The 72089-nt window shown below is 36.8% G+C and overlaps 1 protein-coding gene, 1 long non-coding RNA gene and 2 pseudogenes across 2 annotated transcripts; 3 read left to right on the forward strand and 1 right to left on the reverse strand.

Moving 5' to 3' along the window:
• Positions 1 to 32015: 32015 nt before the first annotated feature.
• LOC132616121 (uncharacterized) lies at positions 32016 to 32489 on the forward strand. Its single transcript, XR_009572999.1, has 2 exons — positions 32016 to 32148; positions 32245 to 32489. It is a non-coding gene; the product is annotated as an uncharacterized LOC132616121 (long non-coding RNA).
• Positions 32490 to 38495: 6006 nt separating this feature from the next.
• Positions 38496 to 40174, forward strand: LOC132615812 (cytochrome P450 71AU50-like; annotated as a pseudogene).
• Positions 39465 to 40174, forward strand: LOC132615814 (cytochrome P450 71AU50-like; annotated as a pseudogene).
• A 1648-nt stretch (positions 40175 to 41822) lies between these two features.
• On the reverse strand, positions 41823 to 47450 carry LOC132614125 (leucine-rich repeat receptor-like serine/threonine-protein kinase BAM3). The gene is made up of 2 exons (XM_060328492.1): positions 44578 to 47450; positions 41823 to 42344 (listed from the first exon to the last, which is right to left on the reverse strand). Exons 1-2 carry the CDS (start codon positions 47132 to 47134, stop codon positions 42007 to 42009), a joined length of 2895 nt encoding a protein of 964 aa, XP_060184475.1. The 5' UTR covers positions 47135 to 47450; the 3' UTR covers positions 41823 to 42006.
• Positions 47451 to 72089: the final 24639 nt, after the last annotated feature.

Raw genomic sequence — 72089 nt, forward strand, 5'->3', positions numbered from 1 at the left:
TAGGAATCTAAAGGAAATTATGGGAGCTGTAAACAGAATTGCCGTGAAAAGAGGAGAAGGCTAGCAACAAGTGATTAAGGACGGAGCTAGTGGTTAAAATACAGGATAAACATAGCGAGTATGTATTATACCAAAGGAATGATGGATAGGTTAGGATGGAATAAACAAATATGGGAAGGGAGAATGGTGTGCTCGAAATAGAAAGATTTTTTATATACTAAGGAGGATTAAAGGTGTAAGCACCCTAGAAGAAGCTGTAAGTTAGAAATTTGACTAACTCTCTTCGTTTTGGGGAACATTAAGTTACGAGATAAACTTGACGTGTATGTATAATCCGATGCATGATACGCCGAGTCAGATTATTAAGCTAGGTTTCACCTGAGGATTTTAGGTGGGAAAAACTTTCATGTCATTATAAGCTAGCCTTAATGACATTGGCGATACTTCGAGAAAAGAGATTAGAAGAGAGGTGTTCAAAAAATCTCCTTGCCTAGCAATTGGTTGACCTTATGATCACGGTTGTGTTCCGTTGTTATAGTCTAAGTTATGCCTCTGGGAATTTGGTCGGACGATTACACGGCAGGGATTGCTATTATAGATATGAGGAAAAGCGAAAATAAGACAAAAGTGATCGGCGAAACAAGAGGATGACAAGTGATGAACGCTCAGTATATATGATGTACATGGCAGAGTGTTAGAAACAAAGAAGGAAGGGTAGGAGCGAGGCAACTAAGAGGGAAGCCCACTAGAACAATAACTCGATAAACGAAGGGTGGAAGAGAATCAAACCCTGCGGATCTTCTGATACTACGAGGAAATGTTAGTAGGTGTCGTGAAGTGATTGAGACTTTTAACCAGGCTGTGAGAGCGGCGTGGCTAGTTAAATTATGACCCGAAGTATGGAACCAATTATTGAGTAAGATATCTTGTGTTTGAAGAGTAACTTTACACAAAATCTTTTTAGAGAACTCTACAAGGACCATGTATTACCCTGTCATTAATATGTTGAGGTAGTAGAGGATAGAACTGCTATGGCAGCGTGAATTGATCAGAGAAGAATATGGGAGGAGTGACGTTGGATCTTAAGTTGCACCTTATCAAAAAGGAAGTCAACGATACTCAATGTTTAGGACTACTTCCCTACCAATGAAATCATTTGAGAAAAGGATGAGAATTAAGACAAAGGAAGAAACAAGGTATGATTGTGAATGATCAATGAACTGACTTTATATGTATGTCAAGACAGCAACAAATGGAGTCGCATCCCTGGTAAGTTACGCGGTAGAGGTCCCAGGAGTGATTATTGAGGAAAAGTGAGCCAAGAGAGGGCGAGGTCATGGATGATACAGTATAGGGAGTATAGAGCGGGGATGAGCTACATTGATGAAATGATTAGTACGCAAGACGATCTAGGGGTCTTAAATAAAATTGTCGAAAGGGGCGTAAGGCTAAAGACAATTTCCTTACGGTTTGATAGTTGTGGCAACAAAATGGTAACCAAAAGAGACCATCAAAGGAGCAGTCTTCGACTTTCCGAGGCGACGTGACAGTAAGGTAGATTGCGAGGTAGAGTTAACAGATGAGCATATAAAGGAAAAGAAATATTAATTCCAAGAAAATACATAACATGAGCATTGCAGCTTCAGCTCAAGCGTAAGGTAGACAAGGATAAAGTGTTATTTCCATATAATACGGGCTCATACAAATGATTTTACAGTGAGGAAATGCAGGCGATGAGAGTAGGATTTAGACTAAAGGGGGAAAGTGAATGATGGACTGAGACGGGAAGTCGAGTGAAATAGCCACCGCAAGCAAGTATATGGATGCGAAGTTCCAATGTCGCGTAACAATTTAGGAAGCATTGTACGGTGAAAGCCTTGAAGGCAGAGTGCTTGACTCAGAATTTAGTAATGCCTCCGCCACCATAAAGATACGGGACTAACAACGGGAGAGGATTGAAATGGAAATGAACTAACTGGAAGCATGTGAATACTTGATAGTAGCGACCTACAATGAAAAAGCAACAACTATGTATGATCGTGTAGGAGAGGGAATGTATGAGTGATACGAGAATTTCAAGCTTAAGGTACTCCAACACAAAGAAATTAAGTCCGCATAGTAAAGTAAATATAATAAGATGGATTTAGGTGAGAAACTGGAAGCGAGCAGTGTGGATAAATAAGGAAATAAGGAGTAAACCTGTGCAAGACAATTTCGTGGTACTAGCCAACAATGCAGATGAATATACAGCTGAAATAGGCATAGTAATTGTAAAGAATCATATAAACTCACTACGGAAAAATTTGTTGAAATGCTTGGTTCTCTACCAGTGTTTGAAGATCGATACATTTCAAGAGGTTTGGGAAAGATGGGCCATTCCAGCAACTTCCATTTTGGAATAAATGAGTGGATAGAGCTCATTTGCTAACCTCCCAGGATATGTTAAGGACAGATACGATAAGCCTTTAAAAAAGATGAAAATACCTGTAAAATGACTTATAATTGGTATGCATCGGTGGTTATATAAAGGTTGCAAGAATGTGAGGGTATTAAATCATTAGAGTGCGTAAATTTCATTTCGAAAAGATTTGGGAAAGAACTGATGTGAGCTTAATGAAGATATTATGAAAACAACACGAAATGGAAGGGAGGCATTTGGGAAATAAAAGAGGGTATAAAGTCCAAGCATACGCATCTATTTCCACTCCCAGAAGAGGTTCAAGATGAAACGTTGTTGCCCCCAGGTATGCAATGAAATACTTTACTTCTAATGCCTTTGTCGTGTGTAGCCAACTTATATTGCTATTGTGTTGTGGCCCTGTGAGGCAATATTATTGTGGGTTGTTGTAATAGGATGGTAGTGCCATATTACAGGGGAAACTCTGAAGAAATTTTCATAGAATTCCCGAGTACTTAACATTCAAGGACGAATGTTCCAAAAGAGGGGAAGAATGTTACACCTCGAAAAAACTTTCGTTGATGCACAGTGGATAGAAAAACGAGGGGCACGAAGTACACGATGTTTCAATAAGCATGAAATATCACTCGATGATCCTAATTGAGATTTCGAAGGCATTAGAGGTAATAGAAGAAAGTTTGCCAAGAAAGGCAAGGTATACGTTATGTATCGGAAAGGATTTATGAGTAACGAATTAATGATGACTAAATGATGTTTTGGAGAAGCGCTATAACGTCCCTTAGATTGTTAATGAGGTGTTAAACAAGTGTTAAGAAGGTTTCATAAGGATTGGAGATCAAACGAGTCGACGAGAACGAACTTCGAAAAACTGGGCATTATACGGCCAAACATACTGCCGTATAAAACATACAGGCCGTATGTTCAACCGTATAATCAGCCCAGATTAGCACCCCTCTCTAGACCAAATCTACAGCCAAACATACGGTCAGTATAATTTATACGGACTGTATGTTGGTCCGTAGAAACTGGTCGGGACAGATTTATGTTATTAATAAGGGACCAAGTTTCATTTCATTTCATTTTCCCTTTCACACCCCTTCTGTCTAGAACTCTCTAGAATACTTCTCCCACAAGAATTCAAGAAATATTAGTGATCAACTACATCAAACTAAGTGAATCAAGTGTAAGAAACACATTAAAGTTCATCCAAGCCAAGGAATATCAATAGAAGTGAGCTAGGGTTTTTGTGCAAGAGAAGTATTTCAACACAAGGCTTATTCCTACACCATCTAAGGTAAGTTTCATGGTATTTTCATGTTGTTTAAAGTATTGAAAAGTTGAAACTCTTGGATTGTAAAAGGATATAGAAAATGGGTCGTGAATAAGGGAATAGTGCCATTTTGAGTAGTAGTTTGGAGTGAATCATGAATATTGATATGTGGTGATTATAAGTACGCTATAAATGACATTTAGAACATGGGGTAAGTATTATATGTGAGAAAACGCAATAGTGAACTATAACCACAATTATGGAGGAATTGAAGTGAAATTGTGAAATGTGAATAATGTAGATGAATGATGATTGTTGCTTGTTATATTGTGAATGTTGTTATGACGTTTGGGAGTTGATATGTAATATGAGAAAAGTTGTATAAACAAAGGAAATGCTGCCCAATTTTCTCTAGCATTAGTAATGTCATGGGCGGCTTTCCAGCCATGCCCCATGACCCCTTGGGCGCACCCCATGGCGCCATGGCAAGCCTCTCAGCGCCTAGCGCCATGGACGGCCCCGTGGTCTCGGACGCCCCAAGTGACAAGGTTGCTTCTGCCTATGTCACCCCATCTATGTCACCCCATCTATGCCCCTCGCGCGTGCTCCTTCGCTGGTTGCGCCCCAACGCGTGCCCAGCGCCCAGTGTCAATGCAGCCCTGCTACAGTGCCAGCGATCAGCGCCCAGTGCCCGCGCCCCAGTGCGCGCGCGCATAGTGCCCTGCGCGCATGACAGTGCCCCGACCGAGGGTGCACATGGACCTGCTCTAGTTAGGTCTCCTTTTTTGTTGTAATTATAGAGTAGTTTACTTTATGTATTTTGATTGTGTTTCTCTAGCAAGTCTATGTCTAGTTCTATGACTTGGGTTTTTATTTTTAAAGCATTATTAGGGGGGATCAAGCAATCAAAACTTTCAACCAAGCAATCAATTCTCTGTACTGGTGTCTCTCCCCCTCGACACCGCTTGCTTTCTTTGTAATAGCTTTCATTAATGCAAACAACTATTTTCTCAATTAACTTTCCTGTTCTCTCAATTACTCTTGACATTGGTTTGCCCGCACGGCACTGACAGTCTCGCCTAGCGTGCGGAGGGGACCCCGGTTGGCGGACAGCAACCTTGGAATCATCGGTTGCTTAGCCTTACGTCGCCCTTCCAAGAAGTCTCAGGAAGGCGCCGCGTAACAGTTGGTATCAGAGCTTAGGCTCGACATCAGACGAGGGAACACGTTGCTATTGTTATCATTTTCTGACCATGGTGAACCATGGAGACCGCCTCTTGATTTTGGAAACTGCGGTCAATAGATTTCGACCCTTGACCGAAAGGGTGGAGGACCTGGACCGCAGCATGCGGTAGGCCGAACAAGACATTGTGAATATAGCTACTGACACGGATGCAGCCGCGCGGACGGCTTCCATCCAAAGAGATGAGGACCTCGCCCAGAGGACTCAGGAGGCAGACAGACTGACTGCCATGCAAGGAGCCATCGACGACTTGACCAATCAGCTCAATGTTGTCAACGCTGCCTTACAAGGCCTACTCCGAGGAGGAGGCAATCCTATTGGGGGCGCGGTACCCGCTGTCGCAACAACCCCAAAGCTCAAGATTCCTGAACCAAAACCCTATCAGGGCGCTCGAAATGCCAAAGAAGTGGAAAACTTCATCTTTGACATTGAGCAATACTTCGACGCTGTGGGAGAATTGGAGGAGTCCAGGAAGGTAGCAACTGCTGCCATGTATCTACAGGGTGATGCCAAACTCTGGTGGCGGGTGAAATACGAAGCCATTAAGGCGGGTGAGGACGCTCTTGAGACATGGGAAGAACTAAAAGCAGCCATTCGCTTACAGTTCTTCCCCGAGAACGTCGAGTATAATGCACGAAGGAAACTTCGCGAACTCAGGCAAACGAAGTCAGTCCGAGAATATGTTCGCGAGTTCTCTGCCCTCATGCTGAACATAAGGGACATGGGTGACAAGGACAAGCTTTTTACGTTCATGGAAGGCTTGAAACCCTATGGCCGCATGGAAATACAAAGACAAAGGGTTGACTCTTTGCCCAAAGCTATCCAAGCTGCGGAGTGCCTCAGCGACTACCAAGTGGATACTCGAAAGGATAGACCTCAACCACCAGGCCGTGGGGGATTCAAAGGAGTCCAATCCTACAATACTGGCCCCAGCAAAAGTGGGGGAGATCGGAGTGCAGCCAAATCTAAAGGTTCCTCCTCAGGCAGCAATAGTTCTGCGTCTCACAATAATGATCAGGGGCGGAGGCCTCCGCCCCCCACAGGATGTCATACTTGTGGTGGACCACATTGGAACAAGGAGTGCCCGCAGGCACAGATGAACGCCCATCAAATTTTAGATGATGGGACGGACGATGATGAGGATGATGCGGATCAGACAGAACCAATAGATGCCTTCAATGCACTTGTTTGTTCCATTTCCAATACCGTAGGGGGTACCAGTGCCGGCATATGCAAAAAGAGAGACCCAAGCTCAACTGCCAAGAAGGGAAAGACAAAGGCAGGCAAGGGGCCTCCTCCCAAAAGGGAGAAGACCCTGATGTTTGTCGACTTGAGAGTAAATGGCAAGCCTATTAAGGCCATGATAGACACAGGTGCTACGCACAACTATCTGGCCACCACAGAAGTAGAACGCCTTGGCCTGGTTGTTGGAAAAGGCAAGGGTCGTGTCAAAGCTATCAACTCACCGCCCCAATTGGTAGGTGCAATAGCCAAAGGAGTGCCGGTAAAGATGGGCCCTTATGAAGGCAAGTTCGACTTGCGGGTAGTGATCATTGACGACTTCGACTTGACAGTGGGGTTGGAATTCATGAGACAAACTAACATCATTCCTATACCCTATGCGGATGTGCTTCTGATGATGGGAGCAAACGGGGCCAAACCCTGCATTGTCCCCTGCACAACCATAAATATGGCTTCAGGAAATATCTCTGCATTGCAGCTGAAGAAGGGGGTCCAGCGACAAGAACCCACGTTCCTAGCTACCCTCTGCGTCGAAGAGATTGAGCGTTCTTCGGGTCCCATTCCAATGCCCGTGAAGGAGCTCATGAAGGAGTTTGAGGATGTCATGCCGCAAGACATGCCGAAGCGAATCTCGCCTAGGCGGACGGTCGATCATGATATTGAATTGGTGCCGGGTGCGAAGCCACCTGCCCGAGCACCCTACAGAATGTCACAACCCGAACTCACCGAGCTTCGGAGACAGTTGACGGAGATGCTGGACACGGGGATCATTGTGCCCTCCAAATCGCCTTATGGGTCACCTGTGCTATTCCAAAAGAAACAAGACGGTACCCTAAGGCTCTATGTTGACTATCGGGCCCTCAACAAGATCACCGTGAAGAACAAGTACCCCATACCACTAATGGCAGACTTGTTTGATAGACTGGGCGGCGCCACAGTGTTCACCAAAATAGACCTGAAGATAGGTTATTGGCAAGTCCGCATTGCTGAAGGAGACGAGTCCAAGACGACATGTGTGACAAGATATGGCTCGTTCGACTTCCTGGTCATGCCGTTCGGTTTGACCAATGCTCCGGCCACGTTTTGCACGCTAATGAACCAGGTCTTCCGAGAATACATTGATGAATTTATGGTGGTATACCTGGACGACATTGTGGTGTATAGCAAAACGTTGGACGAACACCTGGAGCACCTGAGGAAAGTCCTAACTCGGTTGCGAGAGCATGAATTGTACGTAAAGTTGTCCAAATGCTCCTTTGCCCAAAAACATATTGACTTCCTCGGGCATGTTGTGGAAGAAGGTCGCATCACGATGGACCAACAAAAGATCAAGGCTGTCACAGATTGGCCGCCACCTAAGGATATCCATGCCTTGCGGGCGTTCCTTGGCCTATGCAATTTTTATCGACGGTTCGTCAAGAACTACTCCCTCATTGCATTACCACTGACAGAGCTCCTCAAGAAGATCACACCTTGGGACTGGTCGCCAAAGAGAACAGACGCCTTCAACTCACTAAAAGCGGCTATGTCTAGTAGTCCTGTTTTGGCCTTGCCCCACTTGGCCAAACCATTCGAAGTGCAGACGGATGCCTCTGATTACGCCTTGGGCGGAGTTTTGCTACAAGAGGGGCACCCGGTAGCATATGAGAGTCGAAAGTTGAAGGACGCGGAACGGCGCTATGCGTCCCACGAGAAAGAATTATTGGCTGTCGTCCACTGCTTGCGCCTTTGGAGGCACTATCTTCTCGGGTGTCCGTTTGTGGTGAAGACGGACAACACGGCTGTCAGTCATTTCATGACCCAGCCAAAACTGAATGGCCGCCAGGCCAGATGGCAGGAACTTCTGGCAGAGTTTCACTTCAACCTGGAATATCGAAGCGGGAAGACCAACCATGTTGCGGATGCACTAAGTCGAAGGGCTGATCTAGCGTCGGTATGCCTACTCGCCACCCTTAGGGGGAGTGAGGTGGCTACCACCATAAAAGATCAAATCCAGGATCTTCTCACCAAGGACCCTTCTGCACAATATTTGGTCGACTTAGCAGGTCAAGGAAAAACTCGCCAGTTCTACATGGAGGACGGGTTCCTGAAGGCAAAGGGGAACCGCCTTTATGTCCCTAAAGGAGGAGATCTGCGGAGGACTCTCCTGATGGAATGTCACGATACTCTATGGGCGGGCCACCCAGGAGAAGAACGTACCATGTCACTGCTACGCCGTGCATATTATTGGCCCCAGATGGCAGATAATGTCGCTCAGTATGTGAAAACTTGCCTAGTATGCCAGAAAGACAAGTCTAACCGCTTAACACAAGCGGGCCTGTTGGAGCCATTACCTGTCCCAAAGAGACCTTGGGAAAGCGTCTCATTGGATTTCATCACCGGTTTGCCCAAGGTTGGAGACCTCACGACTATCTTGGTCGTGGTTGATCGGTTCTCTAAGTATGCCACTTTTATTGCAGCACCCAAGTATATATCAGCAGAGGAAACAGCTCGACTCTTCTTCACCCATGTTGTCAAATATTGGGGTCTAGCCAAGGATATTGTTAGTGATCGCGACTCTCGCTTCACCAGCAACTTTTGGACCCAGCTCTTCAAGTGCTTAGGGTCTAAACTGAGTCACAGCTCGAGTTTTCACCCGCAATCCGATGGTCAGACGGAGCGGTTCAATGGCATGTTGGAGGAATATCTGCGGCACTTTGTTACCGGCTCGCAGAAGAATTGGGTAAAGCTATTGGATGCGGCCCAATTGTGTTTCAATTCACAAAAGAGCTCCAGCACAAACAAGAGCGCTTTCGAAATTGTTACCGGGCAGCAACCGCTACTCCCACACACTATGAATGCCCCAAATATGGCCAAATCTCCACGAGCAGCTAGTTTCTCGAAAGAATGGAAGCAGAATTTAGAGATAGTGCGGAGCTATCTAGTCAAGGCACAAAAGCGGATGAAGAGACATGCCGATTAGAATCGTCGCTTTGTGGAATATCAGGTTGGAGACAAGGTGATGGTGAAGATCCCAAAGAGATACCTATTTGCAGGGGTCCATGACCCCCGCCTATTACAAAAATACATTGGACCTCTGTCCATTGAGAGGCGCATCGGGAAGGTAGCATACCGGGTGGATACCCCAGCATGGTGGAAGATTCATCCTGTGTTCCATGTCAGTCTTTTGAAGCCTTTTCGAGAAGACACAGACGATCCTTCTCGCAGCCAGCTCACAATACCCAGTATTCGAGGCCCACAAGCAACGGGGAAAAGGGTGGTAGAAGCCATCCTCAACGATCGAGTCATACATGCCTCAAGAAAAGATCACCGGGAGTTCCTGGTGAAATGGCTGGGATGTGATGCTGAAGAAAATACATAGGAGAGGGGCACCAGCCTCAAAGCCTACAAGCACCCGATCGATGACTATCTTGCAAGCAAGGCGCCGGGGACGTCGCCAACTCAGGTGGGGGAGAATGTCATGGGCGGCTTTCCAGCCATGCCCCATGACCCCTTGGGCGCGCCCCATGGCGCCATGGCAAGCCTCTCAGCGCCTAGCGCCATGGACGGCCCCGTGGTCTCGAACGCCCCAAGTGACAAGGTTGCTTCTGCCTATGTCACCCCATCTATGCCCCTCGCGCGTGCTCCTGCGCTGGCCGCGCCCAAACGTGTGCCCAGCGCCCAGTGTCAATGCAGCCCTGCTACAGTGCCAGCGCCCAGTGCGCGCGCGCACAGTGCCCTGCGCGCATGACAGTGCCCCGACCGAGGGTGCACATGGACCTGCTCTAGTTAGGTCTCCTTTTTTGTTGTAATTATAGAGTAGTTTACTTTATGTATTTTGATTGTGTTTCTCTAGCAAGTCTATGTCTAGTTCTATGACTTGGGTTTTTATTTTTAAAGCATTATTAGGGGGGATCAAGCAATCAAAACTTTCAACCAAGCAATCAATTCTCTGTACTGGTGTCTCTCCCCCTCGACACCGCTTGCTTTCTTTGTAATAGCTTTCATTAATGCAAACAACTATTTTCTCAATTCACTTTCCTGTTCTCTCAATTACTCTTGACATTGGTTTTCCCGCATGGCACTGACAGTCTCGTCTAGCGTGCGGAGGGGACCCCGGTTGGCGGACAGCAACCTTGGAATCATCGGTTGCTTAGCCTTACGTCGCCCTTCCAAGAAGTCTCAGGAAGGCGCCGCGTAACAGCAAGCACGTTCATATAATCGAGTAGCTAATGTTGATGCGAATTCCATTGAAGGTAGAGACGTGAGCGTTGAAGGAGAACGATCAAGCGATAGAGTAGCAAAGCAAAAGCGTATGTAAAGCTAGTCCTTTCCTTCTAAAGCATGACTCCATGGCATGAATTCTGCTATATTTCCCTGACTTTCCTACACATCGGAAATTATAAGTCTATGGTTATAAAAGGCATTTCATAAGATAAAGAAAAAAACAAGATACGATGTGAGTATGATGATGATGACTATGAGTTGATCCTAAGAGTTCTAAAGTTCATGATATGCTAATTCCATAAAGTTCTTGCTATGAATACGATATGATGTTTTTACAATCTAATGACCCTATTTACGATCCCTTGAGGTTGTTCGTTGTGTTATACTCACCTTAAAATGTTAGTTCCTTCAAGGTGAGATATGATGAATATGATCACTCCATAACGTAATCGGGGGTTCTCGACCTTATGTCACCCCGATATTGTTATAGATTGACTATAAGCTCTAGTGCATGCCCTATGACAAATGTTCCGAAAACATTACGAGTCTATGTTCATAGAGGATTTCATACGAGATAAAGGTAAGAGATATGCCATAGATACGATAAAGGTAATAATGAGCCTAAGTTTAGGGATTATAAGCCTATCATATGACATTTTTTTATGAAGTTCATGCTATGCATATGATATGATTTTCATAGATTGTCTTTAAATTCTAGTACATGCTCTATGAAAGGTTCATGATAAGTTATGAGATATATGCGACGATAACATTCCACCGTGCCTAAATGGCCGGACATGTCACCGCAAAGGCGGGCTGCTTGTGATTCCACCGTGCCTAAATGGCCGGACATGTCACCGCTAAGGCGGGCTACTTATGATTCCACCGCGCCTAGAAGGCCGGACATGATCACCACTAGCGGGCGGCATATGATGGTTACCCGGACGCGCGTTAACGATGATGGTATATATACGATATGGTAATGTATGTGCTATGACGATATACGTACTACGAATATATATATGATATATGTATGAAATGCATTCACTCTTGAAAGTAAAGCAGGTTATATCTTCATCTTATGTCTTATGATTTCCCTGTTATGTTCATTTCATTCATTCCTTACATACTCAGTACAATGTTCGTACTGACGTCCTTTTCTTTAGACGTTGTATTCATGCCTACAAGTAGACAGTGAGGCGACCCAGATTCATAGGAGCCAATTAGCAGACTTTTGAGAGCACTCCATTATTCCGGAGGTGCCATTGACTTACTATTTTGTGTACATATATGTTTTGGGCACGACGGGGTCCTGTCCCGTCCATATGTCTAGTACTCTAGTAGAGGCTCGTAGATACGTATGAGTGGGTAGTATGGTCTCACTGTTTCGCCTCATATGTATATATTATTTTGATAGCCGGAGGGCTTATGTATGTAAGGTAATTATGTTTCCAAATGAAAAATGGTTTTCCTATGATTCAAGTAAAAGATTAATGAATGAAAGCTTGATGTGTATGATGAGCAATAGAATGAGTGGTGCTCGGTGGTTAGCCCCGGGTACATGTCATGGCCCCTAGTCGGGTCGTGACACTATGTAACAACTCATGCATATCCAAGATGAACTTATGCGCATCCTCTCTAAAAGTACCTAAGAATCTCGGCAACTTTAACTTCTTAAACATCCCGGGGCAGGAACTGCATCCATCCGTGAAGCCATAGCCGCAGTAGGATGCACTGCATGAGTCGATCTCTGCTCAGAGGTCTGCACCCCAACTCTAGTCTGCGATCCTCCGCCCAGAGAAGTAACACCAGCGACAGCTTACTGTTCATCTAAGTGGAGTAGAATACGTGCCATAGTATTCTGCATCATCTGCTCTGAAGTGGCCTCGAAGTGTGCCCGTACTGGAGCCACATCATCCTCGGCAGCCTGGTCTCGAACTTGCTCAACCTCAGGCTCTGGAGAGAGAGATCACTCATGCTGTTGACCTACCGCAGGAGCCCTGTCCCTGGCTGGGGCAGCCCCGCGGCCTCTAGCTCTACCGCGTTCTCTAGCTGTCGTTGGCCCCCTGGTGCTAGTCGTAGTTGTAGGCTCTAGCACCTAGTCTCAGGCTATCGTAGCTCGAGTCTAGCACCTAGTCTCAGGCTATCGTAGCTCGAGTCCTCACCATCTGTGAGAGAGGAGATAAGAGTCAGATATAAATTCGATTGTTCCAGATACCAATTAGAATAAAGTAGCACAAAAGAATGAAAGAAAGTGAAGTTTCCTAAATGTCCTATAGCCTCTCGTAGATAAGTACGGAGCTCATTGTACCGATCCACAAGACTCTACCAGACACGCTCTTGTATTTATAGATCGGGTAATCTAGGGCTCTGATACCAACTTGCCACGACCTAATTTTGCTAAGTCATAATGGCACCTACCTTTCACACCTCGGTAGGCGAACCCTTAACCCAACAATTCATAAACACTTAAAAAGATAATAATAGAGCGGAAGAAAAAGAAATACGCAAGTCTAACGATATAGAAAAATTATGGAAGTAAGGAATATATCAAAATAATCCCAGAATCTAGTCTGGTCATACAAGAGCCTCTAACTAGAATCTACAAGTTTGGAAATAATAATAATACATGAAAAGTCTCAATATGTCTCAGAATATCAAATAAGACATAAATAAAGGAAGAATCATCAAGGCGGCGAACGTCCTCGTGCTCAACCTGTAAGACTCTAATCAGCAACCCTCGAACTACTATCAGCCACGAGGAGTAGAGGTCGAACCCACCTGGAACTCTGCATTCATAAAAGAATATAGCCAGGTTAGGTCAATACAACAACAAGTACTAGTAGGTATCATAGGCCGACTAAGATTAACTAACATATATCAAGGCAATAAAGTAAGATAAACGGGTAAATCAACAAGGTCTAAATCAATCATGAGCCAGTAACCAAGTACACGTCATCACCTATGTTATAGCATCTAAACCTCAAATGTGTCAAGTCTCAATATACTCAATCTGAATCTGTATATCACAAGTAAATCACAAGAATATCACAATAGAAGCCTTAGTACAATGCAATGCAATAGCGTATGAAGTGTGAATGCAATGCATATGCACCGTACACATGTACTCCGATGTCAGAACATCACATCTCGACAGCACAGCCCATGGGGGACACACGAAGTCCATGTACCATAGCGATTCCGGAAACAACCTCGACAATTTCTACCAGCACTCATCCTCGATTCCGGGATAAACATCGAACATCAGTCCTCACGTCACTCTTATCCAACTAAGCCCAGCTCATAATAGTGTTTCGTTAAATATCATAAATGTATCAACAGTATATCATGAAGGATGAGAATGCGTGCAATGTATGAGTTCAATGTCAATAATCAAATCAATATCAAAGTACCACACATGGGCACACCAACAATAACAATAAAATGATACACTAAGCCATAATAGAACACTATCCTCGTCTCAAACGACAACAAGTAAGATGCTACAATATTGTAATCAAGATATATCAATAGTCACCACTATCTACCATCTCCATGTGGAATCGAGACAACAACAATAGAATAAGATAAGTCACAACACAACGGGGTGGCTAGCCCCAATCACACAACACGGCCCAACCTAAGATAATATCCAACCCAAATTCATACCCGAAGGTTTACATACATTCTCAGATAATATCGTCTAAATATATGCTTCGCAAAATGAAGTCTCACTATAGGGTAAACCGTAACCTAACAGGCTGAATAGCAAGGTCTCCACAATCACACCCGGGTCTTCCCTTTCCTTTGAGCCTCGAGATAAACAAAGTTTAAGCATATTCGAATCAAGAAATTAGAATCAAGAAGAATATCGACCAAACCTTATTTCTATTCAAGACCCAAATCCCCAACCTATGGAATGGGTTTTATGAACTAAAAGGGTGAAATTTTGAATCTAAAGGTTCTAACATGAAATTAAAGTTCTACGTGATCAATTACCATCAATATCAAGCTAGAATAACCAACAATTTACTTAAATTCGTATTCTAGGCAAAACCCCCAAATTTGGGTATAAACCCTGACTTCCAATCCCATAAATTAGCCACGAATTAGGAAGAAATTACGAAACACAAGATTCTAATCATCAATTCCATGCTTAAAGAAGAAAACCCAACAAATAAATCCAGATTACAAAGTCTAGAAGAAGAACTCATTGAACCCTCTATTAATTCTTGAACTCTAGTGAACTAGCATGATAAAGAAATTCTAAGATGATAATGAAAACATAGAATAAGAAGGAAGATAGAGGGACTTACCACCAAGATCCCCCCCCCCCCCAATAATCACCTTGAAATGCTATCAATAACTCAGATTTTAGAATAGTAATAAATGAGGTACTTAGGGCTTTTAACACTTCATTTAATGAAATCAACTGGCCGACACCCGCTTTCGCGACCAGCAGCCCGCTTGAGCGGCACCTCTCTGGCGGTCCCATGACTGCTACAGCGGTCATGCCCAAAATCACACTGGCTGCTTCAGTAGCAGGGTGACCGCTATAGTGGTACAGCTGCCACGGTGCTGGTGCCGCCAAAACGGGCACCAGACACCAGAATCCCAAGATTTCACATTCCCAACCGAATTTCTGACTATCTCCCGAGGCCATTTTCTCACATATCAAATATACATACATATATAAAAACACGCTACGAACGCACTCGTGGCCTCGAAATTCCCAGCGAAGGTCTCGTTAATCGAGTTAACCCCCAATACCTCAATTCCAACTTCCCAACCCAAGTCCTAAAATGCATCCGAGTGCATTGGGAATCGAACTAGATATGGACACAAGTTCTAAATGACCATCCGAACCTCGCAAAATCGACGGATTTCTGAAAAAGGTCCGTTTACCCAAAAGTCAACTTTGAGTCAACACTTTTCCGCTTAAAGCCTAATTTCCCAAAAAGTCACTTGAATCACATCAAACAACCTTGGGAAGAATGTTGACGGTCCCTTCGTGTCAAATATGAGCTAAACAAGCTCGAGAAAAGGTCAAAAGTGCCAAAAGACTATAACAACCAAGCAGGTTGTTAGATAGTGAGTCTGTTGCGTGTTTTTATGTATATGTGCATATCTATTTTTTATCTTGAAGGTCTTGGGTGTATATTGAGATTTGGGGTGAACTTGGTGAAAAACCAAAATTTAACTAGTTACTGGTGTCTCGCCCCAGTGAGATTGGGTGCCACCCTGTGGACCCACCTCGGCAAGGCTTGGTCCTTCCAGAGCGAAAGTGGTGGGTTCTATAGGAATCCGCCCCAGCGGATGGTATTCTGCCGAGGCGGATGCGCAGCAGCGGAATGTCTTCCGCTTATGCCGTTCGAAATTCATTAAATGCCTAAGTTAAACCCTTCATTTCCTATTTCTAAAATTATTTCTCTAAAGTGTCTCAAGGGCAATTTGAAGGGTTTCTGAGTGGATTCTCTTTTGATTAAGTCTCTTCAACCTTGTTATCCACTATTTTCCTTTCCTAAGTTGGAATCAATGGTGGAAATGTAGAAAACTAGTTGAAGAAGATGAGTCTCAACCTTAACTTTGTTATTTGAATTTTAGGCTTCAAATGTGAGATTAATTGTTAAATTTGCCTAATCTAAGCATGGAATTTCAATATTAATAACCATTAGGCTTGAATCATCCATTTGAGTTAAGAAATTAAATAAGGAAAAGCTAGGGTTTATGCCTAATTTGGGGGTTTTGCCTTGAATTATAAAATTGGAAAGATAGACATGTGAGCAATCAGGTACAATCACAAACTAGTCCAAGAACAAATAACACACGTGATAGGAATACCAAGGCAGAATCAAAGTAATATATGAATGAAGTAATGAGTGCATACGTAATGCAACTGTTTGTCTCCGTACACACATGCTACGAACTAATAACCTCCATATCTCGATAGCCATGACCCAGAAGGGACCTGCAAAGTCCATGTACTAGTCACTCTGCACACAGCCCAAAGATGACTTCCACTACACCAGCCACTCCGCACACAGCCCATAGGTGGCTTCCATGTCACTAGCCATTCCACACACAGCCCAGAGATGGCTACTATATCAAATTTGTCCAAAGTCTCGGTTGTTTCCTTCTCACTTATCACCATCAGTACCAATCATAGTTTATATCAATGTATCAGATAAAATGAGTATGAATGCAATGAATAATATCAATCTCTAGTGTAATCATATCAAATATCAATCGTGCCTGTACATGGATTGGAGAGGGAACCCAACTGGAAACATCATATAACACTAAAGTAGGAATTCCTAGACCGATTTTTATTAATTATACATAAATCTATGTTAGATTTAATCCCTAAATCATGAATTTGAAGATAGAAATTGGGGATTGCCCGAGAGTTAAGTGAGGACAAATTAGATATTTTAACATTGAATTAAATGCGGAACTGAAATCTCCTGATAATTTTGGACTCGTGGAGTTATTGGTAATGCAAAAATATAATTAATTTTGAGGTTTGACCATGAGACTCAAATTTTATTTTGGGGGGTTAACTTTGACCTGATCTAGTATAAAATTGCAAAATTAGTATCAGTAGATTTGTCTAACCTTGTAGACTATTTTTTTTCAATACATCAAGCTTGTCTGGAGCGAAAAAATGTGGTTCGTAAAGGTTAAGGATCTGTGGAACGAGGTACATTAAGGTTTTGACCTCAATCGAGAATGTTTCCAAATTAATTTTGTTTTGTGTATGCTATGCACATGGGAGATGACGAGCATATATGCGGGTACTGGAGTTATTAATGTTATAGGGGATGTAGGGTGACTGTTGAATACTTGTTGTACGTGCTTATTTATGTTTGAGCATCCTATCATGCTAAACCTAATGCTAAAGGAAACACAATCATGTTAGTTTAACATTTTGAATTATGTGTATGTTTAATTACTTGTTTAACTACATAGTCATACATTGTGCGTGTGTCTATCTATTCACATATTTTATTCATATCTTGACATGTGGTTTGAGCTAACGAGTCAGGTGAGATAATGACTTGGGTGTCATCAGTTATAGAGTTTGGTACTCTAGTTATGGGGTGCGGATAAAGATCCATCCCTTATGAGTCATTGTATCACCCATGTCACCCAGACACTTTGCACAAAATATTATTTAGCCCAGAGAGTGCTTATGAGATGTAGTATTTGCACTGAGAGCATTGCGTTGAATAAATATTAGGTCATTATCATGCATCTCACTTATGTAACCGTGCATATATTCCTGTGTTGTGTGGGTAAATCATTACTATGTTCTTCCGTGTTATTAATTTTGTTCAGATTATATTATAATCGCACAAATATTTTAGTAAGTATTTTCGAACCAACCCTCGTATCTAGCTTGTCAGGGGCAGCTGATGATTGTACCAGCTACATGTTATTGTACTCATATTGCACTTGCTATACTTTTTATGCAGACACTCATCCTTGCACTAGTGGTGCTGGAGAGCGGGCTTCAAAGTTGTTAGGAGAATTCAGGGTGGGCTCCTTGTACTAGTTCGCATCACCAAACATTCTCTTCTATCTTTTCATTGATGTTCTTCATTCCATACAGTATTTATTTTCAGATTACTATCTAAACCCTGTATTAGCAGCTCATGACTTGTAACACCAGACTCTGGGTTATTTTCGTTTTTTTCGCACTATTTGGGTTTCAAAATTATTTCATTTATTTGCTTTTAAACTTATATTTGTGTTTTCATAACTCAAGAGAGGATTGTATGTTATCGGGTTCGCCTAGAAGGTTAGGGTTATGTGCCATCACAACTTAATCAAATTAAACGGTGAAAAAGTGGTATCAGAGTCATAGGTTCACATATCTTATGAGTCACGAGCAATGTCTAGCAGAGTCGTATGGATCGATAGGGAGATGTCCGAACTTATCTTCGAGAGGCTATGAGGGATAGTAGGAAATTTCCCTTTCTGGTATCTTTATTGTGAGACATTTTTCAACTGTAATTCTAAATGTCTCTTGTTTCATTCGCTCACAAATGGTAAAGAGACGTGCATTTGCAGCTAACGAGAGCTTGAACCCATAGCTAGGTCTATGAAGGGTGGGCTTATGTCACGCTCCGAACCATAGCCTTGGCGAAACACGACACTCGGTGCCTGACTATATGCAACCGCGCATACCATATAGCTTGCTGACTCAATATGGGCATGAACTGATGCAGAAAACACTACAAACATGCATAATTTAAGTAAAGCGTGGGACCATAACTTATAAGTTTGAAAATATCATGATATCATAATGCGAAATAGTCTAAAAATAATGTAATAAGAACTGAGCCAATACTGGCTATACGATTATGAATATCTGACATAACATAATTGACTAGTCTATGAAACCTCTAACATAAGTCTGACTACTAAACTGTTTATTGGGACAAGGCCCCCGGCATACCTTTAATGCATGACTGAAATAAATGTAAATAAAGATAACACCCCAAATAGAAGAGGGCTCACTAATAGCTGATACGTACTGAGGCTTAACGAGCTGATCCGCCATCCCGTAAATCTTCATCGTGAAATACATGTCCCCCAGGAAAATAAAGGGGACGTCAGTACATTCAAATTTTACTGGTATGTAAAACAACTAAATGAAATAAGCATGGCACATGAAATAATAGAACAGAAACTGAAACTGTATCTGTAAGATAAACATGAACATGAGTATATCCGACATGAATATATTTAACATGAGTAAAACATTTTAAGTGATATATATATATATATATATATATATATATATATGGTTGGAGAGCGTAGTATAACCAACAACATGGAATCACCACGTGGGTACGTGGAGTCTAGTACCTGGCCCGACCAGCAGAGCAACCTCACACCTTGCCAGGGTGTGAAACTTGTAATAGAATTCCAAAAGCTTAAACCTTGAGCCTTGAGATGGGTTTTCTTGAAAAACCATGGGTTAGGAATGATGAACTCTCATTAGATTATGTGAATACATGTTAAAATTACCTTGGAAGCGCTTGGAATGGCTTACCTTAATGCCTTGGATTGATGAGAGAAGAGGAAATTTGTTCTAGGGCTTCAAGAATGTGAAAAGTGGGAATAAAACTGAACATGACATATTTATACTTAACTGAGTAGGGGCGTTATACAGTCCATTTATACGGTCTGTATTTTGATATACAGTTTATAAACTGACGGTATTTAACTAGGTTGAAAATTCCAAAAACTGCAATTTCCCGAACAATAATTACGGATCGAGATACGGTCCGTATTTCTTTATACGTGTCAAACCCCAATCCTGATAGGGCATGATGGGAACACGACCCTTACTTAGAGTCGAGCGAACCCGCTGGTTCTAGTTATACTCATAATCTCACAGGACTCTTAAGTCATGAAATCAAACGCATAATGGAGGCTTTTCAAAAACATTCTTTTCGTATTTCTCGAATCAAATAAAATCTGTAATCATATGAATGTGTAAAGTAATGCATAATGATACATCGGCTTAAATAGACGCTTACAAGACTGGCATACTGTATACATGACTCTGTCTGCAAAGTCTTCAACATAAATCAATATACCGTAACATAGATACTCTAACTCGGCAACACTCCGGAAAGAAATGGAGCTCGCCAATCCAGCTGGAACATCTTCTAGCAATTTCCTCTACTCATCTGTATACACCTGCGTGGCATAAAACGCAGCGCCCACAAGAAGGGGCGTCAGTACGAATAATGTACTGAGTATGTAAGGCATGAGTAATAACATAACATAGATATGAAAAGTAACAAGGATAAGAGAGATAACATGTACATCTGAATGCCTCATAGGGCGGATGTCATGCATGCTTAGCCTTTTAAAAAAAAACATTTTTATACATATACACAGTACCATGCCCGGCCATTAAGGCTCGGTGTCATATATATAGTATCATGCCCGGCCATTAAGGCTCGGTGTTATCATCATTAGCCTGCGTCCAGGCCTCCCGCGTCCGGGGCAATATCATAACATGCCCACTGCAGTGGTGTGCACATCTACGTGCCATGCCCGGCCGACTATAGCGCGGCGCGGTGTTAGAAAATACATACATATATATAAAGCATGCATGAGAGCCAAGTAAAAGCTATAAATACATCGGAGTGACGTAAGGTCGGTAACCTCCGATTGTGTTATGGAATAATCATCGTCGCTTTGTCTCACCTTAAAGGAACAATTGTTATAAGGTGAGACTATCAATGAAGAATAGCATTAAGAGAAAACATAGAATAAGATCATAAATCTCATAAGGCATCAATTCATGAATAAAATTGAGACATCGAGAAATAGTTCAACATTCTTATATCGTCATTGAAATTATAAACTTGGAACCTTTAAACATGAAATCATTCTCATCATAGTCATCACAGAAATATTCTCACCCTTGACATCATCATTGTCATTGTAAAACATATCCATCGTTGTTGTCATAAAAGCTTACGAAGCCATAAACCTCTGGTTTAGGAAATACGAACATTTTGGAAACATTCATGAATTATTAGGAAAGGGTTATGCCTTGGAATCATGAACATCTAACTTTTGGAAATACAGAGGCTATGAAAACATTTATGGAATTATAATCATAGGAATCATGCCTTTGAAAGAAAGCTAGGGACGAGCCTTAACATACCTGGAAGAAAATTTCTCGACTTCCAACTTACTTCCTGTCTTGCAATTAACTTAAGATCATCTGTCGCCCCGTAATCTACATATACAACCATTCATACTATTGTTAGAACCATCATCATGCTTGTCTCAAGACTTTAATTAAAATACTTTTAGATTCTGTCGAAATTCGGGCAGCATCTCCCCTGTTTATATGCCTAGCCCGAAATCATAAGATCAACAATCAATCAACAACAACAATACAAACATCATCAATACTATTATCCATGCCAATATATCTCCTAAAACATCCCACATGATGTTTTCTAAATTCCTCAACTAACCAACTTGTGATACGACTATTTAATAACTTTATTTCCGTAAAGAAGCCGAAATTAATACCAATAACAACAACAAAAACAATACCCTCAACATTCTACAAGATATTATATATATTTTCATCCAAAATTCTCCTCAAACCTCAATCCATAAACCAACAACTACAACTTTTATTTCTTGCAAATATTCCTTAATCAAGGTTGATAAAGAGAGAGATTCAAGAATTCATACCTCATATTTACTAAAGTGGAAAGATCTTCAATATCCAATTGTTCCCAAGCACATTCCAACACCAAACGGAATTATAATTGCGACTACACGTTGCCCGGACCTCGATTGATATTCCGTAGCTTGAATTTCACTCAAAATTCTCATTTTTGTGATGTATATTTGCTCCCCTTTGTTGCTGAATTTTCTGGAAATTTGGAGAGTTTTTGATGATGTAAAAGAGGGATTTTTGACCCTTTTATAAGTGGCAAAGTCGGCATCACTATAGAAGTACTGTAGCGGTGTTGTAGCAGTCCTGTTTCTGCATCGACAGTTCAGTTTGTAACGTCTATAATTCTCTACTCCGATGTCCTATTGATGAGAGGTTTGTTGAATTATAAACTAGACTCGACAAACTTCATTTTAGGCTTTTGTTTCACCTTAAAACTCCTAATATACTAGGAGATATGCCCCTGCAAAGTTGACTAAAAATCTGCCCAGCATTTCTCAAATTTTCGTCAAACTTATTTTCTTCAATTTCTTGATCTCGAAATCTTCCAAAACTCTCCATACATGATATTTATCATTTATTATACTTGATAATGGCCATGTTCTTGTGTTTCAAAATAGTCTTTCCCGATTACGACTTACGAGGTCGTAATTCATCCTTTACTTCATTGTTACATACTTCTCATGGCTTGTACCTTCCAAAATATCATGGGACGTCTCTGTTACTCCATTACTACGGTGATGTACGTGTCATGCTCATGCTCTGAAAATGCGGGGTGTAACATTCTCCCCCCCCCCCCCCTTCAAAAACATTCGTCCTCGAATGTTGAGGTAGAGTTCGCTCCGAGGTAGATGTCAATGTTTTTACCCGTATTTGTCAGTATTTACTTTACTTACTTGCAGTCTTACTTTCTCATTAGAACTGAACTTCTTCGAATTATGCAGTTTATCCTTCCCCTTTTGTAGCCAAAATTTATGCCTGCACTCAAGGTCATCCCTTTTCTTATTATGTGTCTGTTTACTAACTCTTCATACTTTATCGCTTTCATTGTCTCTTTAGCCTTCGTTGTGTACATTATTGTATGCCCTTTCATCCGTGCTTACCACATACCTTTATCCAATTTTTGATCTCATCTTCTTTTTATTCAGAATTTCTTGTTCTTTTCGATCTCCACGTATCTTTCTTACGTTCCACAGATGTCCCAAGCCTTTATCTCCGTGGAGTTGACTTATTCTTATTCTTACTCCCTTAAATATAAATTCAAGACTGGTCATATTTTAGCATCTTTTGCTTTCTAGCAGTCGAATTAATCTTTGCGGTACTTTATCTTTCAACTAATTTAACACCGAAATGTCTCGCTCAATTTCTCTTCCCTTCAATTGGACTTCTGGCACTTGGCTAACTAATGGTAATCCTTGTACTTATATCAAAAGCATCTCAAACCTCTTCTTTTGATGATTCGTTTCCTTCAATTTACTCTTAAAGTTTCTGGTCCTTAGTTCGGCTAATAAATTAGGGGTGAATTTAGAAGTTTGTCAAAGAAATAACCAAAATTATAGTCACGCAGCAAATTCAAATCTTTTCATTCTTTCTTTTGTTTGTACCCTTCATTCGTTCCTTTTCCAATAAGAGCCATCATGTTGCTTGTTCTATGAAGTTTCATTGTCCCCCGATTGTTCTAATCAAATGCGATATCCTTTAATAATTTCCTTTGGGGTTCTCTTTCTACTTTTAACCTTTGCCTGACTCTCATTTAATAAGTCTTTCCCATAGTCTGACGCACTTATCTATCATTTTGGTTTATTAATCGAGCAGATCTCTTAATTCCTTAAATGTCCATCTCCTTTATTTGTATCCTTGGATCCTTTTCTTGTGATCTTGTCTTCATCTATTTCCACGACTTCACCTTCCGTTGGCTTAGTCCCTCCTATTTCGCAAGCCCTCTATTTCTCTACTAGTGGGCAAATTTCTTACTTAGCTGCGGCACTTTTCCTTGCTTGCTTCTCTAGTGCTACTTTAGATTATGCTCTTAGTATTAATCGATTTTATATACATATCATTCCATCTCCTTTTTAATGCCTTTGTCAAACTCCTTAATTCCTTTCAATGTCATCATGGTTCCACCTATGGTAGCGCCCAGATGGTTTGCAGTAGCATTTCCTTGTCAATGCTTTATTATTCTCATTAATTACTTTACTTCAGATTACTCATCCAATGCGTCAAAAATACCATAGCCACGGGATCTATATTCAAATGGGACTCCATTCGACCCATACAACAATTCCTCAGCACCATTCCTTATACACTTGTATATAATATTTTCTTATCACCGTTGTTATCCCCTATCACAAGATTATACTTATAACATACTAATCCACTATTCAAAATATTTTCAAATCCTTGTTTGAATCTTCCTCCAATTTCTTCTCCTCTAATCTTAACATCATTACAAAATAACTCATAAGTCGGAGACTAAAATAAAATCTTACTTAATCACAACTTCCTTTCAATACGAATGTGCTTCCCTCTTTAAGTCCTTGGCTCTCCTATAACAGCGACTAATTGAGACTTAACTAGCTTCCGTTACTCTTCAAATATTTATTGTCGTCTCCACACTATTTTACTAGCCATTTTATCAGGACCATTATTTAGATGGTCCTATGACATATACTCTCACGATTGGATATAAACTGTGACTTATAATTTCCCGACGCAGGAGATATTTTCAAATCTCATGTAGTACTGCTGTCGTGCTATCCGTAGGCATATTGTCTTTCTTTCTTTTGGCGATCATTGAGATTCCTATAAATATTCTTCTTTTAAAACTCTCATCTCTTCCAACGCTGCGAATTTTTCTTTAGTTATCCCGTCTGTCCTTGATACTTATCCTTGATTTTCTAAACCTTTATTATCTTATCATGCCTCCGTTCCCATGTCTGTCTCATAATATACATGCATTTAGTCCATTTCCACTTTTCTTTAGCGATTTTTTGCTTTATTAGTCCATTTCAAATTTTGACTCCTTCAAACCAGTACATTTCTTTCTTCTGCACTTGGAATTATTCTAATTCGTCTAAGAAGGTTCTCATATACCAGTAGCATTCAAGTATTGACCGTCTTTGGTAGTCAATTGGCTGAGCCTAGCGATCCCTCAACTCTCCTAGTCCATATAATGCCAAGGTTACCATCATCGCATGGTTTGACTTATTTCTCTTTTGCTAATTGAATTCTTGTATCAAGTCGAATGTCCACACATTTTGGACACGATTCAAATCACTTCCTTCCTTCATTTCTAATAGTCCCTTAGGTTAATGAAGCAATGGCGACATTAGAATTCATTAGGCTCCTTCAACCGTAAAATAGTGCATTACATTTATTCATACGTGTATACCATTATTGGTCTGGTCCGAAAAAAAAACTGTGCAGGATTCCGCTTTTCTTCCGCGATGCGGAAGGAAAGCGCAATGTCCTGAAGCCTTCTGTGCAGGACTCCGCTTTTCTTCCGCGATGCGGATGAAAAGCGAGAAGTTCTGAGGCCTTCCGCTTTCCTTCCGCGTTGCGGACGGAAAGCGCAATGTCCTGAGGCTCTCTGCGCAGAACTCTGTTTTCCTTCCGCAGCAATGTTCTGAGGCTGGTTTTGATTGAGAAATCAAGGATCTGATTCTTGGCCTTTCGAGTAACATAAGATCATAACCTCTGAATGAATTATGGAGCTCGTATCCAATTCAAGGGAGTAATCGATGATGATAAACCAAATAATGCTTTATGAATCCTTAAAATAACAAGGTTTTATGACTTGAAATACGAAGCATGGGAATAGAGTGGATTTGTCTTTGAACGTTTGTATTTCTATTCTAGTTGGAGCCGTGCCAAAGAAAGAGGGGAGATGAACACCTTACATACCATATCCGTCAAGCCACCATTTAAAGAGTTCCTTACATCAAAACTTGTCTTTCACCCGAGCCCATATATCGAGAAATATATCATCAATCATACTTTCATCGCATTTCCATCAACTTATAAGTACTCGTCGACGTCCCTTCCTTAATTTAGCTCATAGTGTCTTATAGTTTCTCTTAACTAATTGTTGGTGTCATAATTATGCGTCATAATCCTTCTAATGTTCCACCGATTCTTGTCCTCATCATGAAATTTTTGTAAAATACACTATTTTCTTTCTTCCTTCGTTCATTTCTTATTTCCCTTTATGATAGCATAGCTTGCTCGTAGGTGTGTTTCTTTCTCGTATATTCGTCTTGTTTCCTTTATAATCGTATCTCTATCCTAAGTCCACTGTCGTACTACCCTTGGCCAACCTTATTAATTTATTAAACTTCCTCTCATAGTTGCCAATCACATAACTTCCTTTAATCAATTCATAACCGCACTTTCTCGTACTCGTTAACTTCCTTCCCATATCAATATCTCTTTGTTATCACTTACTAACCAATCTAATCTATAAATCGTAATACTGTATTTCAGTTTCTATTATCAACTTTCTTTATGTTTCCAATAGGTCCCAATCCTTCGAAATCTCGGATGCAACTCATCCCAGTTTCTTAACTACTAATCATTTTTCCCTCCAGGATTTCTCCCTTAAATTAAATTAAGATCATTCTAAAACTTCTCTTTGAAAGTGTCTCATAATTGTTCCTTCAATCATGACTTACCAAACAGCTGATGGTTACATTTTCCCTCTACTCTTTCTCTATAGACATACAAACAATTCAATTTGCAAAACTTTCGGCAGAGTTTCCCCTATAATTCTTACTACCTCATCCCTGCACACAGCCCAGAAAACACATCCAATGCTCACAGAGCAATCACAAATACCATAATATCTTGCTCAAGTTCTTATACCAACATCTATTCATATTAATACAACATGAAACATACCTTTCGAATGAACCACTTCAGTTTTCAACAATTATCTCGTAGCGGCAAAATCAAAATTGCTTATCCATGATCAAAATATTTAGGGTTAGAGTCAGGGACATCATATCCTATGATTTAGCTCTATGGCACGATCTAAGATGAGAAAGAAAGGTCAATAGTTCCTAAATGCCCTGCAGCCTCTTGTTTATAAGTGTGGCGCGCTTCACACCCATAAACAAGAATCTACTGGACACGGCTTTGCAGACAACCCCTACGACGAACTGCTCTGATACTAATTTGTCACACCCCAATCCTGATAGGGCATGATGGGCACCCAACCCTTACTTAGAGCCGAGCGAACCCGCTGGTTCTCGTTATACTCATAATCTCACAGGACTCTTAAGTCATGAAATCAAACGTATAATGGAGGCTTTTCAAAAACATTCTTTTCGTCTTTCTCGAATCAAATAAATCCTGTAATCATATGAATCTGTAAAGTAATGCATAATGATACATCGGCTTAAATAGACGCTTACAAGACTGGCATACTGTATACATGACTCTGTCTGCAAAGTCTCCAACATAAATCAATATACCGTAACATAGATACTCTAACTCGGCAACACTCCGGAAAGAAATGGAGCTCGTCAATCCAGCTGGAACATCTTCTAGCAATATCTTCTACTCATCTGTATACACCTGCGTGGCATAAAACGCAGCGCCCACAAGAAGGGGCGTCAATACGAATAATGTACTGAGTATGTAAGGCATGAGTAATAACATAACATAGATATGAAAAGTAACAAGGATAAGAGAGATAACATGTACATCTGAATGCCTCGTAGGGCGGATGTCATGCATGCTTAGCCTTTTAAAAAAAACATTTTTATACATATACATAGTACCATGCCCGGCCATTAAGGCTCGGTGTCATATATATAGTATTATGCCCGGCCATTAAGGCTCGGTGTTATCATCATTAGCCTGCGTCCAGGCCTCCCGCGTCCTGGGCAATATCATAACATGCCCACTGCAGTGGTGTGCACATCTACGTGCCATGCCCGGCCGACTATAGCGCGGCGCGGTGTTAGAAAATACATACATATATATAAAGCATGCATGAGAGCCAAGTAAAAGCTATAAATACATCGGAGTGACGTAAGGTCGGTAACCTCCGATTGTGTTATGGAATAATCACCGTCGCTTTGTCTCACCTTAAAGGAACAATTGTTATAAGGTGAGACTATCAATGAAGAATAGCATTAAGAGAAAACATAGAATAAGATCATAAATCTCATAAGGCATCAATTCATGAATAAAATTGAGACATCGAGAAATAGTTCAACATTCTTATATCGTCATTGAAATTATAAACTTGGAACCTTTAAACATGAAATCATTCTCATCATAGTCATCACAGAAATATTCTCACCCTTGACATCATCATTGTCATTGTAAAACATATCCATCGTTGTTGTCATAAAATCTTACGGAGCCATAAACCTCTGGTTTAGGAAATACGAACAATTTGGAAACATTCATGAATTATTAGGAAAGGGTTATGCCTTGGAATCATGAACATCTAACTTTTGGAAATACGGAGGCTATGAAAACATTTATGGAATTATAATCATAGGAATCATGCCTTTGAAAGAAAGCTAGGGACGAGCCTTAACATACCTGGAAGAAAATTTCTCGACTTCCAACTTACTTCCTGTCTTGCAATTCACTTAAGATTATCCGTCGCCCCGTAATCTACATATACAACCATTCATACTATTGTTAGAACCATCATCATGCTTGTCTCAAGACTTTAATTAAATTCCTTTTAGATTCTGTCGAAATTCGGGGAGCATCTCCCCTGTTTATATGCCTAGCCCGAAATCATAAGATCAACAACCAATCAACAACAACAATACCAACATCATCAATACCATTATCCATGCCAATATATCTCGTAAAACATCCCACACGATGTTTTCTAAATTCCTCAACTAACCAACTTGTGATACGACTATTTAATAACTTTATTTCCGTAAAGAAGCCGAAATTAATATCAATAACAACAACAACAATACCCTCAACATTCTACAAGATATGATATATATTTTCATCCAAAATTCTCCTCAAACCTCAATCCATAAACCAACAACTACAACTTTTATTTCTTGCAAATATTCCTTAATCAAGGTTGATAAAGAGAAAGATTCAAGAATTTATACCTTATATTTACTAAAGTGGAAATATCTTCAATATCCACTTGTTCCCAAGCTCATTCCAACACCAAACGGAATTATAATTGCGACTACACGTTGCCCGGACCTCGATTAATATTCCGTAGCTTGAATTTCACTCAAAATTCTCATTTTTGTGATGTATATTTGCTCCCCTTTGTTGCTGAATTTTCTGGAAATTTGGAGAGTTTTTGATGATGAAAAAGAGGGATTTTTGATCCTTTTATAATTGGCAAAGTCGGCATCACTGTAGAAGTACTGTAGTGGTGCTGTAGCAGTCCTGTTTCTGCATCGACAGTTCAGTTTGTAACGTCTATAATTCTCTACTCCGATGTCCTATCGATGAGAGGTTCATTGCATTATAAACTAGACTCGACGAACTTCATTTTAGGCTTTTGTTTCACCTTAAAACTCCTAATATACTAGGAGATATGCCCCTCCAAAGTTGACTAAAAATCTGCCCAACATTTCTCAAATTTTCGTCAAACTTATTTTCTTCAATTTGCTTGATCTCGAAATCTTCCGAAACTCTCCGTACATGATATTTATCATTTATTATACTTGATAATGGCCATGTTCTTGTGTTTCAAAATAGTCTTTCCCGATTACGACTTACGAGGTCGTAATTCATCATTTACTTCATTGTTACATACTTCTCATGGCTTGTACCTTCCAAAATATCATGGGACGTCTCCGTTACTCCATTACTACGGTGATGTACGTGTCATGCTCATGCTCTGAAAATGCGGGGTGTAACAATACGGCCACCAAGTACGGTCCGTATTTAAGCATTTAGATAAATTGGCAAATTCCAGTGACTTAAGATATTTCATGCTTCGATACGGTCTGGAAGTACGGACCGTATTTTTAGATACGGTCCATATTTAAGGATTGTTTTTCACCTTGTCCAAAACAGAATGTTACCATGTTGAACCTGCTTTGATACGGCCAGAGGTACGGCCCGTATCTCAAAATACAGTCAGTACCTTTGGCCGTGTAAATCCTGTTTTGCTGAACTGAAGCAATTTCCAACTCGAACATTTCCCAATTGATTTTCTAAGTCCTGAATCATGAACGTGGCTTAGTTTAAAGGTACTAGGTGTTACAGATTAGACCAGAGCTCGTATATTACATCTGCTAGAAGTTGGGCACCACCTATTGCCCGAGACCCTTCTAGGGCTACTGTTGATCCACCATTAGTTTATGAGGATGAGCAGGTTTCAACTGTTCAGACAGGCCTAACTCAAGTTTTTGAGGGATTCATTGCTACGCCCCTGCTACAGGAAACCTTGATTCGTATTATGGGATTCTGCGAGAGTATGACACAAGCTGAGGTTTTACATGTGACTCTAAGTACATCTCAGACTAGAGGGGAAGCACAGATCCTAACTGCCCACAATTCAGTGCAGTAGTATTCACAGATGTATTAAGCTCGAAGAGCTCAGCTTGCTATGGTACCAAACCTTACGGAATCTCCACAACCTATTATTGCACCATGACTAGTGGTCCATCATGTTATATCTGACTAGGAGCAGAAGAGGTTGGACATGTTTACGGAATTGTATCCTCCACATTACAATGGGCATCATCAGTAGAGATGCTCAGGAGTTCCTAGATCGTTGTCATTAGATATTGCAAAACTTAGGCCTGGTGAAGTGCAATGGAGTTGATTTCACTACTTTCAGCTAAAGGATTGGGCTAGCCAATGATGGAGGAGTTATGTACAAAGCAGGCCAAAAGAGTCTCTTCCTCTTGCTTGGGCACAATTCAAACATCTCATCCTTAAGAAGTTTATTCCAGCCAGTAGGAGGCGTGAGTTGAGGGGTCCGTTCGAGCACTTGCGCCAGGAGGATATGCATGACTGTCATTAAGTATGAGATGAGTTTCACTGAGTTGTCATGTTATGAATTTTCCAGAAGCATGCTCCGCGGGGTATGACGATGGGGCGAGTCAGTAATCTTGCTGGGCTTATACTTACCCTTATTGTTGTTTCTATTTTGCAGAGACTCTAATATTAGTACCACAATAGGTCCGATCCACTCTGATCTAGTTCGAGGTAGTAGCTGTGCTTCGGTAAGGTGAGCCAACCACTGCTTGTTCTTAGTGGTGACTATCAGTTTATTTAACATTGATTTCTCTGTTGTCGGGGTATGCTCCATAGTTATACTCAAGTACTCCTACTAGTTGACATTATTATTGGGTTTTGAATATATACAGACTACGTTATTTTCTAGCTAATTTTCGCTTGATGATGATATTTCTTGTCTTTGTTACAAATGATATAAATTTATATTTTCTTTCTTAAGTTGTTAAATTTGGTATGCCTATTGGGTAGATGCCTGCACGGCCCTTAGTTTTGGTGTCGTGACAAACAATTTCTATATTATTAATGTACTACATTTAAATAGTTAAGGAAGGCTAGAGGGCTAGTATTATAATTATCTAAATGGAATGTATATTATATATATTAAATTTACAAAATAATAAATGTCTAACTGCGTGAAGCACATATAAGTTAACTAGTTTGCTTATAAAAGTAACAAAACATCTGGCCGATTCAAGAATCCCTATAAACCTTAAATGAATGGAAACTATAAATCAATCCTCCAGTATTATTTTTTGTTGTCTTCAAAATTTTCTCATTGTTTTGTTTTGTTTTAATGATTGGCTGTCAAAAAAGAGTTTAATCTCGTTATGTAGTACAATTCTTAAAATTGACCTGACAATTTTTTTATTTCTATGAATAGAAGTGAAAAATCAAATTTTTAATATTTATTTTTTCAAAAACTGATTTTAGCGACTTTCCCACTAATAAGTTGCTACTTTTTTTCTTCTCAAGATCGTATTAGTTTCAAAATGCTTAACTAATAGCCTTCCTATTGTAAATGAAAAAAGATTCTAGCGATCCCCCTCCGGTAAATACTTACCTACATGAGTGTCTATACCAAACCAATGAAATTTACCATGGTTAAGTGATTTAATGAAGTGAATATATACATTAATTAGTCATGGTTAAGTGATAGTAATAAATATTCAAACATATGTCATACATCCATTGGTTCGGTGTAAACAGTCAGTGTGAGCAAGTTTTTATCCACCCCCACCACCCCAACAAAATAAATTACTAACCTTTTTCTCAAGAGTGCTTCAATCTCAAAATTCTTAAATGTCCTTCCTTATTTCTACTTATTACTAACCTTTTTCTCGAGGTTGCTTCAATCTCAAAATTCTTAAATGCCCTTCCTTTGTTGCGTATTTCTACTTATTTTATCCCTTATAAATAGCTATGTTTATTTCTCTATTTTGGTACCATCTAAGTTTTATACTCTACGCATATATCAAGGAAGAATAAGTCTCGAATGGAGTTCCCCAAGTTTTTGATTGTTTTCATTCTCTTAGTTGTTCCGTTTTCAACTGCAACAAATCCTCTTGGTAAATCACATAAAATTTCTTCACACACTTATATTTTTACTTTTGCATGTTAATTTTTATTTTTATTAATCTTAATTAATATTTTTTGTGTGATAGGTGATGATCCAGGTAAGGGATATTGCTTTAAGAAATGCTATTCCCAATTTACATCGGAGGATTGCAATTTCCTATGCACCCATGACATGGGGTTTCAATCTGGAGCATGTGAATTTGGTGTTTGTTGTTGTCGCCACCCGAAGCTAATGTATTAAATCTGCATATTAAAAAAATATAATAAAATACATATGTTTTTTATGGTTGAATTTTCTTGGCCCCCTTTAATTGAAAAATGTCTTTATTTACTCTCCTTCCTTTGCTCTTTCTTTTTTCTGCCTCTCAATGAATAACTGCAAAATAGAATAAAGCGAAAAAATAGTTATTTGTTTTATAAATGTGCACGTCTAGGATAGACGTCGTGATTTACTTCTTCCGACCCATGAGTAATTATTAACTAACGAATATCATGGCTAGGATTGCAAACGGGCAGGACGGATAGGATGTGTGTGGGTCGAAAACGTATTAAATAAAAATAATGAATAAAATGTTGGATCGCTCATATTTAACAAGGACCAAAAAAAAATGAGTTAACCAACGGTTAATATCGATATCCATATAATCCAAAACTTCAATAATAATCAAGTGATAACACAAGCTGAAAGCCAAAAATAAGCTTAGTAGGCGTTTGGTCATGAGATATTTCATATTTTGATTTCAAATCGGCATTTGTTTATGTAATTTGAACAAAATTTCAACTTCAACTTCATATCATGGTTTCAAATCTCAATTTCTCCAAAAAGGTATGATTTGAGATTCCAAATCATGATTTCAAATTTTTTAAAATATAAAACTTGACCCATAAATTTATATTTTGCAAAATAAGGCCCTTCATTTTATATTTTGTAAAAAAGACTCATGTTGATTGGCCGTACCATATGGAATGATTATATTAAAGAATAGCTAGTTAATACTAATGTTGCTTTTTTAAAAGTGGATCTTCGTAAAATTATGCGTATGTGAAAGTTTGTAATATCATGTAATCACACACATTTATTTATAAGAGGAATATAAAGATATGTAATTTATTAACTATGATTTGTTTCATATAGTAAGATTGGATAAGAGTTGAGGAAGTTTTGATAGTTTTAAAACTTGTTGGGTTTACCTGTTTATGAGGAAAAATACAACTTAAGAAATTCAAATTGTATGTCCAAACAAAATTTCAACTTTAAATTAACCTAATTTCAAATTAAAACCATGTCCAAATTAAACGAGGCCTTAGATTCCCAGAAAACAAGAACTTATGTAAAATAACAAATAGAGAAATGGATATTGGTAATATGGATATCCATGTTACCCATCTGGATATCCAATTTTTTAGTTGATAATATAGATTCATTTTTTAAAAAGTCAGTTATCCAACCCACATTTAATGGGCCAGATTGGATGATTACTTATTTTTTAAAACCATTTTTCTAGGGGCAATTCACAGGAATGCCCTTATTTCGGGGTGGTCTTTAATTTTTGTCCATCAAACTGAAAGTCTTTAATTTTTTCCCTTCACCTAAAGCTTTTGGGTCCCGGATTCGAACCACCGCTCAGTCAAAAATTAAAAAAAAAAATCGCAAGGCAAAGTTGCCTGCAAAACTCTATCTTAAGGCTTAAGGCAACATTTTTTTTTACTCAGCTGAAATTTTACAAACCTCTGACTTAAGACCTAACTTTTGCCCGAATAAATCTAATTTTGCTAAGAAACTCTGCCTTGCGAAATTTATTTTTTTTACTGAGCAGGGGTTCGAACCCAGAACCTCGGGGTATTTTAGAAGAAGAGTAAAAATTAAAAACTAGCAATTTGAGGGGCAAAAGAGGTAATTGAAGAGAGAGGGAGAAATTATGGAAGAGAGAAGAAAGAGGAAATGCAGTAAAAATGTATTGAAGGTAATTGATCCCATATTTATTTTCAAAATGCTAAATTCGTTATCAAACTTAGGTCGCCTCATTAAATTTATGAAATAATTTTTTTATACTAATTGAATATTACAATTATTTAAAACTTCTAAAATTTGAAGCGCTTAATTATTTTTCAAATTCAAATGAATTAGATTAGTTGCATGCGTTTCTCTAACTTTTATTTTTGTATTAATTAATAAAATATTGGTAAAGATAAAGTTTATTTTTTGTTAAAAATTATGTATAGGAAGAAATGGACTTGAAGAGGAATTAATCTAGTGTAATAGTTTAGATGTGTATATAACTTCTTTCCTTCTTTGTAGTGTTAACTTTTATTTATCACTTTCTTCTTGTTTAAAATCTAACTCAAGCCAAAAAATAAAAAACAAAAAAAAATAATAGAAAATGGAAGACCAATAAAAACAAAAAACCGGATCCATCCACCCTAAATCTTCTAAATGAAAACTTTTTATTTCACCTTCCCTTTTCTCTATTTTTTATGAAATCCTAAATAGTAATAATTGAGACTTCATTCTCACAGTAAGATATATAAGAAGAAATGAAAAAAGTATGTTCAAGGATAATTTAAAAATTTATTAATGGCAAAAAAACAATAAAAAGTTATCGTCCATCTCATTGTTAGTTAATTAAAATTTAAAAACATACTTCTTGGAGTTTAAAAAATCTGCAAATTGCTTGGAGTTCTGCAGAAAGGAAAAGGAGAAAGAGAATGGAGAATTTGAAGTTAGTGATTAAGTTGAATTTTCAACAGATATAATAGTTCAAGAAGAGTCTTCTTTGAGTCTTTTCTTCTTTGAGTCTTTATTTTGTCATAACTCCTTCTTAACAGTTGACGACATCGACCACCAATTCCATTTTTGTTTAGCACCATCCACGGGCGGATCCATCGTTACAATACCCGGTTCATCTGAATGCAGTATTTATGTGCAGAGCCTTAACTTATACGTAAAAAAATTATTAAAATTACAACAAATAGTAGATATAAAGCATAACTTTAAAACTATAATGGAATGAAAAATTGAATCCATAAATTTTAAATTCTCAATCCGTCTTTCATCTCTCTCCATATCATATACCACTTGCTTTCAACACCAAAAAAGAAAGTCCGTAACTCTGGAAGCACAACCTGAAAAAATATCAATAACTAAATGGGTATCATTCAAAACTCATCATGATCATAGTTCCAAAAATGTCACCTATTCAACATTTCAACTACTATAAGCTCTTTTATTGTACATATAAATTCAATTTTGACAACATTCTAGAGCGGAAAAATACCAAATGGATATCAATCAAAATTCTCCATCATCACATATTTCCCCTCCCCCACCTCCCACCCAAAAAGAAAAAGAAGAAAAAGAAAATCACGCCTCTCTTTCTGCATTACCGATTTTCTTTTGTAGTATCAGAATGGCATGCAGAGGTATAGAAAAAGAATCAAGAGCATATATATGCAGATAAAATAGTGAAAAATCATTGCTCCTAAAATTTAATGCAAAAAGTAATTGCAAGAGTTATTATTATTTTTTTAAAAAAAAATTAACGTTACCAAAGAACCTCAAGTCTTATAATGTAGGGGTTATAGGTGCATTAATTATCCAGTTTAATTAGAGAATTAAGACAGATTTATTCACGTCAATATCCACCTTGAAAGCATAAAAGAAGACAAAAATAGAAAAATAATTGGAGAAATGATAAGAAAATGATAAATAGGATCTTTGGCCAAAGAGATGTGACATATCACTCTTCTTTTGGCTAGTTTTATATTATATGTAGCTATTTAAAAATATATGTTATTCTTGTATTTATTTCTCACTAACTGATGTGATGGTAAAAATCTCCAAAAAATGAAGACCTCACGGTATTGGTTTATGTTCACAAATAGCCTCCATAAGGGTCGATCTTGATTTTTTGGCCCTGCATGACAATTTTTTTAAAAATAGCCCTGCTTCAGAAAATTCGCTAGGCAAAGTTTTTGCTTTCCATGGGGCAAAGTTGTGAACATAAATTAGTTTTACTTATAAGGTAGAAGTTCATGATATATCAAAACAGCGAACTTGGTTAATCGACCACAGGTTCAGTCTCATAGACAAACAACTTATTTCCGATGCGCAACAGAAGTTTTTTCCAGCAATTTTTTTTTCAGGAAAAGTCATTTTTTTAAAATTTTGTTAATCGGGGAAAAAATCCAAGACATAATACTTTTAGAAACACCATGCGTCATTTCCTGCACGGTCTAATCTAAGGCATATCAATCCAAAGCCCAAAAGTTATTTTATAAAGTTAAAATAGTTCGTTGAACGCCTCAAGGCTAAACATAATAATGATCCAAACACTTGTCCTAAAGCAAGTAAACAACTTCCATATTATACTAATTGCTTTAGTAAATAGCTACGAAAAATACATAGATACGATTTTTTGTATATCAATATAGAGGCTGCTCCACAGGGGTTGGCTGATGTATGTCAATAGACAGGTCACTCAGGTTGGCCTTCTTTGGCCAAAAACTTTGTTCTCTGCCACATAAATCTTATATCTATCTATATGAAGAAGAAATTATGTTAAAAAAAAAAAAAAGGGTTCTTATTTGTACAATGGTACTTCAAGCTTGTATGAGTATGAAAAAATGAACGCTTCAAATCAAAAACCTTTGTAATGCCGTCATGCAAGCTTCTCTTGTTCCAAATTTAGAGAGAATTGAAGAAAAGATGAAAAGATAATGAAAGAATTGAGACGATTCTTCAATTCTTCAATTGTGAAGGATCTTAATCACAAGAAAACCTTTAAGAAGATCCTATTTATTTATTATTCTTTATTTAGAATCTTAGTTTTTTTTTAAACCCCCAACTAGTATTTGTACCCCCGTGATACGCGGTCGAAATTAAAAAAACTAACTGTTGTCAAAATTTATATATTAAAATATCAAATGTAAAATTCTCACTATTGAGTTTTCAAACTAAACTATTTACCTGCTTGGAGGTCCAGATTCTCCATTTATGTTTGAGAACATCAATATATCGTTATAAATTTCTTTTATTGATTTCAACTTCTTAGAGCTATTTTACTGATCCAATGTAATCTTGATACTTTCGATAAGCTTATGATATTAATTATATTTTTCAGTTTTTACTATGTTGATTAAAATCCTTGAATTGTTCAATAGTTGTTGTTTTTTTACTTTATATGTTGAGATTTTACTTAATGCTACAAATAAAAAACCTTTGTAATGCCGTCACGTAAGCTTCTCTTTTTCCAAATTTATAGAGAATGAAGAAAAGATGAAAAGATAGTGACGATTCTTCAATTGTGAAGGATCTTAATCACAACAAAACCTTTAAGAAGACCCTATTTATTTGTTATTCTTTATTTAGAATCTTTTTTTTTCTTTTTACCCCTAATTAATGTTCATTTCGTATTCAACAAAATAGTCACATAGCATAGTTAAAAAATTAAAGGGAGATAAAAGAGTGAACCTCAAATTGAAAAGAAATGTTATCGATCTGATGCATGGTCGGAACTCAGATCAGAAGATGACCTCGACGTGGATATGGAGCCTTGACCAAACACCTCCAAGAGCGACCTCGACTGTGAACACGACAACTCGATTGGACCCGCGTAACACAGTTAACACAATTTCCGAATTTTATTTTCAATTTATGTGATGCTTTTTGGATTATGCTTTTAGACATTAAAAGTGCAATTTGCTCATCTTTTTCAACTCCATTTACTCGTATTCGAATTATTCGAGAAGGTACTAACAACACCGGTCTAACTATAGTCAAAAAGTGATGTTCAATTCCCTTTCCAAGAAGGCAAGAAACATATCACACTACCAACTTTCATCTAGATCATATTTGAACTTTGGCCCAAAAGTTTCATATTTTATGAGCATTTAGTGGACATTAAATCATGATATGCATGTAACTTTTAGCGCCTTTATTTGAGTGGAAATTAAGTGGGAGACTAAGAATTAAAGTCCATCGTAGAATGCAAGGAAAGTTCTGAGTCAATCACTCACTATAGTGGAGTTGGTGCTCTATTCCATATCAAAAGAAATTTTCATTGCTCATTGCGACTTGTTTCACTCATGGCCATATTTAAAAATGAAAAAACCTCTCAGAGGTCAAGTCAGTTGTTAATGGGAAATTTCACATTGGCGAATCGGTTGAGTTCATGTTTTGTTTTCCCTTTTTTATTTGCCTTTTTCAATGTTGGCAAGCATTATATATTCAGATTTCTTGACCCTTTTCAAGAAATTTAAATGTGAAAAATAGTAAGTAGTATATATTTATTATCATCTTCCATTAGAGCTCTTAGAAGTTAACGAAGTCTTAAGAGCCATGGCTTTGATATGGGCAACTCTTATAGTTGCTCTATTTGTACATACCTTGTACGAGAAAAGAAAAAGGTTTCCTCTAGGTCCCAAAGGGTTTGCCATTTTAGGACATCTTCATTTGTTAGGCAAATATCCACACCAAGATTTACGAAAACTAGCCAAGAAACATGGTCCTCTTATGTACATGCGATTGGGGCTAGTGCCTACAATCATTGCCTTGTCTGCTGATGCAGCCGAGAAGGTCCTCAAGACATAGGATCACATTTTTGCTAGCAGGCCTCATCATGAGGCATCTCAGTATTTGGCTTATGGCCAGAAGAATTTGATATTCGTAAAGTATGGTGCGTATTGGCGCAACATGCGCAAATTGTGCACTGTGCACCTCTTGAATAGTCATAAGATAAGTCCATTACAATGCAAGAAGTTGAACTTCTTATTGAATCACTTAAAAAGGAAGCTCATGATCGCGTAGCTGTTGATCTTAGTGGAAAGATTACGTCGTTGAATGCTAACTTGACTTGCATAATGGTGTTTGGAAAGAAGTACATGAATGAGGACTTGGACAAAAGGGGATTCAAAGTTGTAGTTCAAGATGTTGTGCATTTAGCAGCAACACCAAATCTCGGAGATTTTTTCCCCTTCCTCGGTTTTATTGATCTCCAGGGACTCACTTGCAAGCTCAAGGATCTTTCAAAAGTGTTTGATGAGTTTCTTGAGAGGATTATTGATGAACATGTTCATTCTCATGAGAAGAAGCAAATTAAGGACTTTATTGGCACCATGATGGACATTTTGCAATCAGGAGAAGCAGAGTTTCAGTTTGATCGTCGGACATATAAAAGCTATCCTCTTGTTCTATATTTCCATCCCATTTTATCATTACTAGTATAAGCTCAACATACCACAAGATTTTGAAGATTGAATCTGATTTCTACTAATTAATTTCCCTGTTTCCTTTTCTACTATACAGGACATGCTTATGGCAGCAATGGACACTTCAGCAACATCAGTGGAATGGATACTTACAGAGCTTCTTAGGCACCCTCATGTGATGAAGACACTCCAAAAAGAATAAGAAGAAGTTGTAAGTCTTGAAAGAATGGTAGAAGAATCAGACTTGGAGAACTTAAAGTACTTAGACAGGTTGTAAAAAGGGCCTGAGGCTTCATTCCATAGTGCCAATAATGCATCACGATGCATGGAAGATTGTGTAGTCGATGGTTTCCACATACAAAAGGGATCTCGAATCATGATAAATTGTTACGCAATTCAGAGGGATCCAAATGTTTGGCAAGAGTCTGAGAAGTTTTTGCCTGAGATTTATTGGGAGCAGTATAGATATTCATGGACGTGAGTTTCAACTTTTACCATTTGGCTCGGGCAGGAGAAGCTGTCCCTGAATGCAGTTGGGAATTACTGTTGTTCGCTTTGTGGTGGCACAATTGGTGCATTGCTTTGATTGGGAGCTTCCAAATGGTATGCAGTCTTGTGATTTAGACATTGATGAGCAGTTTGGGTTAGTAACGTGTAGAAAAAAGCCTTTGATGGCTATTCCCACTTATAGACTAAAGGAATGATGCAAATACAATACAGATGTAAGAGAACTGGTCTTCCTGGACTTTACCTTTTGTTTGATTTAGTTACAAATAGGATTAACACAAGCAATAATGGAAGTTTCTACTATATGGTTTTGTGATTGTTGTCTGATTTCAGTTGCTATTCTACGAATACTGCATTGGCAGTATATATCTAATAGATTTGTATCTTCAAAAATTCTCATTACATATACAATTGACCTCTATTTTCTTGTTTCCTTTTGAATGAGTTTTAACAAGTCAAAAGATAAAAGTTCCACACTGAAGAACCGTCACTGTGAAGACCGATTATCCTAAGTACCTAACTGTTCCCGCATCAGGTGAACCACAGCCCAATAAGCGACCGAGATAATAATTCAGGGAGAGTTATTAAAGTCTAACAGAAACAATAGCCTAAAGAAAATGTGAGGAACATGCCAGTACATCTAAAAAATCCAATTCAAGATCCGGTGTCACTAGCCATGAGCCTACTAGAGATTAGAATACATCTGTCTAAGAAAATAAATAAGATATATTGTTTGAAGGGAAAGAACAACAAAATAAGTAAATAGGAAACCTCCACGCTTCTGGGGACGAAGTTAGTAGCTCATCACTAGAAGCTAGTTGCTCATCACTAGAAGCTAGTAGCTTATCACTAGAAGCGAGATCAATCATCTTGGCACACTCTCTAACTCCGCTCATATTCGTGTCCGAACTTGTAAACGCAGTGCATGAAGGAGAGGGGGTGAATACGAGGAGTACTCAACAAGTATCATTGACCACCCCAACAGAGTAGTAGCAAACGTTACATAAAAACATTAAATTCCCATTAACCTGTGCAATATAATAATAAAGCAAAGTAGAAAAATCTGCAATTTACGATGTAAACAGCTCAATAAGTCTCTAAACAGGTAAATCATGAAAGATATGCATAAATAGCTCAAATCAATTATCACAAAGCAGCTATCAATCATACAGTAAAGATCCAATCTTTATCAATCATGACACTGAGACAAGGTGCGGACTAATTCCTTATTATGAAATATTTTGATTTCTCTATGGTTGATCATATTTCTGTTATGGACCAAGTCCATGAACTGCAATTTCTTGTCTCCAAACTTAAAGATCTTAAAGTGGTAGTTCCTGAAGCATTACAAGTGGGAGGAATAACTGCAAAACTTTCTTCTAGTTGGAATAATTACAGGAAGAAATTACTGCATACCACAAAAGATTTATCCCTTTAACAGATTCAGAAACACTTGCGAATTGAAGAAGAGACTAGAAGTCTTCTTAAAAAGCATGTATCTGAATCCGGAACAAAAAGTGAATTTTGTTGAAGGGAACCAAAAACCTTATGATCAGAAAAATGGGGCAAACAAAGGAAAGTTTACTGATACAGAGGCCCTTCTAATTATAACAAAGCCAGTTCTAGCAATCCAAAGAAAGGAAGGACATGTTATCAATGTGGTAGGAAGGGACACTATAAACGTGAATGCAAGTTTCGAAAAAAAAAAAAAAAACAGACGGACAATAATATATACTTCTGCTTCTTAGCTACATAGTCGATGTGCCTATTATTAGTTGAGTACATCTCCTGATTGTTTCTAGCTATCCCTTCGTTCAGTATGCCATGTTTTGTGAATATTCGTCTTAACCTGTTAAATTCACTTATAGTTAATTCTATAAGATTATGAGTCTGCGTTAGTGCTGGATATTTGTCACTTCTGTTTATTTGTAAGAATGTGCTAAGATTAATCGCTGGCAACTATAGTTGAATAATTAAAAGGAAATCTTAGTTGTGAACTTCACCACCTCTTTTGCAAGAGGAGTTAGCTTCAAATGGCAAGGTCTTGCCAAGCACACACAAGTAAAGAAAGAAAGGAAACCAAGTTAATAATAGTAACAAAAGATACTCTATAAGAAATAGCAGCCACAATTATATCATTGGATTTGGAAAGTATTTGGTTGTTTAGCTTGAGAAAGCATCTGGACTACTTCCCGCATGGTGGGCCTCTCAACGCTGTACTCTTCAACACACAGCATTGCTACAAAAAATACTTGCATGGCTTCTCCAATTGCAACATTTTTTAGCCTCTCATCCAAGATTTTCACCACCCCTTCTTTGCTCCAATTTGTTTCCCTTTTCACCCATTGTACGATGTCCAATCCTTCTTCTCCAAAATTCCCCACTGGCCTTCTCCCTGTTATCAGCTCCAATAGCACCACTCCAAAGCTATACACGTCGCTTTTCTCATCTATGTTCAGCGTGTATGCGTACTCTATACAAAAGAAAAAATTGAACAAGTAAGGAATAAAACTTTGTAGTATTCTGTGTTACACTATAGATCCATAATCTGAAAGGGTAAAAGTTATTCCCTCTTCCACTATATTTATTAATTAATTTCCAGGTGTAAAAGAATATTCAAAGTATCCAAATCGCCAACTAAAAAAGTAACAAACATGCTCCTCTTTATGGGGCTTGGAGAAAGTAAGGCTTGGGTAAGAATCTGCACTCTTAGGGCAGATAGATTTTCCTGTTTTGGGTCAAATAAAGTTGCTTGTGATTGCTTTTTATGAATTCAAGGTTCTTAAAAGCTACAGAGAACACACACACATATATACACACACTTTAAAAGCTACAGAGAATTTACCTTAATGTTTGTGTTTTAAAAAAAAAAAAAAAACTAAAAAGCTATTGACATTTTTATTAATGTTTGCGTTCTTTTCTTGGAAATTACTGCACTCACTTTTCTTCGTTCAAGAAAGAAACCTCAGGTTGTGTTCTATCTTTTGCATAGTATCTGTAAATTGAGATTTCAGGATTCCAACCACTTATTAGTAGCACTTGAATTTCAGCGCGGATCTAAAACAGTGGCGGACCCGGGATTTAAGAATGGCGTGTTGGCATGCAACAGTTAAAAATAACTGCAATAACTATTATTATTACTAAAATTTGAAACGCTCAGTAGAGGGTCAAACACAGGACGTCCTATCCGTCCAAACCTTTAACGTTCCACTTAGAAACTGTTGGGTTTAATTGATAGGTTGAATGGAAAATGGAGGGAAAAGAAGTGGAGGGAAAATGAGTTGTTCCTCTTGTTTTATGAAATAAGCATTTGTCTCTCATTGGTAGTGGGAAGTAAAGTTCTCCTACTTAAAAGTAGAAGCACTCCTTCTTGTTGCTAAATGGTTAAGAAGAGGGTCTCCCTTCGCGCCGTCGTCGTCACTCGGCTCGGCTTCAGCTAATTAATTAAATTATTCTTCTTTCTCGGATTTTATTTAAAATTCCCGCCACTTTTAAAGTGACCCTTCTAAAGGGTTGCAAACCTTCAAAACAGTACTTTCATGGCTATAAATTCGTTTGATTCCTAACTTCAAAACTTCTTCTTCTTCTGCACAAATAAATTCTAGTGTAATTTACTACCATTTCTTTCCCGGATTTTATTTAAAATTCCCGCCACTTTTAAAGTGACCCTTCTAAAGGGTTGCAAACCTTTAGAAACAGTACTTCCATGGCTACAAATTCGTTTGATTCCTAACTTCAAAACTTCTTCTTCTTCTGCACAAATAAATTCTAGTGTAATTTACTACCGTTGAGTGGTTCGCTGACACCGTGGTTTTAGGACACACTGTGCATTCATTGGGTTCGATTTTCTTCCTTAAAAATATTTTTTGGATACTGTTTTGATATTTTCCAGTTTTTGGTTTATAATTTCTGCTTTTACAAAGTTTACTGTTTTCTGGAATTTTTTACAAAGTTACTGTTTCAGAATATTTTCGTAATACAGATTACTAACAAAAACCAGAGCACCAGTGGTGGAGCCACATTAGCTCCAGGGGGTTCTGAACCCCCTCGGCGAAAAATTACAGTGTATTTTCAACGTTAAAATTATTTTATTATGTATATATAGTAGATGTTGAACTCCCTGACTTCTTCGTGTATTCACCTTTTAGAATTTTTGAACCCCCTAGATAAAAATTCTAGCTTCGCCACTGCAGAGCACCCACTTGTCTTATTGGTTTTCAGAGTGCTTTTTTAATATTTATACCCAAATTTCATATATTTCTTATATTACTATACCTAATCTACATCGGCTTTAACGGGTGCTAGAGCACCATTTAATTATACATAGGTCCGCCCCGATTCTAAAACATAGTTCCTCTTTAACTTCGAGTCCTTCCCGAAATATAAGTCGTTTTTAGCAAATTGAGGTTACTTCAAAAAAAAATTGATGCTTTAGAGAAATAAAAAGCCACTTGTTAGGTACCGTTTTTTCCAAATCTATAATTATTAGTACTGCTCCAACTAGTAGATGTTAATTAAGTAAAAGGTTGAAGGGAGAGACAAATAATAGTTTAAACAAATATTCTTATAACTATAGCTATTAAATGTCTTCTTTAAGGGTGTGCCAAAACTTTAAAAGACAATAATATGAACCGAAGGAGCCACCAATCTATGGAAAAATTACAGGTTTAAATTCAAGATGCAAAATTAATGGGAAGAACAATTACCTGGAGCGATGTAGCCATAAGAGCCTGCAATTGCGGACATGCACTCAGAGGTACCGTTATTATGAAAAAACTTGGCCAATCCAAAATCTGCAACATGAGCTTCAAATTCAGAATTCAACAATATATTGTTGGACTTGACATCGCGGTGGATTATCATGGGGGAGCAATCATGGTGCAAATAAGAAAGGCCCTTGGCAGCTTCTATGGCTATGTTTAGCCTGGTATCCCACTGGAGATGTCCGCCATTTTTCCCATGAAGCACTTCACCTAAGCTTCCATTTAGCATATACTCGTAAATCAGCAAATTGATTTCCTTGTTTGAACAAAATGCAAGCAGTCTCACAATGTACCTATGCCTGATCTTTCCTAGTGTTTTAACTTCAGCAGATAGGCCATTATCATGTGAGCCTTTGCTTATTCCCAACTTCTTCACTGCCACATGATCACCATTAGGCATAGTTCCCCTATACACTGTCCCTGCTCCACCTCTCCCTATGATGTTGTTCTCTTTCAAGCACTGCAAGACGTCTTCGCTTCTGAATTCAAGCTTTTGAAATGCTGTCAGCTTCCACAAATTTGAATTCTTACTCCCCTTTCTTGTCTTCATTATTGCTAGGACAACAAAAATGAGGGAGCAGACTAAGAGCCCAAATGCAAATATAAACTTGTATTTTGTTGGAACCTTAGTTTTGTTGTCACTTCCATAACCAAGTTTTGATGGTGAGTTGGATGTAATATTGCAAGGAGTCAAGTAGGATCCGCAAAGATAAGGGTTGCCAATGAAAGACGTTGAGTTGAAAAATAGATATTGACCTGTTTCAGGTATTGATCCAGATAAGTTGTTGTGGGAAAAATCTGCAGAAGTTAAGCTCTTCATTGAGCCAATCTCCTCGGGAAGATTCTTGTTGAAGTGATTCCAGGAAATATTGATGTAATTTAGGATGTGAATTTGAGAAATCTGAACTGGGATAGGACCAGAAAGTAGATTTTGGCTCAAATCCAAGTAAGTGAGTGAAAGACAGTTTCCAATCTGAGGAGGGATTCTACCAGAGAAGTTGTTCCTACTCAGGTCCAGCTTTAAGATGCTTTTCAGTCTGCCTATATCAGAAGGAATATCACCCGAGAAACCATTTCCTGTTAATAGAAGATTCTTCAGCCCTGAAAAGTTTCCGATAGCACTGGGAAGTGTACCAGACAAGCGATTGTTTGACAGGTTCAGCCCTTCAAGTTTGGAAGATGCTGAGCTTTTTTCGTTTGAGAGTTGTCCACTGATATAGTTGTTCTGCAGTTCTACCAGTGACAACTCTGGCAAATAAAGAAACCCTGTTGGTATTGATCCACTTAAGTAATTCTGCCCCATTCTGACTCTGGACAAGCTATGACACTGCCCAAAATCATCAGGTAAAGGTCCAAAAAGAAAATTATCGAGCAGAATCAAGATCTTCAAATTCCTCCCTAAGCACAGAGATTTTGGTATCAGGCCAGTGAGTCTATTACTGGAAAGATCAATCTCAACCAATTTACCATTTATCCCAAGCTTCGAAGGTATGGATCCAGTGAAATTATTCCTCCAAAGATTCAACATTTCCAACTTTGGCAGCTCCGCTATGCATTGGGGAATCTCACTGTGAAAATTGTTGATGAAAAGGTTCAACAAGGTGAGCTCCTTTAGTCCTGAGAAGTCAATTGGGATCTCTCCTGTGAGTTCATTGACGGAGATATCAAGAGATTTCAAGCTTGTCAAGTTTCCTAGCTCAGGAGGAATCGCCCCAGTAAGTTGATTTTTTTGCAAGAAGAGAGTGTCTAACATATTAAGATTGCCCAATTCTGCTGGAATCGGACCCTTCAAGTTGCAGCTGGAAAGATCCAAATGAACCAAATTGACCAGTTTTCCTAACTCTGGTGGAATCCCCTCATCAAACTGATTGAAATAACCCAGTTGCAGCCACCTAAGGTTTGTAAGGTTGCCCAGGTCACGAGGTATAGGACCTCGCAAGTCATTTCCTGCAAGAGACAGGAACTCAAGTCGATCAAAACTACTGTAGCTCAAAGGAATTTTCCCCGAAAAGTAGTTGCCCCCGAAATCCAAATGTTTCAGCTGCACAAGTTGAGCGGCCCCCAAGGGGAGTGGCCCAGAGAAATTGTTGTTATAAGCATCCAGCACTTGAAGGGCCTTAAACCTCGGAAACTCCAAGCTCAAGTTTCCACCAAACAAGTTGTTGGAAATATTCAGGATTTGAAGTCTAGTAAGCTCGTGAATATTAGGTGAGAGAGAGCCAGAGATGTTTAGATTGGATATATCAATGGAGGTTACTGATTTGGTGTTGTCACAAGTGATGCCGGTCCAAGAGCAGACGTACATATAACTCGACATGTCCCAACTAGACAGAGTACTAGGAACAGAGCCTACAAATGCTTGTTTCCAAGAAATTAGAATCTTGGCCTGTCGACTCAGAAACAGATTATGGGATTGAGATGAAGTGATGACATGAGGAGAAACGAGGAACACGATGAGGATATAAGTGAAAAAGAAGGGACTTTTGCCAGAAGCAGCCATTTAGATGCTTAGTAATTGAAGTTAGAATAGTTTGGGAAACATCAAAGAGAAGAAGCTGCAGCAGGTATTTGGAAGGATTCCACTGATATTGAGAAAGAATGATGGTAAGTTTCGGCCTTGGATGTTGTTGATTTGTAGCTCTAGCTTTTCCCATTTTAAATCTTAATTTTTTTCCTTTGTATTTTGGATTCATCATCTTTAACTTTATGGAGGAAAAGCAAAAGCAAAAGCAAAAGCTAAAGAAAAAGCAAACTTAACATAAAGATGCATTGCAACATACCATTTGAGCAACTACATTCTGAATTCATTTGCTTTTTAAGGCAAAGTTACTTGTGTGTCCACAACATGAACTCATCCTTTTCTTTCTTTTCCCCCCCTAACCTGTATGCTGATAGCTACACTATGGAGCTGCTGTAGTTGAATTGATAGTTACGATAGAACGTTAATGTAATTGGTTTTTTACTTCCGAGAAAATACATAAAATCCCCCTTAACTTACCTCCAAAACTCATTTTAGTGACTTAACTTTACGGGCATTTAAGTACCGTTATTCTTGTCAAAAGTGTATTAAATATCCCCTAAGAGGTGACATGGCAGAGAGAGTACCTTCCTAAAAGTGAGTGAGAAGAGAAAAATGGTTTTAAAAATAGATAAATCATACACATGTCATTTTTTTAATAGCCAACATATAATTAATGCTCTTAATTTTATTTTCTTGATATATTAATTATACGAATTTTTTAATTTTGAGATAAATGAAAGTTGTGGTCCCACTTTATCTTTAACTTTTAAATTCTTTTTCTTTATTTGTTGTCTTCTCCAATAGTACCTTTTTCTCCATTGCCACAACCTCATCCATTCCATTTACACTTCATTGTCATGACCACCCTTGTTGAACTAAATGTTGGAGAGAAATAAATTGATTAATTAGATACAGCTCACATAGAATCACACCTGATTACATAGACTAATTTTTGTCCCAATTCGCCATCTCAGATACCAAATTTAGAGGCCAAATTCAGCAAAAATAACAAGAAACTAAGAACCCAGAAAACCCCTCACCAAAATATATACATATATATGTATATAAATCTAGCAAAGAAAATACGTGTTCGTGAATTTTGTGAAGGAAAAAAACAAAATAAACACAAATTTTGGACAAAGAAACTCAGATCTTAATACCCACCTCAATTCCCACTTTCCCTTTCAATTCTTTGCTACTCATTTTCAAATTATTTGTCTTGGTTACAAAAAATAGTTGTCTTAAATTATTTGTCATTATAAAATTCACAATTAATTATGTTTCCTCATTTTAATTAAGAATTCTGTCAATAATTGAGATGATACATAAATAGAGTGAACATTTAATGAAGAGAAAATATAACTTAGTGGACATAAATAAGAGTAAAGTTATTAAATATCCTTCCTAATTAATATTTTTTAAGGGGTGTGTAAAACAAACAAATTAAATGACAAATAATTTGAGACGGTGGAGTATTTCATTATTATGATTTTTATTATAACTGTAATCATTTCTTTAAATATTCAAATTCCGAATACGCCATTTGGGGGTTGTAAATAATTTGTAAATGAACATATGATACCCCTGGCGTTGGAGAAGAGAAAGAGAAATCGGTCATCTGTTTTGTAGCTTTATGCATGTAATGGGAACTAGGTACAGATACTTTGGTCGAGGGACCATCTTTTTAGTAATCTTTTAACAAAAATTTGCATGGCAATGAGCAGCAGCCACTACCCTCTCACTTTAAACAGTTAAAAAAAAAAAAAAAAAAAAAAAAAAAAAAGCAAAAGATAAGATACCCCTCTTGTACATTAAAGAAAGTTATTACTAATATTCTTGTAGCGCCGCTCTCTTACCATATCTTCCTCAAGCCCCTCTTCAAATTAAAGAAAAGATACCTTCATATATGGAATATTGGGTATATTAATTTGGTAATACATTTATTTGCTCCGCATTTGAGGTGAATCCAGAATTTAAATTTTATTGTGCAATTATATTTTTAAAATTATGGATTCAGATCTATTATTTGTTGTAATTTTAATATATTTTTAAACATAAATTTATCTTTCATGTCAAAAGTAATAGATTCAGATGAACCCGCAACTAAATTATTTTTGCACATAAACTTATCAAGGTGTAATGGGATTCTAGCACGTCTTTCAAAAAAAAAAAAAAAGGATTATTGATTCATTTCATAATCTCTTTTCTTTTTCACATCCAGTAGGTCCACTTAAACGTGTCAACCGGTTAACCGTTTATTTCTTACCTGTCCGGTTTTGATTTTTTTGAAACCGGAACCGGTAAAATCGAACCGGTTAAACCGGTGAAATTAAAAAAAAAAATTAATATAGCCGTTTCTGGGCTTATGCTGACCGTTATTGGACCGTTGGCAACGGTCCATTTGCAAAACTGGTCGTTGCCAAACGGCCATAAATTCATTTCCCCCCCCCCCCCCCCCCAACCCCCTAATTTTTTTTTTTAACACTTTAACCCATTCCCCACCCCTATATAAACCCTTCTTCATTTTCATTTTAATTCACACCAATTCACTCTTCTCTTTCTCTCAAATCTCAATCTCTCAATTATAGTTACTTTGCAATAATTAGCCACTTTAAATTTCTCTCAAATAAATATTATAAAGTCTTATTCTAGTTTCAATTATTAATTTTGCAATTATAATATTGTTGGTGGAGTTGGTGATTTTGCAACAATCCGAAGTAGCTTTGGTGGATTTGCAATTCTAGCCGCCTTCACTTTGTTGTAAATTAATCCAGCAATTTGGTACCTTCGTTCCAACTCTATCTTTATTTTTCGCAATTTAATTTGTTGCAATTTATTTTCTTGTGATTTATTTGATTATGATTTAAATTAATTCTATTTAATAATGGCAAAGAGATTTAGACGTGGTGCCGGTAGTAGTAGTGGTATTATTAGGGGTGGGCTTAATGAGGAAACATTTGTGGAAGAAACACCTAATTTAGGTATTGATGTTGGTGGAAATAATCCACTTTTAGGTCATGAGGCAATGCAACAACATTTTACCGACACTTTTAATGAAATTGATGATGATGGTGATGATGATGAAACACAACCCCCGAAAATCCCATAGGAGATACATGTCCTGCACAATCACATACACAAGACAAACCGCCTAGAACTCGTAAGTCAACCGCTAAAATTTGAAAATTTATGACTAAGGATAGGGAAAACCAATCAGTTACATGTACCCTATGTGGACAAGTATTTGCTTTTAGGTAAGGAACTAGTAAGGATGGTGGAACGGGTACACTAAATGGTCATATGAGAAAAAAAACATATGGATGTTTGGGGAGAGCAAACGGGTTCAAATGTGGGGGGTATTCAAATGACGATAGACCCACGAACCGGTAGAAATTTTAAGTATGACAAGAAAAAAGAGCGTGTAGAAATAGCTAAAATGGTGGCTTATGATTGTTTACCATTTTCCCTTCCCTCGGGTTTGGGGTTTGTTACTTACATTCAACGTTGTTATAATTCGTTATTTGAGGGTATTCCTAGAAGTACTTGTAGAGCGGATGTTATAGATTTGTATAAAAAATATAGATTTTATTTGCGCCATGTATTTAATTCTTTAAATTGTAATGTTTCTCTTACCGCTGATTTGGGTCTTAATCTTAACAAGTTAGATTTTTTTGCTATTACATGTCATTGGGTTGATGACAATTGGGTTATGCAAAAAAGAATTATAGCTTTTTTATATGATGAAGGAAAAGATCGTCACGATGGAAAAATTTTAGCGGATTCAATGTCTACTATAATGAGATTTTTTAATATTTATAGAAAAACACTTTGTATTGCTTTAGATAATGCTTCTAATAATACAAAGGCGATAGGTCTTATAAAAAGAGAACTAAACCCTCCGCTAAGAAATATTTTTCATGTAAGATGTAGTTGTCACATTTTAAATTTAATTGTTAAAGATGGTCTTTCGCATTTTGATGATTTTGTTCAAAAAGTTAGAGATGCGGTTGCGTTTCTTTTTTGTAATGCTAATAGGGGAAGAATTAGAGATTTTAAGAATGCTTGTGTGGAAAATAACCTTAGACCTAAGAAAATTCAAGTAGAAATTGAGACTAGGTGGAACTACACTTACATTATGCTACAACAAGCATATGAGTATAGGATTCCCATACAACAAGTTCACAACAAATATAATACTGATAGTGATGATTGGTTATATTATGCGCATTGGGAAGATGTTAAACAATGTGTTGAACTCTTAGAATTTTTTTATAATGCAACTCTTGCTTTTTCTAGACAATTCTATCCCACGGTAACCGGAATTTTAGCCTACTTAGCGGAAATAGCTAGCGTTTTACAAGAGTATAAATATAAACCCGGTTATCAAGCGGCTATTTTTGAAATGATAATCAAATTTAAGAAGTATTTTTTTTCCCATCCCAACTTTATTTATTTTTGGGTTCTCTTTTAAATCCTTGTTTAAAAGTGTCTTATACTAAAGCATTGGTTGGTCAAATTTATACATTTTTAGAAATTGAAGAGGTAGTTCAACCATCTTTAGCTGAAGCCGAACTCGCTATTGATGACGAGTTTAGAAAAGTTTTTACTCATTATTCTAATTTGGAAGAACGTGCTACACCCGTTGCTCCACGCCCTACTACTTCTCAAAGTAGCAAAAAGGGCTTGTCGGGTTTGTCGCATTTAAAAGTTTTACATTCACAGCCAACTTCTTCTTGTAATGCAAACTTTGATGAATATAACTTTTATTTGATGCAGCCAAATGTGGATATCAAGGAACTGGATGAATTGGACGTCTTAGCATGGTGGAAAAAGTACAAGGCAAGCCATCTGATACTCTCAAGAATGGCTCGAGATATCCTTACGGTTCAAGTATCAATCGTGACTTCGGAGAGCGCATTTAGCCAAGGAAGACAGCAAATTGGAGACCATAGACATTCATTATCCGGCTTTAGCTTGCAAGTACTAGTGTGCATTCGCGATTGGATTAGATCGGAGCGACGCAACCAAAACTTAGAAGCGGAGGAAGGCGAATAGGAAGAAATTGAAGATTTGATAGCAAGTGGACCGGACCAAATGGAAGACTTTGAAGATATTTCCATGGCCGAATACGATATGGGGGAAATTAACGAAATGATTCAGAATTGGTGATTTTATTATTCTACTATTTCTTTATAACTCATGTATTATTTGCAAGTTAAAAAAAACTATAAACTTGCAAATAAATGTTATCCAAGAATGAATAAAATATATGGCTCATTGAGCTTTCTTCTATTTACTTGTGTTCATATTTTTACTTTTATTAAGTTAGGAATATACCTAAAATATACTAAGAATATACTTATAATATACATCTACTTAAATTAAAAACTAGAAAGTTATATACTTGAAAAATAACTAAAATATATTAAGAATATATATTATAGTATACATATAATATATATTAAGTATACATATAATATACATTAAGAATATATAGTATACATATACTATATACGTGTATATACTTGAAAAATAACTAAAATATATTAAGAATATACTTATAATATATAGTATATGTTTAAGTATACCTATACTATACTTAAACATATAGTATACATATAAGTATACATATACTATATACGTGTATATACTTGAAAAATAACTAAAATATATTAAGAATATACTTATAATATATAGTATATGTTTAAGTATACCTATACTATACTTAAACATATAGTATACATATAATATATATTAAGTGTACATATAATATATATTAAGAATATATAGTATACATAAAATATATTTGGAATATACTTATAATATATAGTATATAAGTATAACTTAAACATATATATATATATATATATATATATATATATATATATATATATATATATACTATATGTTTAAGTATAGTATATGTATACTTAAACATATACTATATATTTTAGTTATTTTTCAAGTATATACACGTATATGCTGTATTGCTGACTTGCTGTTAGCCAGTAAATATTTAAACTTTACTTATAAACTTATATAACATATGTAAATATACCTACAATATACTAATAAATATTATAATATATATATACTATACCAAAAAAAAAAGGGTTTTGGACTGTTTGAACCGGACCGGTTCCGATTTTGGTTTTGTAACCGGTAAACCGGAACCGGTTAAACCGGAACTGGTGGCCGATTTCGGTTTTTTAACCTGAAACCGGCCGGTTCTGTAATCGGTTACCGGTCCGGTTTGACCTGGTTAACGGGCTTAGGTCCACTAAGAGGGGTGAATGATTCTTACCGAAAGCAGTGGCGGAGCCACATAGAGCCTAGGGTGTTCATCCGAACCCCTTCGGCGGAAAAAAATACTGTTTTTACAAGGTTAAAATTATTTTTTATGTATATATAGTAGATGTTGAACCCCCTTAGGCTTCTTCGTATGTTTATTTTTATATATTTTGAACCCCCTCGGCAGAAATCCTGGCTCCGCCACTGTTTTTACAAGATTAAAATTATTTTTTATGTATATATAGTAGATGTTGAACTCCCTTAGGCTTCTTCGTATGTTTACTTTTTTATATTTTGAATCCCCTCGACGGAAATCCTGACTCCGCCACTGACCGAAAGCCAAAAGCTTTTCATTCCTATGGTTCGAAATCGAAATTGGTAATTAAGGATGGTGGGATATAATTTAGTCCAATGTGTGGTTCTATATGTAATCGAGCAAGGGAGCTCTTCTCTTTAGTCGTGAATATTCTTCAAGTCCCTTAGTCCACCCTCTCCGCCCTACTTTCCTAAGAGTGAGAAAGCAGATGAAATGTGAATGGGGACTGGGGAATCAAAATTTTGCAGAACATATGATGAGACGGAATGGATCAAGAAAACTGAAGTCTTGGCATTGGCGGGTCCACTTATTTAAGTAGTTACATTTTCAATCAATTCGATCTCTTCAACTGCGCCTCATGTATACTTGAAACTTGATTTATAATTATGTCCCGTTGGGGGACAATGGCAGATATATATATTGTCCAGTTTAGATCCATAATCTTGAAAAAACTTCATCATGATGTTTGGTGATGACCAATTTCTAATCTTTTATATATCACCAGTTTTTAGTTTCATCATCTAGTTTTGGATACTTTCCCTCTAAATAAGCCTGGCAACCGGTTCCAACCGGAACCAGACCGGTAACCGGTTAGGGAACCGGCCGGTTCCGGTTTACCGGTTTGAAACTCCAAACCGGAACCAGTCCGGTTTGGAGTGGTTAAAACCATTTTATTTTTTATTTTTTGTATATATATATATATATATATTATAGTATTTATTAGTATATTGTAGGTATATTTACATATGTTATACAACTTTATAATTAAAGTTTAAATATTTACTGACTAACAGGCTAATAGCAAGTCAGCAATACAGAATAGTGCTTTTCGTATACATATATATATATATATATAACTTAATATACTTATATATATGTATAACTTAATATATACACTATATATATGTATATATATGTACTATATACTATATATACTTATATATAGGTATAACTTAATATATATACTATATATACTTATATACTATATATACAATATATACTTAATATCTATACTATATATATTATATACTTATATATATATGTATAACTTAATATATATATATATATATATATATATATATATATATATATATATATATATATATATATATATATATATATATATATATATATAAGTATATTCTTAGTATATTTTAGGTATATTCCTAACTTAATAAAAGTAAAAATATGAACACAAGTAAATAGAAGAAAGCTCAATGAGTCATATATTTTATTCATTCTTGGATAACATTTATTTGCAAGTTGTATTTTTTTTAACTTGCAAATAATACATGAGTTGTACAAAAATAGTAGAATAATAAAATCACCAATTTTGAACCATTTCGTTAATTTCCCCCACATCATATTCGGTCATGGAAATATCTTCAAAGTCTTCCATTTGGTCCGGTCCACTAGCTATCAAATCTTCAATTTCTTCCTCTTCGCCTTCCTCCGCTTGTAAGTTTTGGTTGCGTCGCTCCGATCTAATCCAATTGTGAATGCACACTAGTACTTGCAAGCTAAAGTCGGATAATGAATGTCTATGGTCTCCAATTTGCTGTCTTCCTTGGCTAAATGCGCTCTCCGAAGCCACGGTTGATACTTGAACCGTAAGGATATCTCGAGCCATTCTTGAAAGTACCGGATAGCTTGCCTTGTACTTCTTCCACCATGTTAAGACGTCCAAATCATCGTGTTGGTTGATATCCACATTTGGCTGCATCAAATAAAAGTTATATTCATCAAAGTTTGCAGTAGAAGAAGAAGTTGGCTGTGAATGTAAAACTTTTAAACCCGACAAGCCCTTTTTGCTACTCTGAGAAGTAGTAGGGCGTGGAGCAACGAGTGTAGCACGTTCTTCCAAACTAGAATAATGAGTAAAAACTCTTCTAAACTCATCATCAATAGCGAGATCGACTTCAGCTAAAGATGGTTGAACTCCCTCTTCAATTTCTAAAAATGTATAAATTTGACTAACCAAATTTTTAGTAAAAAACAGTTTTAAACAAGGATTTAAAAGGGAACCCAATATAAATAAAGTTGGGATGGGAAAAAAATACTACTTAAATTTGATTATCATTTCAAAAATAGCCACTTGATAATCGGGTTTATATTTATACTCTTGTAAAACTCTAGCTATTTCCGCTAAGTAGGCTAAAATTCCGGTTACCGTGGGATAGAATTGTCTAGAAAAAGCAAGAGTTGCATTATAAAAAATTTCTAAGAGGTCAACACATTGTTTAACATCTTCCCAATGCGCATAATATAACCAATCATCACTATCAGTATTATATTTGTTGTGAACTTGTTGTATGGGAATCCTATACTCATATGCTTGTTGTAGCATAATGTAAGTGTAGTTCCACCTAGTCTCAATTTCTACTTGAATTTTCTTAGGTCTAAGGTTATTTTCCACACAAGCATTCTTAAAATCTCTAATTCTTCCCCTATTAGCATTACAAAAAAGAAACGCAACCGCATCTCTAACTTTTTGAACAAAATCATCAAAATGCGAAAGACCATCTTTAACAATTAAATTTAAAATGTGACAACTACATCTTACATGAAAAATATTTCTTAGCGGAGGGTTTAGTTCTCTTTTTATAAGACCTATCGCCTTTGTATTATTAGAAGCATTATCTAAAGCAATACAAAGTGTTTTTCTATAAATATTAAAAAATCTCATTATAGTAGACATTGAATCCGCTAAAATTTTTCCATCGTGACGATCTTTTCCTTCATCATATAAAAAAGCTATAATTCTTTTTTGCATAACCCAATTGTCATCAACCCAATGACATGTAATAGCAAAAAAATCTAACTTGTTAAGATTAAGACCCAAATCAGCGGTAAGAGAAACATTACAATTTAAAGAATTAAATACATGGCGCAAATAAAATCTATATTTTTTAAACAAATCTATAACATCGGCTCTACAAGTACTTCTAGGAATACCCTCAAATAACGGATTATAACAACGTTGAATGTAAGTAACAAACCCCAAACCCGAGGGAAAGGAAAATGGTAAACAATCATAAGCTACCATTTTAGCTATTTTTACGCGTTCTTTTTTCTTGTCATACTTAAAATTTCTACCGGTTCATGGGTCTATCGTCATTTTAATCCCCCCCCCCCCCCCCCCCCCCCACACACACACATTTGAACCTGTTTGCTCTCCCCAAATATCCATATGTTTGGTTCTCATATGAGCATTTAGTGTATCCCGTTCCACCATCCTTACCAGTTCCTTGCTTAAAACTAAATACTTGTCTACATATGTTACATGTAGCTGATTGGTTTTCCCTATTCTTAGTCATAAATTTCCAAACTTTAGCTGTTGGCTTACGAGTTCTAGGCGGTTTGTCTTGTGTATGTGATTGTGCAGGACATGTATCTCCTATGGGATTTTCGGGGGGTTGTGTTTCATCATCATCATCTAAGTCTTCATCAAAAGTGTCGGTAAAATGTTGTTGCATTGCCTCATGACCTAAAAGTGGATTATTTCCACCAACATCAATACCTAAATTAGGTGTTTCTTCCACAAAGGTTTCCTCATTAAGCGCACCCCTAACAATACGACTACTACTACTACCGGCACCACATCTTAATCTCTTAGACATTATTAAATAGAATTAATTTAAATCACAATCAAATAAATCACAAGAAAATAAATTACAACAAATTAAATCGCTAGAATTAAATTGCGTAAATTAAATTGCGAAAAATAAATTGCTAGAATTAAATTGCGAAAAATAAAGATAGAGTTGGAACGAAGGTACCAAATTGCCGGATTAATTTCCAACAAAGTGAAGGCGGCTAGAATTGCAAATCCACCAAAGCTACTTCGGATTGTTGCAAAATCACCAACTCCACCAACAATATTATAATTGCAAAATTAATAATTGAAAGTTGAAACTATAATAAGACTTTGTGGCTAATTATTGCAAAGTAACTATAATTGAGAGATTGAGATTTGAGAAAAAGATGAAGAAGAGTGAATTGGTGTGAATTAAAATGAAAATGAAGAAGGGTTTATATAGGGGTGGGGATGGGTTAAAGTGTTAAAAAAAAAATTGGGGGCCAAAAATTAACAAAATGACCGTTTGGCAACGACCATTTTTGCAAATGGACTGTTGCCAACGATCCATTAACGGACACTGTGCGGCGGCCCAACGGCTCTTTTTTTTTTTTTTTTTTTTTTTTTTTATAATTTTCACCGATTAAACCGGTCCGGTTCCGATTTTACCGGTTTAACCGGTTCCGGTTTCCAAAATATCGGAACTGGACCGGTAATAAACAACACGGTTAACCGGCTCTACCGGTTCCGGTTTAACCGGTCCGGTTACCGGTTTTAACCGGTTAAACCGAACCGGTTAACAGGTTTACCTCTAAAGGATCACATTTGAGAAAAAATGCTCTGCCCTCTCTTCACTTTCTCTCTCTGGCAGGCCCACCAAAAACCCAAATTAACCATAATCTTTTATCGCCTCCATGGCTGTGGACAACCTCCACCGGAGGCTGTTCCACCACCCCGAACAGCTACTTACACTTCCAGATTACTACCTGCTATTAAGGACACTACATCGATTACAATTCCCATGAAAGAACTCATTTACGTGCATGGAGAACCATCCTTAATCTGGGATGAATCTGAGGTGAATGATATGATTATTAAGGAGAATCTCCAATATGCAGTAATTGGTACATTTTCTTATGGTTGGCCAAATATTGAACAACTACGAAAGATTGGGAATGCAAGATAGGCCTACTAATTTATTTTGTATTGATCAGATTATCCCTCTTAGAAGACTATGTTCATAGGCTATCTAAACCTGCCTTTTACCTAAAGGCTAGAGAGGGATTTTCAGATGCGCCCGTTAGTATGGTAACCCTGGTTCAACCCTGCAATAGAAATGCTGTCGCGCCCCATTTTCCTCGCGGAAGACGGGTTTTGACATGTGGCAATTCTTTTAGCGGATTTAAAAGAGAAGAGTCGCCACCTAATGAATTAAGGTGCGTTAGGGCACCATTAACCACTATTAATGTAAATAACTCTGTTTAAAACTAGTCTCCGTAACCAAAGATCGAGTAAGGGTTCAAATTACCTCAAAAGGAAGGTGTTAACCACCTTTCGAGGTCCACAACTATGGATCCCTGGCGGATTTAATACTATGTGGGATTAAGTGACTAAAATAAAGTATAATGCACAAAACTTAATAAAGTAGTTAAAGTAAAATCACATAAAATTGAAAATAAAAAATAATTTTTAAAGATAGATAAATTCTAAAGATAGTAAAATATACCTTTAAAAATATGTAACAATCTAAAAGCAAACAGAGAACAAAACGTTAGTTTTGAAAAAAAAAAAAAAAGTTGTCAATAAGCAAAACTTTAAAATATAGAAAAAGTGATGTTGGTAAAATAAGTTAAAATGAAAAGCTTTAAAAGCAAAGAGCCTGAACGAGAGTAGCTATAAGTTCAAAATATTACAAATAAGTCGGATTAAGCCTATGTTACTTTTAATCTATTCGGATCAGCACCGGCTTATTAACGGAAGACAATTTCAAAGCTCAGTGTCGTATCTGCTCGGGTCGATTTCCATCAAGTCCATCTGTTCTACCCAGTTACTATAATTTATATTATTTCTTAAAGACGTGCCCCCTAAACAGTTTTTACCCATTCCAACCCAATCCTAAATTTAATGTCCAGGAGGCATGGACGAGCTACTAGGGAGATCACTAGACTTAAAGAAAAGCCTATGGTTGAATTGTGTTAAACTATTAGCATGTCAAAACAAAATAAATAAGGACTTTAAACAGGTAGCACGTAAAGAGAATAAAAGAAAATCAAACATTAAATTCCTTCTTAAGCCTATCAAACCGTTTGAAGTAGTAACATAGACTCCTTTTATACTTTAGGCTTCTTCAATTCCAGTTACTAAGTAATAAAGTAGATAAAATGACATATAGCATGGTAAATGGTTAGAGGTAAAATGACGCAATAAAATAAATAGTTAGAAAAAATAATACTAAAGTACTAAAATTTAGATAACCAAATATAGGATGATATTATAACTATATATAAGAGGGGATGAATGTTTTATTGTAGTCCTCACAGGGTTATATTTGTCATTTATTATAGTACAAAATTGACATTTCATTATTTTGATGCTTACACTTACCACTCCCACTTGGACCTTCCTAATTGGTGAATTGTTTGACCTTTTGTGATCTCTTCTTGAACTTTATTAGCTTACGTTATATTATTTGCCCTTATTCTTGTAAAATTGCAAAAACTTTGCAACAAAATTTTCTTTTCCAATTAGAGATACATTTGAACATGTGTCATCATATGCGCTTACATCTGTCCTAGAATCAATATTAGTTATAGTTTTATAAATCTTTTACTTTATGTACGTTTTTTTTTTTTTAAGGCAAGGTCACTGGGTGGGACCCAATGACTATTTTATTAAATTATTCAAATCAATCATCCAACAAAAATAGTCTAAAACATAAAACATAAAACAGTAAAAACAAAGACCAATATCCAAATTGGTAAAGTAGCTAGTGGAAAACCCATTTGTGCTCCATTTTAGAAAAGCTCCTCCGGCTCCTTTCTATGTAATCAAATGGCCAATTTGAGCATTTTGAGCTCAAATCTTGCTTATGCAAGCTCAAATTTGGCCGATGTTGCTGCTGCGAATGCCGATTGCTGCGTCTCCTTTGTTTCTTCTTGTTGTTGAATCTGGTGCTCCATCTATGAAGTTTGTAACGAAATCTCTGTCTTTCTCTTGTTCGCCTTTTCTTTGCTGTTCGTCTCCAAAGTCTCGCTGGTGTTTGTTGTTGTTGATGCTTATATCTGCTGAATGTGTTGTGTTTTGTTAATTTTCGATCCGTCATTTGTGTGGCCTTCCCGTTCATTTGTTTCTCTCTTGCTATTTGTCTCCAAGATCTAATCGTTTTCTGTTGTTGTTGATGTTGGCAGATGTTGGGTATGCTGTGTTTTGTTGATTTGTCATCTATCGTTTGTGTTGCTGTTGTGTCCATTTGGGTTTTATGTGTCTTCCATTCCGAAATTCCCAAATCTAGAACTGAATTTTGTGAGTATACCTGTGTATGCGTATATCCCTTTACCCAGTTATGTTCTTCCATCCCTTGTTGTTGGTGACTTTGTATGTTGTGCTTGTATGTGATTTCCTGAAAGTCTTGTTTCATCCTAAATCCTACTGATTTCCGCACCTAGGGGGTGAGTACCAACAGATACTAATACCACCCAGTATGCAGAGATCAGTTGGATTAACATGAAGCTTAAGTCAAGAATAAGCCTAACTGGTGTTTCCTTCGTTTGTGTCTTCTTGTCCTTCTGCTTTCTTGACGTTATCGATCCTGTTGTACCTGCATCCAAGAACAAACTGTTAGTAAAAACTTGATCCCCCTATTCTCCTCCCAAAGGATTTGAATATTGGGATCCCTTTCACCACCTCTCTTTCCTTCTCTTCTTATGTTTTGCAACATTTCCTAATCCTCATGTAACGTGTCTCTAACTTGTCACTGTTAATTAACTTCCTGCCTTGGCTATCAATCTCCATGAAATTATTGGCCACAAAATTCCCACTGTCTAAGGCAAGGTTAGCTAGGTGGTCAGCTACCTTATTCCCTTATCTGAATATACGTTCTATCACCACTGTTTTTCCTTCCAACAGCTTCCAGATCTCCTCTACAATGGTAACAATCTGCCATGGGACTTCCCATACCCTTAAAATAATGTTCTTTAAAAGCAAGGAATCTGATTCTACTACAAACCTATTCATCTGCCTGGCATCCAGATATTTAAGTGCTTGGAGAATGGCTGTAGCTTCTGCTTGTGTATTAGTACTCAATGGGTTCTCCATTTCTTGAGCCTGAGCCCGCACTACATCTCCATTATCATTCCTCACACAAAATCCCCAAGAACTTCTTCCAGGATTTCCTCTAGAAGCCCTATCAGTATTAACTTTAATCCACCCTCTATTAGGTATTTTCCATAGCACTGTAGTGACTTTAATAGGTTGAGGATATCTATTTAAAGCATCCACTACAGTACTCCACTTATATGGAGCATTCTTGAAATTTTTTCTCCTCACCTTCAAGAACATTATCAAGTTATCTAAATATCTACATATCTAAATTCAGTTCTAGATATGTAGTTTAATTATTACTTTTCCTGTCCCGATTTATGTGACACAATTGAAATTTCGATAGTCAAACTTCTAAATTTTGATCGTGCATCCGAACATAGAAGCTTTAACTTTTTTTTTTAAAAGAAAATTCATATATTTGAAAACTATGTAACAAGGAGTACTATAAATCACAATAATTAACAACTTAAAATATTTAAACAGCATATCAATAAATTTCGATAAAAGAAAACTTCATTGACTCTCGAAATTCCCATAAATTGGACAGAGGGAGTATTTATTACCGCTCTTATAAAATTATTAAGTAATTCCTTAATATATTACACATGATAAATCTGTCGAGTTCTTATATGATGAGCTTACATTATTATGACTTTAGGTTAAATCAGAGTTGTGAATGTAGTTTTGTGTTGTTTATTGATTTCAACTAAAAATCGTTGAACAAACATACCTGGTTCCAGGGGCGGGGGAGGAAAGGCCAAGGGGATTCATTAGAACCCCCTTTGATGGATAATTATACTGTTTGTTTATGGTTAAAATTAATTTTTTATATATATAGTAGACGTTGAACCCCTTTTGGCTTCTTCATGTGTTTACTTTTTCATATTTTGAACCCTTTTAGTGAAAATCCTGACTCCGCCATGCCTGATTCCGACCTTTAGAATTAGTTGAGACTTGAGAGATAATTTCAATAGAAATAAAAATACTCAAAGAGATAAAGGAAAATAAAGAAGAAACCTTGTTAAAAAAATGATTAGCTTCGTCAAACAATCCTGCTTAGTGCGGTATCGTTTTAATTATTCTTGAATATCAAAATATCTTTCTATGACAAGTTGATTAATCAATACTGATTTAGTTCAGAAGAAATGATTAATCCTGCATATAGTAAAGCTCAAGTCGAATTATTGAAGAATATTATATCATACAGTTGCATTTGTTCGAAATAAAATGAAAAAAAAAAAAAAATCTAAAATAAGAAGAATGTTCTTAACTCCCAAATACTTTTGTGTGATTAATTTTTAGGAGTTTGTATTTGATAACTTAATGCCACAAAGAATGAACCAAAAAATAATTAACAATTTAACTTTTAATGTCGGTTTAGCCCGGGCCAAATGTCACTAGTAATGGTTAGACATAAAATTAGTACTATTGCTAGTTATAGATAATATATGGTTATCTGTAATAGTAAAAATAGTTTAAACTTATACGGTAAAACGCAATAATGATTAGAGAAACTAGTAAAGGATTAGGCTAAAAGAAAACGAAGTATAAGAATAAAATGAATAGTATAGCAATTACTTCCTCCGTCCCATAATAAGTGTCACCTTAGCCAAATTTTTTTGTTCCATAATAAGTATCTCCTTAGGAAACCAAGACATAAATTGACTAGTTTTTTTTTCCAATTCTACGTTTAGACAATAAAATAACATCTAAATGATGATTGGAAAAGCCACATAGTAACTTGGTATTGTTGGATTCCCAATGTCAAAAGGTTTACTTCTTCTGCATGCTCTAATCAAAAGGTAAAAGTAATTTATTTTTATTATATAGGGGTAATTTGGTAGAGTTCACATTGTATTATTGATTTCTTAATATGCGTATTTTTGGCTAAGGTGACACTTATTATATGACGGAGGGAGTAGATGTGAGTCAAAGTAGAGGTTTAATATATCTTCTAAGTAGGTAATAAATATCCAAGTTCTTGCTTTGAAAAGAGAACCTTAATCAATTTGAAATAAAATTATTATCACCCAAAATAGTGGTAGATTCAGTAATCTGTTATAAAATAAAGAATATAAAGTAAATACACCAGAGAGAAGTATATGGGGAGAAACTAATTGTGTATATAAATTCTTCAAATGACCACTATTTATAAGAGAAATATATGCTTGATGGCCAAGCCATTTAAGGAAACTTGGTGGCCACGTTACTTGGTCTCCAAGTTCCTTGTTGGCCAAGTCCTTGTGGACATCCACCAATAAATGTTTACAACACTCCCCCTTGGGTGTCCATTTAATAGATGGTGTGTCTCGTTAAAACCTTATTAGGAAAAATCCTGTGGGGAAAAAGTCCTAATGAAGGAAAAAGAGTACACATATCTAGTAATACGCTTGGAGAGCTGCCTCATTAAAAACCTTGCCTGGAAAACCCAAATGAGACAAAACCTTGGTTAAGGGAAAAAGAGTACAGCGCGTATTTGCTCCCTCTGATTAAAGCATCACATAATTCTTGACGATGACGTAACAAATCTTGTATACCAACATATCATATCTTGAGATTGGCAGAGCTTTGATTAGATCTGTCAAATGATCATCTGACGAAATGGTTGATGATCTGCATCTTCCTTTCTCAGATAGAGTTGCATCATCGCCGTATAATATTGTTGCAATCAGGACAAGTACATCATGACTTGCTTCATAATCTGTTGTTGGCTTTCTATGATTTGACTGTCATGACAATAATCGTTCATGGAAATAGATAACACATCTGGATTGAACTCTTATGTAGATCAGATGAATGCCCTGTATATCCAAAACACTTGACAATATTGGTTAGGATAAATACGTTCATGTCAGGGCTTTCATTTGCAATATGCAGTAGATCTATTTCAATAACTCCATGTTGGAGTAAATTATATCATGCCCGTAGTTATAGCAAGATATATAAACGCATCAACTGCACAAATATATGGTACTTCAGGATTATTTCAATTTTCTCATTTCAACCTCTTTCAGCAGATATAATCAAATGCTTTTGGAAACTCTTCAAGAGCTCCAATAATATTCAAGTCATCAACTTGCATAATAATATGAAAGGTTCTGATTATCATATAGAGACAAGGGTAAACATGATCTTATTTGTACCCTTCGTCAATAAATATTCATTAAGGCGATTTCAATATATCAGCCTTAATTCATTTAATCCATTAGATTATAAACAAGTTTCTCAAGAATTTGTATATGCTTCAGGCATTTTGAATCCTTCGGAAATTTTCATATAAATTTTGTCAAGTAAGCCATATAGGCTGTGACAACTTCCATCATTATAAATTGTGACATCTTCTACTGTCTGAACTATAGGTCCAATCGCTTACCAAGATGCATCATATCACTTGGTAATTATTTCTACGTCAGTATGCTTTAAGAGACGCAGAACTCATATCCTCACAATCTTATACAATATTGCGCGCCATACCATATCAAAGATATCGTCAATGAGATATCATCTCGTATCGGTTCACAATTCGACATAACTTATTGAGATCTCATCACTTCATTATTTTCAGGTACCTGAACCTCTCATAAGGTTTATGAAGTGTTATGTCGTAGCTCTTCAAGAGAACATTGCCTCCTTATTATGATCATTTGCTCCTCCCTTTTTCAAGAATTATTATATTTGGAACCGATTGGTCTACCATGCTCCATGTACGCTGTAGACTTTGTCCTTCAGGGAAATTAAGAGCATTTTGCAGATGAAATATGAAATAATTGGGTCAGCAAATGCTTCCAGCATTTGACTTGAATTATCTGAGGATCATACTGATGATAATTCACAACATATTTCTTAGCTGCTTATTCTCTCCCCCTTATTTTAGTGACATATGTCCCCATTTTCTTTGGGAAAATCCATCTGTGTGCATCATGGTATATCCATTAATCATATACCGCACATCAAACGCTATAAGATGGAAATATCTAGTTCCTGACCCTGAACCAAATATGAGGGAAGAATGTATCAAAATTTATTTATCTGAAGCATACAAGTGCTGTTGTATGCAATATATCATATCTCAGACCAACATCTGAAGTTCTGTTCTCATAAGCAATGGTTTGGCTATATTATGGAGGCATCTAATGTCAAACCAGCTTAGATATAAACCAACATTATCAAGATGATTGTCTTGATTACATATTTTGAAAATTATGCTTCCAACTCAATTATTTGGAGCAAGTAACTTCGTAAATGTCAAACTGCCAGTTGACAATAAACATACATGTGACCGTCTTATAGATGCATCTATTTAAGACATCACATTGCAGCTGAAGGGGCCCACATTCACCTTTTATATTTTCCAAAATTTCGGGGATTCAATCCCAACATTAGCTGGTGTAATCAACTTATCATGAGAACAAGCAACACAAACAAATTCTTGAAGAATCTTCTAGTTCTTCAATATGTTTTTAATACTCAATTAACACATCAGATTCAAATCAAGACGATCAAAATGGTCTTGTCAACTAATAAAATTATCTGTACCCGTAAACTTCAAGTTTACCATGACGAGTGCTATTTATTGTAATAAACTTCTGGTTTACTATTGTATGAAATTGTATATTAATAAACTTCTGGTTTATCATGGTATGTGATCCATCATGCTCGGGTAACGTTTCATATTTTTACTACTTCAAGAGTAAAGTTTCAAGTTTTACTACTTCAGGAGTAAAGTTTGAAGGTTTACTACTTCGGGAGTAAATTTCAACGTCTTACTGCTTCAGGAGTGAATTTAAAAATATTTACTAATTTAGGAGTACATTTCAGAATTCTACTACTTCTGGAGTAGATTTCAGAATTGTACTATTTCAGGAGTAGAATTAAAAGCCTTACTGCTTCAGGAGTAAAATACATAGACTTACTACTTCTGGAGTAGAACTCAGAGTCTTACTATTTCATGAGTAGAGCTCAAAGTTTTACTGCTTCGGAGTAGAGTTCAAAGTTTGCCACTCGAGGAACAATTTTATGAGTTTAGTACAATATTCAGAATATTTCTTCTCAATTATTCTACCTATTCTGGAGATGAATCATGATATTTTCATAATCAAATGCACGTTCATATTTATAGGCTTTACTACATACTATCACATTCACTTCAGAGAATGGATCTGTATTTGCAACATTTATCAAAAGTTTTCATTCTTCAAGAATAAAACATAATTATCTGAACGTGCCTTAAGCATATCAAATCGTGATAGCTTATAACCTCTTTTAAGATATTGCTACTTCAGAAATAAATTGAGGCATACATATGATGTAGAGAATTTTTCTCTAACACATCTTCAATTGTGGCCACAACAATACATAGGAAATATTGTTACTTTTCGGTGACCATTCATTTAGCTATTAAGGGATATGAAATTAACATCATAATCCCTCTTAAAATATTGTTCTTCTGGAACCAAAGACATATAAACAGCCAAGTGAACCATTGAGCTCCCCGAGATCAAACAAATCATAAAGTGAATACCATAAAATTTGTTGAATTCTCATCAGTACATAAAAGAACAGCGTTTGGATATTATCACTTGATTATCATATAGACATGGATTACGTACTGCCATAGCTATGCTTATTATGATTACTATACTTACTTGCATAGTAATCCACATGATTCAACTTAATTGAATAAATCACTTACCTTGATGTTGTATTTAATTTGAAATAATCAAAACCTGGACAGCGAAGAGGTTCTGCACCTGGTGCTAAGTTTCATGTTTGGAGGTTATTGACTCAGTTGGTTAAAATCTCGTGTAATTAATTGCACAACGAGCTAGATAGAAAATTAAACTCAAAATGACAGAGTCTCGTGCTGATAACGTGTTATAAAATAAAGAATATAAAGTAAATACACCAGAGAGAAGTATATGGGGAGAAACTAATTGTGTATATAAATTCTTCAAATGACCACTATTTATAAGAGAAATATATGCTTGATGGCCAAGCCATTTAAGGAAACTTGGTGGCCACGTTACTTGGTCTCCAAGTTCCTTGTTGGCCAAGTCCTTGTGGACATCCACCAATAAATGTTTACAACATAATCAATTTTTTTTTTTTTGAAGACTTAAAGCATTTTAAAGAGCCCAAATTACTACTTCCAACTCGCTAAGAGCAAAATAAATTAATCAAGCAAGTAAGTAAAAGCGAAGATAAACTAATCGGTCCTTTCCAATGCCCCAAAAGTAAAATTTCAGTATATCTCTTTATACAACACGAACTTGACATAAAAAATAAAATTTAAAGACAAGCGATGAACTCCTTCAGGACACCCCTGAGTCTCACATCGACTCCGTTGTACGTGTCACGTGAAACAAAAATCAGTAGAGTAAAGAGAGATTAGCAAGCAAATCAGATTTAACAATACCAAAAGGATTTGCTTAGAAATACATTAAGATCCGACCTATACCAACAAAAGTTTAAACATATTTCAAATTGTATCATATCCACAAGAATATTATATACCCACACCAACTACTAAACATCAAACTACAATTATTCATGCTAACTAGGAATTTCAATTCATGTATGATAGAGTAAATAATTTATCCCTGGTGCCGTGATCCTTAACATACTAAAGTTTCTTATTTAACAATTGAAATGCCTAATATCATGACTTCAAATCCAGGTATTGGGCCTTTAAGTACTCTTCCACAATATTTAAAATAAACATTATAAACCATCCTTTAGTCATGGTTTCCGTAGAAAATATCGTGGAGTAGTATTTCTAATAGAATAGTTAAAGCAAGGTTTCAGGTAAGTTCATGTAGCATTCACATGCAGTACCAGAAAAATAATGGACATATTTTCACATAATTTGAAGCAAGCATTTCAAAAAATATCAGACTAATACCATAAGATGTAGAGATTGACCTTTCAATGAGAAACAAGAAATGAGGGTCTAGGAAGATTCCCCTTATAATGAAAAGAGAATTGGTATTTATAATTGAAAGCAAGGTTGAGTCACTTCACAAGAAAGGAGAATAATTATACTTCTAAATTCTAATCAAAGGGGATTCGGGAATGGCAAATTAGGAGTGATTGAAGAATTTAATTAAAGATACCAGACAGTTAGGGGCGAAATCATTTTTTCCTAAAACTGGAGATTTCCATTTGAAAATCTTTTTGCCAAGGAGTAAAAGATCTGAAGTATGGTAAGGAAACAAGCACTAAACATGGTAAACAAGAAATACCAGAGCTTATGTTTTTCAAATCCGAGGTGAAAATCATATATGTCGCGTCTAAATCTTGTGCTATTTATACTTTCTCGTCCAATAGATATACGGGAAATGAATCCCGAGTTTATCTGCGAATAAGAAAAGCGTGACAAAAGATGCTATTTAAACTAATACATCAAGAAATATAAATGCTACGAAAAATCAGATGATGTTATTTAATTAAAAGATAAACAATATAAAAGAAACAATTAATTAAGTAAAGAATTAGCAATAAATGGTTATGCAAGATCATAATTAAGATGAGGAAATTGATTGGTAATCATACAAGCAGATAATTAATTGGTGAGAAAATAACAAAGGATTTATATAGTAATTTCTATAAAATGACAATTATTTGAGCTGTTAAAAGGTAAAAATAATACTGCACTTGTAACACTATGAGTAATTATGAGATATTATTCAACATATAAATGTAACACACACACACACACAAAACAAAGTATATATATCGAAGTGACAAAATGATTATGCAAAAAGGTCAAAATAGTTTCGTGATCACATAAAGTAAACTAGCAGCTTAGCAAAGATAGTTACAGTACATGAAGGTCAAAATTGGGTGCCAACAGACGTCAACGTCAATGTCAAACCAAAGAAGGAACCTGAAAAACAAAGAAGAAGGCAAAAAGGCAACAGATGAGAATCAAGGCAATGCTCTGAAACAAACATAATAATGAACAAAGCAAAGGACAACAGCATAACACCAAAGAAGATGGAGAAAAAGCAAGCAATTTGCAGCATCAGAATAAAGAACAAAACAAAGGGCAACAACAACATGTTAATACCAAATGAAAAGCTAGTGGATATAAAAGGAGAAAAAGGAATGGAATCTAGTTAAGAATACAAAGGGGAGTGATCAACATAGCAACAGTAATATTCAACAAAACATTCAGAACAACAATGGAAATAACATACGTCAAAATCATCAAGTAAAAACTCACAACTCATATGCAGTTTTGGATAATGAGGGAAAGGAACAAAACGTGGGTGACAATAATGTGAATAGAAATAAACAAGGAGACAGACAAGGAGAAGGCTAAGGCAATTGATATGCATAATGGACAGGACATTAAGGTACAGAAACCAACACAAATATTTTTAAAAACAAGTGCTGGGGACAAGTCCCAGGAAAGTGATCATAAAGAAGGGGACATTACAAAGGAAAAAGGTAAGACAATTAAGCAAACAGGTGAAACAAACAATGAGAATTAAAATATAGAAGAAGAGGTATCAAAAAACCAATATGAAGGGAAGGAGGATAATTCTGACACAAAGACTCGGAATGAAGAAATTATAGAGGTCAATGAAGTGAATGTAGGAGATCATCAAGCTACAGAAAAATCAGAGGAGTTTGTTGACACAAAAGGTAAAGAGGCATCCAAGACAGAGGAAATCAAGAGGATAATTTAGACAAGAATAAAACAAACCCAATTGAAGAAGCAAAATTGATTACTCCAGGAAAACATGGAACTAGAACTTCACAGGTGTCCTCTTCAAAGGTGGCACCTAGATCTGCAACAGGAAGAGAAGTGGATGAGCATGAAAAGAACAACCTTGAAATAAACATTGATCATATTGCCAAAGAAGCTGATTTGACCCCTAAGCAGATTGTCAATCTCAAAGAAAACAATTCAAAGAGTAAAGGAGGGAACCCAGTCAAAGACAACGCTGGACCTATCAGATTTTTACCAAAGAGACTCACAGTCTCCAAATATGCCAAGCAATGATGAATAAAAACCTATTTTGAAATATAAGATTAGTTAATTCTCAAGAAGCTTTTGAGAGATTGATTAATATAAATAGGAGGAATCATTAGTCTATAATTGGTCTGATGGTACCTTTTCAAGATTCATTAGAAATAGATTCATGTAGTAGAATAATTGGTCATCATACAACAATGCCAAATTGTTCAGGCAAAATTTGACTTTTTTATCTAAGGATGTGCAGGGAACATTGGTGTGTGATCTGCCCAACATTTAACTATTAAAATCTTGTTTCATGACTTAAGGGAGGAATGTTTAATTTCAATTATCTATTCATCATGTGATAGTGCTACAAGAAGAGAACTCTGGGAATCTCTCACACAGACTATTGAGAATATGAACTTACCATGGGTAATTGGAGGAGGCTTCAATGCCAAAATTTTTGAGGAAGAGAAACTTGGAGGGCTGCCAGTTTTATTTCAAGAAGTGGAAGATTTTGTACAATTCATTGGACAAAATGGTATTCAAGATATAGGATATGTGAGAAGTACATACACCTGGTGGAATAAAAGAACAGGAGATGCATGCATATTCAAGAGACTTGATAGACTATTAGGTAATCAACAGCTTCTTGATAAATTTCCTAACATGACAGTTCATCATCTTATTAAAAAGGATCTGACCATTCACCTCTTCAAGTGGAAACTACACTGGGAACAAAAACAGTGATGAAATCTTTCTAGTTCTTAAATTTTTGGGTCAAACATGAAACATTTTTTGAGGCAGTTAAACAAAATTGGAAGGTTAAATATTTGGGTAAATCCTTTGAGTTTATTCCATCCTAAATTCAAGAGGATTAAACAGGTTTTGAGACAGTGGAGTAAGGACACTTATGACAATATTTTTCAACAAGTGGAAACTCTGGTGGAAATTATTCAGGTACATGAAGTAGGGTTTGATACTGATCCTTCTACAGAGAATAGAGAAAGATTGCACAGAGTACAAGCAGATCTTATCAAATACTTACACTTGTGTAACGATCCGTTCGTTCGTTATATGTGTTTTGACCATTTTTCCCCTGCTGACCCAATTCTCGAGGTTACCGAGCGATTCTAGCGAGAATTGGAAGCATTAGAACCTTTAAGTGAAAGGATTTGATCAATAGTTGACTTTTGGGTAAACAGACCTTTTTTGAAATTTCGTTGATTCCGTGAGGTCCGGAGGGTCATTTATGAATTGGTGGGGTGGCTGGTTCGGTCCCCGAGTCTTCCAGATGCATTTTGGGTACTTGGTTTTAGCCGTTTGGCGGTTGACCAAATTGACGTGACCTCCGTTAAAAATTTCGAGGTGAAGTGGTACGTGACTCCTATTCGGCATTTGAGGTAGGTTACGACTTACTTTAGTTAGACTTTAATTAGTGAAACGTATGTAAGCGTAGAATTGA

Source organism: Lycium barbarum, chromosome 10, assembly GCF_019175385.1.
Source record: "Lycium barbarum isolate Lr01 chromosome 10, ASM1917538v2, whole genome shotgun sequence".
NCBI lineage: Eukaryota > Viridiplantae > Streptophyta > Magnoliopsida > Solanales > Solanaceae > Lycium > Lycium barbarum.

What these genes read in the sequence shown, in the direction of transcription:
- LOC132614125 (XM_060328492.1), bottom strand. Translation starts at nt 47,134, where the DNA reads ATGGCTGCTTCTGGCAAAAGTCCCTTCTTTTTCACTTATATCCTCATC. An exon ending in TTATGGCTACATCGCTCCAG is followed by an intron (nt 42,345 to 44,577) that starts GTAATTGTTCTT and finishes TCTTTTGTATAG; the next exon opens with AGTACGCATACACGCTGAAC.